General features: G+C 39.7%; 1 pseudogene; it reads right to left on the reverse strand.

Moving 5' to 3' along the window:
• Positions 1–37044: 37044 nt before the first annotated feature.
• Positions 37045–41277, reverse strand: LOC138444115 (gamma-enolase-like; annotated as a pseudogene).
• Between the last annotated feature and the right edge of the window lie 30812 nt (positions 41278–72089).

Here is a 72089-nt window from a genome sequence, read left to right on the forward strand (position 1 = left end):
TGAATATTAAATGGTTAAAAAATAGAATATAGTCAGTACTCTCCAAATCATTGTTCTGCAAAGATGAAAATTTTCTATTTCTGTGCCAATACGATGACCACTATCCACATGTTGCTATTAAACCTTGAAATATGCTTACTACAAATGAGGAACTGAATGTTTTATTATATTTTAACTAAGCTAAATTTAAATAACTACATATGACTAGTGGCCAACATATTTTAGTATAACGTAAATAGCAAAACCTCACTTCCCCAATGTTTCCCCTCAGTCACCAAGTTCCCCTCCTCAAAGGAACTCATTATTATCAGATTCTTGAATATCTTTCCAGTGAAATTCTACACATTTACAAACACATATAGATGTGAATGTGCACAAATAGAAGCATAGAGGATTACAAAAACCACTTGGGATTCTGGTTTTTCCCTTCAGATGTTTTGTTTATAATTCCATCTCAAAAAATAGGATTGCCTCATATAGGAGCACTACATGGTCCTGCAGAGAATTCCTTTCTGCATGTTTGCCATGACAAGTTCTCTTTTCTTTTTTAAAATATTTTTATTTATTTGCATGTGCCTTAGTTGTAGCATGTGGGATTTTTAATTGCAGCATGCAGGGGTTTTCTTTTTTTTTTTTTTTTTTTTTTTTTTGTTTTGGTTACAACATGTAAACTCTTAGTTGCAGAAAGTGGGATCTAGTTTCCTGACCAGGGATTGAACCCAGACCTCCTGCATTGGCTATGTGGAATCCTAACCAATGGACCACTGTTGGTCTTCTTTACAGACCTGGACCTGGTGGACCAGAGTTGACAAAAAGAAAGAGAGAAAAAGAGAGAGAGAGCAATATCTCTCGGGTTATGTGGAAAACCAATAAAGCCCTTACATAGGAGCTGTACCACTCACGAAGGCACAGGGCATCCTCTCAAGTAGGTCTTGAAAGCCCGGGCGAGAAAGTGAGCTCAGTAGGTTTCCATGCTCCGACAAGACGGAAGACAGAAAGAAGGGTGCAGGGGACCCAGGTCTCTAGTGGAGCAAGGGTATTTTATTAGCAGTAACGCTAGCTTATAAATCTTTAGTAAAATGATTACTCAGCTATTACAAAGAATGAAATTCCATCAATTGCAACAAAATGGATAGTCTAATACCTACAAGGTCGCTGATGCTGAAAAGAGTCACTGAAGGGAGTTACTGAAAGGAATCCAAGCAGGTACCCCTTTCCCATGATCTCAGTCCTGAAAACTGTGTGCTGCTCTACTTGTTCCGGAATAGGAACTAAGGAACAGAGAATCCTTGAGAAATGGCACACAAGGGAAGCAAAGTGCAACATACTGGATTCCTTAAAGTTGAGCGTCCCCTGACAGACCACCAAGGAAGTCCCTTGTTCTCTATTCATAGACATTTTACTTGCTTTAATATTTTTTTGTGAAGATAATTTATAATAAGTAGTTCAGAAGTCCCCAAGACTGCCTACATATTCCAAGATTCAACAGAAGGACTCTAGCATTCAGAATATTATTACTCTCACAGCTAAGGTTTATGACAGCAGAAGGATACATAGCAAGTTCAGTAAGGGGGAAAGACATAAGCGGAATCTGAAGAAATTCATGCATAGGCTTCCAATGTTTTCTTCCTCCTTGAGGGGACACACAGAGTGTACATCTTCCCTCAGCAGCAAAATATGCAGTAACATGTGTGCAATGTTTCTGTCCAGGAGAACTATTTACCCAAACTCAATACCAAGATTTTCGCTGAGGACTGGTCACATAGGTACCACCTGCCTAGCCACCACCAAAATTCCAAACTTCTAGAGGAAAGCAGTAGATCAGTATCCCAAGTAGGCATAACAGCCTTATCACTTAGGAAATCTTCGTATCAATACAGGAAACTATTTACCAGCCAAGTTCTGTAAGCAAATATGTCTAAGAGAGCAGCCTCAGATTTACTATGCTAACTTTTTTCTGTACCATGAATATCTTTTCATGTACCTGATTTTTCACATGTATGAGTATATCTGTAAGATAAATACCTAGGTATAAAAACTCTGTATCAAAGAACACGAACATTTCCAATCCTAATAGATATTGCTAAACTCTACCAGTGTACACCAGCACTTGCAATGGTTGAGAGTATTTCCCTAAATCCCCACAGACACAGTAAAACAAATACTTTAACATATACTATGGACTATAGAAGGCAAGAGCTCACTGGGCATATAACGTTAAACAAGGCAGAGGGTTCCTGTTTACATTCTATATGAAGAAAGAAGGGAATAAATAAGTAAATGACTAGTGAACAAATAATGATAAATCATATGAAGAAAGTAGAATCAGGGACTTCCCTGATGGTCCAGTGGCTAAGACCCTGCACTCTCAATGCAGGGTCCTAGGTGTGTTCCCTGGTCAGGGACATAGATCCCACCTGTAGCAACTAAGAGTTCACATGCCACAGCTAAAAAGATCCTGCATGTGGCAACTAAGACCCAGGGTGGTTAAATAAAACAAACACTTTAAAAAAAAAAAAAGTAGAATCCTATGAAAAGAGTAGAATCAGATCACATAACATATGAGAGCAAAGGGGAATACTCTGGATTCCGTAGTTTAAGGAAGTTCTCTCAGGTGAAATGATCTTTGAGATGAGATCTGATTTGCAAGGGTACAATTATCCCAAGACTGGAGGCAGAGCTCCCCTAGATAGACTTAAGGGAACCATCATAGGCTTCAAGGGAAAAACAGAAGGAAGTTCACTGAGGCCAGAATACACTGCTGGACCAAAGGTGAGACTACTTCAAGTCAGAAAAGATAGCCAGGACCTACTATGTCACTGTAAAAAGTTTTGGTTTCATGTTGAGTGTTCCATTTTTGTTTTGTTTTGTTTTGTTTTTCTGACCAGGGATTGAACCCAGGACCCCTGCACTGGGAGCCTGGACTCTTAGCCACTGGACCACCAGGGGAGTCCTTAGTGTTGCTGAAGAAATCAGACTCATGCATGTGGTATTCGACCCCCTCTCAGTCACATAAGAATGGGCCATGAGACTTCCCTGGTGGTACAATGGATAGGAATCTGCCTGCCAATGCAGGGGCACGGGTTCTATCCCTGGTCCTGGAGGATCCCACATGCTGTGGAACCACTGAGACCCTGTGCCACAATTACTGAAGCCCACCTGCCCTAGTGTCCATGTTCTGCAACAAGAGATGTCACCACAATGAGAATCCTGTGCACTGCAATGAAGAGTAGTCCCCATTCTCCACAATGAGAGAAAGCCTGCTCACAGCAATGAAGACCCAGCCCAGTCAAAAATAAAATAAATAAAAATTTAAAAAAAGAATGGGCCATGAACTTGGAACCTTTCCTTACCGAGAGCAGAAGAGCCTCACAACCTTATAATCCTTGATGGGCTTATGACCTTACGTGGGAATATCTTTCCCTGTTTCAGACACAGTTGGGTTCTGCTTTGTTCTGCTAAAGGGTGTGGGTCATAGGACATGTGGTCAGCCCCACTGCTATATCTGTCCCCTGCAAGATGGGGACACAGTCCTTCTACTGCAGCACAAGAAGGGTGAGTGCACGCCAATAGCCCTGCATTGGCTACTGGAAGGAACCTACTGGACCCAGGGGTGTGACATGCACCGCTGAAGCTCTGTCTTGCTCTGTCTCTTCTCTAGTAAAGCATTGTTCCATCCAGGGCTTGACAGAGGCTCTGCTAACAAAACACCACAGGCAAAAGTGCAACAGATAACACTTGCTCAACAACCACAGTGTTATTGTATTAGATTTCTTTGTACAGAGCATTTCCTCGCTTAGAATCAGTCTTGAACTAGAGTTTCTGGGTTAATGGGTAAGAATATTGATGACTTTCTTCTCACAAAATGACACATTGCTTTCCTAAAGGGTTGACTAGTTTACTCTGATGCCAGAAATGATGCTAACATGTTTCTCCCCTGCATTAGATACCACCATCTTCAAAAAATATTGTACTAGTTTGAAAATCAAGAAACAATATGGATTTTCATGAATTTGTATTTCTTTGTTTACTAGTGAAAATAAAACACTCAACATGCTTACTAATTATTTAAAAAATCAATGAATTGACTGAAATAATCTAAGCATTTCTGCCACCTTTTATCATTTCTAAAAGATAAGCTAACACTACTTTTATTTTAATTTTTTTCATTATTTATTTATTTATTTTTATTTTACTTTACAATACTGTATTGGTTTTGCCATACATTGACATGAATCCGCCACAGGTGTACATGAGTTCCCAATCCTGAACCCCCTCCCACCTCTCTTCCCATATCATCTCTCTGTTCATCCCAGTGCACCAGCCCCAAGCATCCTGTATCGAACCTAGACTGGCAATTCACTTCTTACATGATAGTATACATGTTTCATATGTCATTTTCCCAAAACACTACTTTTTAAAAAAAGCAAAAACAAATGTAATAGAGGACTTCAAGTGGGAGACAAAAGTGATTGGTTGACAACTGTGTAGAAAATGGATTTGAAAAAATATAAGAAAAAGAAGAAAAATTTTAAAGTTATAAGGCATTCCAGATGAGAGATGATGGTGATGAATCCACAGGAGTAGTAGTATGGGTGGAAGAGGTGAAGCCAACAAGAATGACGGTTTTAAGCTTGAGCAAGCTTCAAGAGTTGGTGATGGACAGGGAAGCCTGGCACAGTCCATGGGGTCACAAAGAGTCAGACACAACTGAGCGACTGAACTGAATTGAACTGATACCACGGACCGGAACCAACATAATCTTGGTCCCTGTGTTAAGGATCCTGAACCAGGCATAATTTCTTTTCTCCACGTTAAATAGTAATGAGAACAAGCATGAACTAACTTAGCTAATTGTTTGAGGAAATACTAGCTTCTTAAACATGAGATACCCACTCCAGTATTCTGGCCTGGAGAAGTCCATGGACTGTATAGTCCGTGGGGTCGCAAAGAGTCAGACATGACTGAGTGACTTTCATGTAAACATGAAATTATAGAACCAACTAAATAGCTTACACATCAAGACTAACAGCTTCAAAACAATAACCTTGACATAATAGCCTAACTGAAATTATTATGTTATAAACTCTGCTTATAAACTCAATCAGCTTCTTGCCTTAGAAGACTCACCTTAAAAACTGGTGAAAATCCAATAAATCCAATAAAATAAATATCTAATAAAATCCAATAAATATCATCCTTGACTTCAAAGACACTGCTAAGATTGTCATGGTGGTTTTCTTCTTTGCTACAGAGGTCTAGATAACTCAGCTCCACTGGATCAACAGCTTATTTCTGTTTTCCTATAGTGCTGAAAGACCAGAATGTGTTGGGAGAAAGGGAGAACGAAGCAAAAGATAAAGAGTCTTATGGAAGATTTCTATCTTACCTCTATTACTGTAAAGTTATCCAAATCTTGGCATGAGATCCTATCTGAATGAGTCCTAGATTAAAATTCAAAATGGTTAGTCTGTGGCAAACCCATTGACTTAAACCTCTCAGGGCCTCAAGCTCTTTTTCTACTAAATAATGTAAAAATAAAAATTTAAACTTTTGTCCATCTTCAAACATATGAAATTATATATGTGAAACACTGAGTAGCTTGAGGGGAAAACTGAACTTTATGAAGTAAAGGAACAGTATGATTTTCCGATTGGAGTGGAACTTTTAACTCACATTCAACCATTTCTCCCTTTGAACCACAAGATGAGATTTTCTGATTCTGCAGGAAGTGCCTTGAAACCAATTATGTTTTACATGAATTTAAATTCTATCAAAATAGGTGACAGAACTAGTATCTGGGTATTAAGTTTCCTTCAAATAGTAGGAAACAGATAGTGATCCCAGAGCCAGTAGGACCTTAAAAATAGACATAATCCTAAATTACACAGAAAAGTGATTATAAAACAAAAGAGTACAAATATTGGCAGGTATCCATACAACACTTTATTCCAGTTGTGCAAATTCAATTGTAAAATATTATTCTTCTCAAAAGAACCTATTCTTGTTATCAGAAACATATTAAATCTTTACTGATTTTGAAATGCAAAGCAAATTTTGTTCAAAATTAGGAGAGAAAATACACTTCCGTCTTGTTTGAATTTTCTGTTTCAGCGTTTCTCATCAACTATTTGTAATTTCTTTATATATTGCATGGACCAGGTGATACACAAACCAGTATAAACCTTTTCAATAAAAAGACAATAATTAATCAGAAAATGAGAGTCTATCAACAGTATATTGTGGTATATCATCTTGCAAAATCTAAATATAGTGCTGGGTCAACTCCTATAGGTCACTAAATAGGACTGCCTGCAAATCAAGACAATTACTTTTTGTATTTCCCCCCTAACATTTTCACCACCTGTCTTCATGTCTGACCTCTCCAATCATTTCAAGCAGTTCACAAAGGGAAGAAGGAGAAAAAACTGGCAAGCCCATATGCCAAACTAAATCATATCCAGGAGACCAAATGCCTCCTGAACCTAAGAAATGGCTATATATAGACCTGTAATTAGTGATTAAAACCTCAGGGAGTACTTTGTTTTCCTTTTAACCTTAAACTCCTCTCAGCTTCAATGTATTCTCATACTAAATGTGATGCTGCACAGCTCTGCCATTTAATAGGAAACAACCTAGTAATTATTGTGGGAAATGTGCTCTTCACAGTATGTCTAGTTTGCCTCATGTCTTTAGTGGCCAATTATTCTTTAAAGTAAGATCAGAGCCTAATTTTTCATGGTCAACCATCAGGAAACTCAGCAATGTAGAAATTCAGAGAGACATTAAAAATGAAAAGTGACTTTTCATTAGTAGGAATATTTCTGATACATTTAAGCAGGAATAGAGACTTAGGAAATGGATGTTCAAGAAGGAAAAACAGTCAAACTCACTATATCCCTATAGATTTAATAAGTGAGAATCAAGCAATGTTAGTTTAAAAGTGCTGCGTGTGTGTGTGTGTGTGTGTGCATACATGTGCTCATTCATGTCCAACTCTTTGCAATTCTATGCACTGTAGCTTGCCAGGCTCTTCTGTCCAAGGGATTTCCCAGGCAAGAATACTGGAGCAGGTTGCCATTTCCTCCTCTGGGGGATCTTCCTGACTCAGGGATCGAACCCATGTCTCCTATTTTGGCAGGCAGATTCTTTACCAATGAGCCATCTGGGAAGTCCTTAAAAGTGCTTATCTATCATCAGTTGTTCTGAATATTAACGAGTGAAGCCCTATATATTTGTTTAATTAATATTTGCCCAAATATAGACACTTTACTTCTAGCACTGAAAAACAGAGATCAGAAAACAAAACAAAAAGATAGTAATGATTAAAGATCTCATGCACAGAAGCCCAAATAATTTACATAGATACTCTGCCCTCAAAAAGGGGGAGGGTAACACCCCACTGCTTGTGTGTGGATCCACATGGTAACTTCTTCCAAAGAGCACAGTATTCTCCAGGAGTAAGGAGGAAGAAGAGAACAACTCTGAAGTCAAAAACCCTGACAAACCCCACCTCAGCCATGTGACCCCAGTCAGTATTAACAGTGTGGCTCATCCTGATAGTATGCACTCTTGATATTCTGTGATGACAATGGCACCTCTGGTTATTACTCCCATAAAAGCCCATAATCTCAGTTTAATCATGAGAAAAACACCAACCAAATTCCGCTAGAGCAGCATCCTACAAAATACCTGACCAGTATTCCTCAAAACCATTGAAGTCATCAAACACATGGAAGTCTGAGAAACTATCACAACCAAGAGGTCCTAAAGAGACATGAGAACCAAGTGTTATGTGGTATCCCGAATGGGATTCTGGAATAGAAAAATGAGATTAAGTAAAAACTCAAGAAATCTGAACAAATTATGGACTTTAGCTCATAAAACATCAATAATGGTTCATGAATTACAAAGAATATACCATATTGATATGTTAATAATAGGAAAAGTCGTATGTAGACATTTCCTGAATTAATTTCTCTATTTTTCTGTAAATCTAAAACTGATAGAAAATATATATATAATTTTTTAATTTTTATTTCATATTGGAACGTAGTTGATATGACTTTAATGGAAAAAAGTGAAGAGGAACTAAACAGCCTCTTGATGAAGGTAAAAGACGAGAGTGAAAAAGCTGGCTTAAAACTCAACATTAAAAAAAAAAACAAAAAACCTAAGATCATGGAATTATTGGTCCCATCACTTTATGGCAAATAAAAAAGGAAAACAGTGACAAATTCTATATTTTCTTGGACTTCAAAATCACTGTGGATGGTTACTGCAGTCTGAAATTAAAAGACACTTGTTTTTTCAAAGGAAGGCTAAGACCAACCTAGACAGCTTATTAAAAATCAGACACATCATTCTGCTGACAAAAGTCTGACATAGTCAAAGCTATAGTTTTTCCAGTAGTCATGCACAGATGTGAGAGTTGGACCATGAAGAAGGTTGAGCACCAAAGAACTGATGCTTTTGAATAGTGGTGCTGGGGAAGACTCTTAAGAGTCCTTTGGACAACAAGGAGATCAAACCAGTCAATCTTAAAGGAAATCAGCCCTGAATATTCATTGGAAGGACTGTTGCTGAAGCTGAAGCTTCAATACTTTGGCCACCTAATGTGAAGAGCCAACTCATTAGAAAAGACCCTGATGCTGGGAAAGAGTGAAAGCAAAAGGAGAAGGGGGTGGTAGAGGACGAAATGGTTAGATAGCATCACCAACTTAAGGGACACAAATTTGAGCAAACTCTAGGGGACAGTGAAGTGAAGAGCCTAGCATGATATAGTCCATGAGGTTGCAAAGAGTTAGACATGACTTAGCAATTGAACAACAACAATAATTGATTAACAATGTTGTGTTAGTTTCAGATACACCACAAAGTGATTCAGTTATACTTGTATCTATTATTTTTCAAATTCTTTTCCTATTTAGGTTATCACAGAAAATTAAGCAGAATTCACTGTGCTATATAGTAGGTCTTTTTGGTCATCTATTTTAAATATAGTAGTGTGTATATATCAATCCCAAACTTCCAATTTATCCTTCCCCCTGAACCTTCCCTCTTTCATGACCATAAGTTTATTTCTAAGTCTGTAAGTCTGTTTCTTTTTTATAAAAAGCTCATTCATATAATGTTTTTAGATTCCACATATAAGTATTATCATATGATATTTATCTTTCTCTGTCTGATTTACTTAGTACGGTGATCTCCAGGTCTATATATGTTGCTACAAATGACATTATTTCATTCTTTTTAAGGCTGAGTAATATTCCATTGTACCAACCTTTATCCATTCCTCTGTTGAAGGACATTTAAGTTGCTTCCCTGTCTTGGCTATTTTAAATAGTACTGCAATAAACATTGGGGTGCATGTATCTTTTCAAAAGTATGGCTTATGCCAGATATATGCCCAAAAGTGGGATTGCTGGATCATATGTTAGCTCTATTTTTAATTTTTTAAGGAAACTCCATACTGTTCTCCATATCAGCTATACCAGCTTACATTCCCACCAACAGAGTAGGAGGGTTCCCTTTTCTCCTCACCCTCTCCAGCATTTATTATTTGTAGATTTTTAATGATGACCATTCTGATGGGTGTGAGATGACACCTCATTGTAATTTTGATTTGCATTTCTCTAGTAATTAAAAATGTTGAACATTTTTTCATGTGCCTCTTGGCCATCTGAATCTCTTCTCTGGAGAAATGTCTATTAGGTCTTCTGTCAATGTTTTGATTGGCTTGTGTTTTGCTTTTGTTTTTGTTTTTTTTAGTATTGAGCTGTCTGAGTTGTTTGTAGCTTTTGAAGATTAACCCCTTGTTTGTTGAATCAATATTGTCAAAATGACTTTACTACCCAAGACAGTCTACCAATCCAATGAAACCTCCATTAAATTACCAACAGTATTTTCACAAGCTATAACAATTTTTTTTAATTTGTATAGAAACATAAAAGATGCTGAACAACAAAAGCAATCTTGAGAAAGAAAAATGGAGCTGGGGGAATCAGGCTCCCTGACTTCAAACTATATGACAAAGCTACAGTCATTGAAACAATATGGTATTGGCACAAAAACAAAAATGTAGAGCAATCAAACAGGATACATATCCCAGAAATAAACCCATGCACTTATGGTCTATTAATCTGTGACAAAGGAGGCAAAAATATGTAAGGGAAAAAGATACTGTCTTCAATAAGTGGTGCTGGGAAATCTGGTCAGCTACACATAAAAGAATGAAATTAGAACATTCTTTAACACCGTATACAAAAATAAACTCAAAATGGATTAAAGACCTAAATGTAAGACCTGATACTACAAACTCTTAGAGAAAAACATAGAAGAACACTCTTTGATGTAAATCATACCAAGATCTTTTTCAGTCTGTCTCCTAGAGTAATAGAAATAAAGACAAAACTAAACAAATAAGATGTAATTAAACTCAAAAGCTTTTGCACAGCTAAAGAAATCATAAACAAAATGAAAAAACAACCCACGTTGGGAGAAAATATTTGCAAAGTATAAAATATTTAAAAAATAATAATACCTCTAGTACCCAGATCTTGGTTCCTTGGAGAAATTGGCTTGGTTCCTTGGCTGATTCGTGGACTAGGGCAGGAAATAAAACCTGGACCAAGAAAGTAAAAAAGTACTCAAAAAGAAAAAAAGAAAAACCTCCACAATGATGAGCACATGTCAAAAGGATATATGAACTAACCAAAAGAGCTGCTAATGGCCAACACCAAAAAAATTAATCATTTAGCTTTTGCCACTGATCCAAGAAGAAAAGAAACTAATATCGATTATAGGCTGGTGCTAAGTCACTTCAGTCATGTCCGACTCTGTGCGACCCCAGAGATGGCAGCCTACCAGGCTCCCCTGTCCCAGGATTCTCCAGGCAAGAACACTGGAGATTATAGGCTGCAGTATATTAAAGGCTGCACTATATTAAATGCTGAGCATTCATGTTGAATTTAACCTGAAGGTACCACTCTATGATGAAGACGTGATTATCTCAACTTTACAAATGAAGAAGCTACAGGTCAACAAATTTAGTCCCTTGCCCAAGTCTCACAAGTTTCAAAAACAAAACCATATGTTTTGAATTCTGGGGTTGCATAGCCCTTAAGCCCATAATTTTTTCACTATCCAAAGCTGCCTCTAATTCAAATTCAGTCTTCATATGATCATGAAGTTTGTCCTAAATTATTTAAAGTTTTCTTGTGATACCTTTTAGAGAGTTTTAAAAAATTAGATAGAGAAAGGAGCCTATGTTAAAATTTATTATTATTATTCTTTTCGTGACCATGATGTACAAATTACACACACACACACACACACACACACACACACAGACTACAAAGCTGAGGACATAATAAAGATATCCATTTAAGGTACCCAGAGCTTAACTGTTCTTGGAACTTCAATTTGCATCCCAGCAGTGGCAACTTATACTTGCTCCCTTAAAAAGCAGAGTGTTTCTGCTTCATTTCTGTTTACTTAGCCTCGAGGAGAGCCAGTTTCTACCAAGCTGTTGAATAAACAGCTAATGGAATCTCTGTGTGACTTCATGAGAAGAAAGAACCCAACATACTTCATAAGGCTGCTCTCATCAAGCTGCTACCTTGGAAAGGCCAAACAGAATCTAGTTAAACAGTGTTTTACCAGGGAATGCACAGTAAGAGCACAACCCAGCATAGCGCATACACTGCCTATGTACGGGCCACATCCCTCTCCACATACCACCAATCCCGCCTCCGCTCCCTGTCCCCACCAGCCGCATCACGTGACGCTAGGTAAACTTTTCACCCAAAGGCCTCAGTATCCAAATACTAACCCAGTGGCTGTTCACTACTGTGTTTAATCAACACTGTTCTACATTGCTCTTGTTGAAGTTTATTTCCTCTTTGTGGATAAGTAATCTGCATTGGTTGTTTTGGACTATATGGATTTTATTTACATATTTTTTTTCCTTCAGCCTCTCAGTGGTTCATTCCAACTACATTTTCAAATTCTGACTTGAACATTGTTTCAAGAATTGTATGGCTTGGAAAGTTAAACATGACAATGATCAGAACTATGAGGTGTCTCAATGCATTTTTCTGACTTTGAAAATGAACCTTTTTCTTTTTTTTCCAAATTATAGTCTTTATCATTATTCAATTAGTCACTTTTATATGTAGGTCATTTTCATTATGTCTTTGTAAACAAACTTTTAAAATCTTCTTAGAATCTAACCATGTTATTTTCTTATTTTCTTTGCATAAACAATCGTCAAGTCATTGAAGAATAAACGAAGAGATTGAAAAATATCTGGCACCATATAGTACAAATGATCTTATTACACTGAGAAGGCATCCGAGGCCTTCCAAACTGGGCTTCCAGACTCTGGGAAAGTTTTATGGGGGCACAGCTCATATCCAAAAGGCTTGATATACAATAAACCAACTCAAGTTTCTATGTCAAAGGATAAAGAATCTGCCATTTAGAATGATATATTGGGGCAGGAGGTTAGGGAGACAGTATAGTTAATCTAATGTTTTTTAGATTACTAATCTTTATTACAAAACAATTTTAAATAACTTATTTTTCTTTCTTATAAAAAAAATGAATGGCTAACTTCCAAGTAAAAAGTATATTTTGCCTGCCTGAAAGAAATTAACAACAATATGAGTAACAAAATTTTAAGCAGAGTTTGCAAAATATTATTTCTAATATTTTCCCACAGTTAACAGTCTGGTGACATTTTCCCTTGCTAGATAACCAAGGAGCTAACCCTATATAACATTCTGGCAGTTTGCCCCTCTGGACAAGGGTGGGAAAAGCAAGTATTCAAACTCTGGGAAAAAGCCATCTCCTAGGAGACCCCCATGTTTACCCTTCTTGGAGGAAATTGTGTGAGAGCAGGACTTTCCATGTCTAAGCAGGTGACAGGCAGAAAGAGCTTTCAGAGAAGGGATATCCAAAACTCCTCCCAGCAAATGCCTATGGCAGACATTAGCTTATTTGACTTTTTGTAATTAATGTCTGTGTAACTGTCCAAAGCCTCAAGCTGCCATGAAGAATGAAATCTCTGGGAATTTAGCCCCTGTATTTAATGGCTGGCAGGGAGAAATGGCCAAAAAGAGAGAGAGGGTTGAAGAAAGGGCAGAACCAGTTTGCATAAACAATGGAACAAAGCATCTCTCATCTAAAAAAAAAATTTTAAAATCAAATTTTAGCACTCAGTGTTTCTAATTAAATTTGGATTATTTCAAAGACATTCCCTTTCCCATCACAAACTGTTTTAGAAAGGATTAAGCATGATACTAAAGAAGAGATTTGAGGTTCCAAACCATTGAACAAATAGGACATTTTTAATATAATATGTCACATATGAGCCTGGCTTCCAGTATAGAAAACGTTGGGAAATGTACATACTGTGTCTAACCATAGTTAATATTAGAGTTTGTACAAATGAGGGTGGAAGAAATAGCCAAACTGCACCATAGGTATGATTATATCCTTGAATCCCTTTTAAAAGTTCTGCTATAAACTCAGGGAAACAATCTAGAAGGATTAAAAAAAAGGATTAAAATTCAATTGTTTTTCATCTGTGTCTGATAGGGTAACAAAGAGGGTGCATTCAGTGATCAAAGCTGTAATGGGGGCTCAGGGGAGGATGGAGCCCACGTAGTTAAGACAAAGAGTAGGTGTTTTACTGATGAAGCATCTTTGAAATGAGCTATGAAAGAGTACTTTGGCCACCTCATGCGAAGAGTTGACTCATTGGGAAAGACTTTGATGCTGGGAGGGATTGGGGGCAGGAGGAGAAGGGGATGGCAGAGGATGAGATGGCTGGATAGCATCACTGACTCGATGAACGTGAATCTGAGTGAACTCCGGGAGTTGGTGATGGACAGGGAGGCCTGGCGTGCCGCGATTCATGGGGTCGCAAAGAGTCGGACACGACTGAGCGACTAAACTGAACTGATAAAAGAGAAGGAGCATTGAGTTTTGACAGGTGGGGATAGTGAGGAGTAATGTCTGGGTAAAGGCTCAATGACTAAAAATTCATAGGAACAATAACAATAATAACGAATTTGGGTACATGAATTGGCAACTTGTTTAGAGCTAGTGGTTATCAAAATGCAGTAAGTGAAGCAGCTGTCAGCATTGTATAGAAAGTTGTTTAAAGTGTAAATTCTTCCAAAGAAGATATTCAAACACCCAACAAGTATACATGAAGAGGAGCTCAATATCACTAATTATCAGGGAAATGAAAATCATATTTGTTAGACTAGTTATTATAAAAAAGGCAAAGGATAACAAGTGTTGGCAAGGATGTAGAGAAAAGAGAATAATTCTTGAGCATTATTTGTGGGAATATGAATTAGTGCAGTGACTATGGAAAATAGTATCAATTCAGTTCAGTCACTCGGTCGTGTCTGACTCTTTGCAACCCCATGGACTGCAGCATGCCAGGCCTCCCTGTCCATCACCAACTCCCAGAGTTTACTCAAACTCATGTCCATTGAGTTGGTGATGCCATCCAGCCATCTCATCCACTGTCATCCCCTTCTCCTCCTGCCCTCAATCTTTCCCAGAATCAGGGTCTTTTCCAAGGAGTCAATTCTTCACATCAGGTGGCCAAAGTATTGGAAAATAGTCTGGAGGTTTCTCAAAAAATTAAAAATAGAACTGCTATATGACCTAGCAATTTCACTCCTGAATATATATACAAAGGAAATGAAATCATTATACCAAAAAGACATCTGTACCCTCATGATTTTTGCAGCATTATTTACAGTAGCCAACACAAGAAACAATCTAAGAGTCTATTGGATAAAGAAAATATGGTATATACATTTACAGTAGAATATTATTCAGTTATAAGAAAAGGAAATCCTGCCATTTGTGATAACATGAAGGGAGCTTGAGGGCATTATGCTAAGTGAAATAAGTCAGACAGAGAAAGACAAATTCTGCATGATTTCGCTTATTTGTGGAACCCAGAAAACAAATAACAAACAAACAAACTCGTAGAAATGGAAAACAGACTGGTGGTTTCCAAACGGCAGGTAGGGAGAAGGCATAATTTATTCTCCTCTGATAATGGTTTATATTCCTACTTTCTTATTTTAGCTCACTTATTTCATAAACATTTTCCTTTTATCTTTTTTGAGGTAGCTAGAATCACATATGTACATAAATACTGTAAATATTTCCAAGTTGGAAACAACAAATGAAAAGCTGATTATTTTATAGCAGATTGCATCATAATCAAGGGATATTAGTACTCAGAGACTAAGAGACTTTAGTTTTTTTAAAGTAATTTAATGTATATACTATGACAATAGGCTGGAATAAACATTGGTATGAGCCAAAAGTATGGATACTCTGACATTCAGTGCTTAACTGCAGTAATTTACCTATATTTTCTGGGATGGAAATCAATACAAATTTTCAGTGGTGACAAAGCACTCTTAGACAGCAAGCTGATAACAGAAGAATATGCCAGCTACATAGAGAATGTGTTACACTTAGAGGGAAGGGTGATATGGAGTAAGGGTTGGGAGTTTTAGCTATGAGCTTCATGGGTTTCCCATGAACTCACCTGGGACATTTGAGGAACCAAATAAATAATAAGAGTGATGGAAAATAATCCATGAAGTAAAATAGGAATCCATAAGTTCAAAAAAAAGCAAATAAATGGAAATTTGATAAGAAAGAATATTTGAGTCTCAAATTACCTTTGCAGAAATTGCTTATGAATTGCAAGAAGAAAAGAATAATTTAATGATGAACAAACCCAAAGTCACCACCTTAATCAAGTGATCAAAGAGAAGATCATAAAACATAGGACAATTCAATATTACCCACCTAGTGATAAGATGTAGTATGAACAAACACAGTATGGGGCTTCAGGGTAGCTCAGTGGTAAAGAATCTGCCTGCAGTGCAGAAGACACGGGAGACACAGGTTCGATCCCTGGGTCAAAAAGATTCCATGGAGAAGAAAATGGTAACCTACTTCAGTATTCTTGCCTGGAAAGCCACAAGAACAGGGGAGCCTGGAGGGCTACAGACCACAGAATTGCAAAGAATCAGACACAACTGAGCGTGCGCGCGCGCGGGCGTGCGCGCACACACACACACACACACACACACACACACCATCTGAGAGAATCCCCTCAAAGATGCTTGAATCTTGTCATTAGAAAGACAATCCAAACTGAGGGGTCTTCTACAAACAGTTGACCATTAAAGTCATGAAATGCAAAGGAAAACTGAGAAAATGTTGCAGACTGAAAGAGACTACAGAGACAGGACAACTTAATGCAACACGTGAGTCTGACGTAGGTCCTTCTGCCATAATTACGTTATTGGCACAACTGAAGAAACTCAATGGGATCTCAGCTTGAAGTGTTAACAATATGTCGATGTTAACTTCCGGAATTTGATGGTTGTTATAGCTACCTGTGAGAACGTTCTTGACTGTGGGATTTATATACTAAGATATTCAAAACTTGGCAACTTAACCCTTGAATGGTGCTGTAAAAACAAAATTCTTTACGTGGATATTTTTGGTAAGTTCAAGGATGCTTTGAAATAAAAATTACAATATTAAAAAACAGAAAGTTTTTGATTTGGAAAGAAGTGCACTGGCTGCTGGTGCTTGAAATGCAATGTGAGATCACAAACCCAATGTACAGTCAGACTTTTCGGTTAAGCTACAAGCAGAGGAAGAGAGTCCCAATACGTCAGGAAGCAGAATGTCAAATAGATCTTCTGAATCACACCAACAAGGCAAAGTGCCTGGAGGTTGAGGAGCTGCTTCCAGGGCAGGTCAAATAGGAATCAGAGTTCTACCCCATCGCATGCAGTTCAGCGATGTATCCCAGAGTTAAAGAGAAACCCAGATGTAGCAGCAAAACAGAAGCCCAGCATGCCCAACAAGACAGAGATCAGGGCACAGGTACATTCAGAAGGGAAACACAAGTGGTGAGACTCAAATTCCCAGACCTTCCTTCATCTCTCTCCATCTATTCATTCTTTTTAATAGCAAAAACACTGCAGGAGGGTGGAGAGGGTACTTCACTGTCCATCAGTGGGTGACTGATTAAATAAATTGTCATGCAACCATACAATGAAATAGTTCCCAACTAGAGTTTGCTATTTATTTATTTATATCTTATATTGGAAGAAATTGATTAACAATGTTGTTAGTTTGGGTTGTACAGCAAAGTGATTCAGTCATACATATGTGTGTATCTGTTCTTTTTCAAATACTTTTCCCACTTAAAGCACTACAGAATATTGAGCAGCGTTCCCTGTGCTATACTGTAGGTCTTCATTGGTTATCCATTTTAAATGTGGTAATGTGTACATGTCAATCCCAGACTCGCAATCTACCCCTTTCCCCTACCTTCTTCCCTTGGTAAGTGTAAGTATGTTCTGTAAATCTGTGAGTCCATTTCTCTTTTTTATATCAAGCGATATCACTTATATGCAGAATCTAAAAAGTTTTTTTAAATGGTAACAAATTGACTCAGAGTTGACCTTTAAATAACACAGATTTGAACTATGTGGGTGCATTTATACATGAGTGTTTTCAATAGTAAATATGATAATTCTACACACTCCACAGATGTAGAACCTTACACACATGTGGAGGACTAACCATTAGTTATACTCAAATTTTTGACTGTGTGGAGGCTCAGAGCCCTAACCCCTGCATTGTTCAAGGGTCAGTTATATTTAAAAGATGTGGCTTACCTATATATTCTGAGTGCAAATCCAAAAAAGCAAGCAATTTGTTTACTCAATTGTTAATTGCTCTATCCATAGTGGCTGAAAAAAAGTGTGGCATTCAGTAGATGTTCAATAAATATTCATTGAATATAGAAAAGAATGCTTCCCAGGTGATGCTAGTGGTGAAGAACATGCCTGTCAATACAGGAAACATGAGATGCCGGTTTGATCCCGAGGATGGGAAGATCCCCTGAAGGAAGGCAGGCAACCCACTCCAGTATTCTTGCCTGGAGAATTCTATGGACAGAGGAGCCTGGAGGGCTATGATCCATAATAACATAGAGCCAAACACATCTGAAGTGACTTCCTTCATCATTCAGTTGCTCAGTCAGGTCCAACTCTTTGAAACCCCATGCACTGTAGCATGCCAGGTTTCCTTGTCCTTCACCATCTCCTGGAGCTTGCTCAAACTCATGTCTGTCAAATCAATGATGCCATCCAACCATTGCATCCTTTGTCGTCCCCTTCTCCTCCTGCCTTCAATCTTTCCCAGCATCAAGGTCTTTTCTAATGAGTCAGTTCTTCTCATCAGGTGTCCAAAGTATTGGAGCTTCAGCTTCAGCATCAGTCCTTTCAATGAATATTCAGGATTGGTTTCCTTTAGAATTGACTGGTTTGATCTCCTTGAAGTCCAAGGGACTCTCAAGAGTCTTCTCCAACACCACAGTTCAAAAGCATCAGTTCTTCAGCACTCAAGTTTCTTTATGACCCAACTCTCATATCCATACATAACTACTGGAAAAATCATAGCTTCGACTATATGGACCTTTGTCAGCAAAATGATGTCTCTGCTTTTTAAGACATGGTCTAGGTTTGTCACAGCTTTTCTTCCAAGAAGCAAGCATCTTTTAATTTCATGGCTGCAGTTACCTCCACAGTGATTTTGGAGCCCGAAAAAATTGTCACTATTTCCCCATATATTTGCCATGAAGGGATGGGACCAAATGCCATGACATTAGTATTCTGAATGTTGAGTTTTAAGCCAGCTTTTCATTCTCCTCTTTCACCTTAATCAAGAGGCTCTTTAGTTCCTCTTTGCTTTCTGCCATAAGGGTGGAGTCATCTGCGTATCTGAGGTTGTTGCTATTTCTCCTGGAAATCTTGATTCCAGCTTGTGGTTCATTCAGCCCGGCATTTCAGAAGCGACTTAGCACACAAAAAGGAATAATTGTTATTTTTTTTAAGTTTCAAAATAGTATGAATAGTCCAATTTCATTTAAGTTTCTCAAGTCCTCAAGTGTTTAGCCTTTTCCTTTAAACACTCAAAATTAACAACTCTAGCCCTAATCATTTTCAACTTCTTAGGAGTAGAGAGGGACATATTTCTAAAGGAGAGGGCTAATATTCTCTTAGTGGTTGCCTGTCACCTCGTTTCAATTTCCTGCTCAGCTGTTCACAGCTCTCACCTCAGCATCTCTCTGGACTCTTCCTCCACCACTTGACCACCAGCATGGACTGTCCTTCTTTATTCCCTCTTTCACCGCTGAAAAAAGACTGTTTTGAGCACTACATTTTAACTGAAGACATGTGAACAATGGAGGGTAATTTCAGAGCAATTTGAAAACAAATATCCATCAATTCTGATCTCTCAATTCATTCCATCTGCCTTTTCCCTCCTAAGTGTCCATATGTTTGCTCTCTGTATCTGTGTCTCTATTTCTGCCTTGCAAACAGATATACTAATAGGCATAAAATAGATAAGTAATGAGAACCTGCTGTATAGCACAGGAAACCCTACTCAGTTCTCCGTGGTGACCTACATGGGAAAGAAATCCAAAAATGAAGGAATATATGTATATGTATAGCTGATTCACTTCACTGCACAGCACAAACTAACACATTGTAAAGCAACCATACTCCAACAATAAATAAACGTAAAAACTATTTAAAAAGAAAAAGAAAATAAATGTCAGGCATCATTTGCCATCCCTAAATGTATAGGCAGTCTTTGACAAGGAACCTTCTCTCCCATGCTTGTGGCCCTCCTAATCCCAACATCCCATGAATCTACCTCATCAGCTCTTTACTACCTGGGCCTATCCTCACATGTTTATCTTCCCACATCCAAGACTTTCTTCATGATGTAGCCCATGCTTACTCTCATGTAGCTCTAGAAACTGAAAATATTTGTTAGTTCACTATGCCAGCAATTATGGTCTCTTCTCAGTCTCAAATTCTCCATCTCACTGAGCCCAGAGTCTTTCCTTTTCCTTTTCAGAGCCACTAAACCAACCCATTTGAATATTCATTCAGAAGGACTGATCCTGAAGCTGAAACTCCAATACTTTGGCCACCTGATGCAAAGAACTGGCTCATTAGAAAAGACCTTGATGCTGGGAAAGACTGAAGGTGGGAAGAAAAGGGGACGACAGGATGAGATGGTTGGATAGCATCACCAACTCAATGGACATGAGTTTGAGCAAGCTCCAGGAGTTGATGATGGACAGGGAAGCCTGGCGTGCTGCAGTCCATGGGGTAGCAAAGAGTCGAACATGACTGAGTGACTGAATGGAGCTGAACTGAAACCATCCTATTACTGTTTTCTCCCACCAACATATCTACCCAAAACACTATCTACCCCACTAGATCAACCTGCTCAAAGTGAAGGCTATTTTGGAAGCAGTAAATGTTCTAGCCTCAATACGCATAAATATAATTAGGAAGAATAGGCACCAAAATATGAGCAGCAGTTGTATCCGGCAGATGGGGCATCAGAGGTTGAAATAAAAAATACCTACAGGACTAGGTAGGCAATAAAACCAATTGAATCAAACTGATGTAGTATTTTCCTAAAGAAGCAACAAAGTTTGCAAGAGCATTTCTTTGTCAGATATGTGCCTGATTTTAAAGTTGTGAATATTGATATAATGTACTCAGGTTACCTCAATGCACATAGGTTTCCCTAAAATTAATGCATATACATTGCTTCAAATTTTCATAATTAAGAGTAGTCTGCCCCAGCCTGGATGGGTGAGGAGATTGGGATGGATGGATACATGTGTATGTATGACTGAGTCCCTTTGCTGAAACTATCACATTTTTAATCAGCTATATCTCAATACAAAATAAAAAGAAGGAAAAAAAAAAGAATAGTCTGCATGCCCAAATACTTAATTAGAACCCAGAAGAAACAGATCTGGAGGTTTTTATCAGGAACATCAAGATTCAAGTATATATGTAAACTCTTCTGATCTTTAAGTAATAGCTCATTTAAACAAAAATACTAAAATGACAAAGTTCAGTTCAGTCGCTCAGTCATGTCCAACTCTTTGAGGCCCCATGGACTGCAGCACGCCAGGCTTCCCTGTCCTTCATCAACTCCCGAAGCTTGCTCAAACTCATGTCCATCGAGTCAGTGATACTCAGGACTGATCTCCTTTAGGATGGACTGGCTGGATCTCCTTGCAGTCCAAGGGACTCTCAAGTATCTTCTCCAACACGACAGTTCAAAAGCATCAATTCTTCGGCTCTCAGCTTTCTTTATGGTCCAACTCTCACATCCGGTTGTGAGATTTTGTCATATCCAAAGTGAAAAAACATCCAATTAAAAATGGGTAAATGATCTAAATAGACATCTCCTCAGAGAAGAAATGCAAATAGTCATGAACACTTGAAAAAAGATACCATTTACCATCAGGGAAAAGCAAATTTGAAACCAAAAGAAGATACCACTTCACACCCACTAGGATGTTTAGAATCAAAAAGTCAGATAACGAGAGTTGGTGAGGATGTGAAAAAAATTGCAGCCTTCATACACTTCTGGTGGAAATAGAAAACAGTACTTTAGAAACAATCTGGCAGTTTCTGAAATGCTTTGACATAGAATTACCACATGATTCAACAATTCCACTCCTAGGTACATACCCAAGACAAAACATTCACACAGAAACTTGTACAAAATATTCACAAAAGTAGAAACTCCCAGATATCCATCATCTGATGAATGAAAAGCTAAACTGTATTATATCTATACAATGGAATATAGTTTGGCAATGAAAATGCATGAGGTACTGATATATCCTACAGTAGAGAGAAATTTGAAAATGTGCTAAGTGAAAGAAGTCACTCTCAAAAGACCACACATTGTATGTTCCCACTTAAACAAAATGTCCAGAATGGACAAATTAATAGAGATTGAAAACAGATTAGTGGCTGTCAGAGGTTGGGAGGATAGGGGGTACATGCTTCTCCCTGAAGTAATGGACATGTTCTAAAATTGATAGTGGTGATGGATGCATGACTGTGTGAATATACTAAAAAAGTCACTAAATTGTGTATCATAAATTGGTGAATTATATGGTATATGAACTATATCTCAGTAAAACTGGTTTTAAAAAACACCAATGAGCCAAACAATTATATCTGCAGGCCTGACATTGCCTGCAGACCCTCCAGTTCAGGGCCTCTGCTTTATACTTCCTTATTTACTGAATATTTTATAGTAAGCACCCACTGCCATGACAAAATGCCATAGAGCTGGTGACTGAAAGGACAGACATGCCTCTCATCATTCTGGAGGCTAGGGTGTCCAGATCAGGGTACTGCAGGGTAAATATGACTCCACAGCCTCTTCTCTTGGTTTATAGGCAGGCACCAGTCTCTGTATGCTCATATGACATCTCTGTGCACATGAGAGGGGAGACAGCAAACAAGCTCTCTAGTGTTTTTTCTTATAAGGACACTGACCCCATCTTAAAGCCCTACTCTTAAAACTTATCTAATCTTAATTATTTATCAAAGGCCCCATCTCCAAATGCCATCTTATTGGGTGTTAGGGCTTCAACATTTGGATCTTGTGAGAGCACAAACATTCTGTCGAAAATAAGCATGAATTACTCTAAAGAAACTATGCTTTCAAAAAATATTTTAATAAAAATTATGAAACCGGGCTTTCCTAGTATTCCAGTGGTTAAGAATGTGCCTGCTAATTCAGGGGACGCTGGTTTGATCCCTGGTCTAGGAACTAAGATCTCACCTGCTTTGGAGGAACAAAGCCTGTGCGGTGCAACTACTGAGCCCATGTGCCACAATTAAGACCTTCAGTTCAGTTCAGTCACTCACTCATGTCCAGCTCTTTGCGACCCCATGAATTGCAGCACGCTAGGCCTCCCTGTCCATCACCAACTCTCAGAGTTCACCCAAACTCATGTCCATCGACTCAGTGATGCCATTCAGCCATCTCACTCTCTGTCGTCCCCTTCTCCTCCTGCCCCCAATCCCTCCCAGCATCAGGGTCTTTTCCAATGAGTCAACTCTTTGTATGAGGTGGCCAAAGTATTGGAGCTTCAGCTTTAGCATCACTCCTTCAAAGAACGCCCAGGTCTGATCTCCTTTAGGATGGACTGTTTGCATCTCCTTGCAGTCCAAGGGGTTCTCAGGAGTCTTTAGCACCATAGTTCAAAAGCATCAATTCTTCGGAGCTCAGCTTTCTTCACAGTCCAACTCTCACATCCATACATGACCACAGGAAAAACCATAGCCTTGACAAGATGGACATTTGTTGGAAAAGTAATGTCTCTGCTTTTGAATATGCTATCTAGGTTGGTCATAACTTTCCTTCCAAGGAGTAAGCATCTTTTAATTTCATGGCTGCAATTACCATCTGCAGTGATTTTGGAGCCCAGAAAAATAAAGTCTGACACTGTTTCCACTGTTTCTCCATCTATTCCCCATGAAGTGATGGGACCAGATGCCATGATCTTCGTTTTCTGAATGTTGACCTTTAAGCCATCTTTGTCACTCTCCTCTTTCACTTGCATCAAGAGGCTTTTTAGTTCCTCTTCACTTTCTGCCATAAGGGTGGTGTCATCTGCATATCTGAGGTTATTGATATTTCTCCCGGCAGTCTTGATTCCAGCTTCTGCTTCCTCCAGCCCAGCGTTTCTTATGTTGTACTCTGCATAGAAGTTAAATGAGCAGGGTGACAATATACAGCCTTGACATACTCCTTTTCCTATTTGGAACCGTCTGTTGTTCCATGTCCATTTCTAACTGTGGCTTCCTGACCTGCATATAGGTTTCTCAAGAGGCAGGTCAGGTGGTCTGGTATTCCCATCTCTTTCAGAATACTCCACAATTTATTGTGATCCACACAGTCAAAGGCTTTGGCATAGTCAATAAAGCAGAAATAGATGGTTTTCTGGAACTCTCTTGCTTTTTCCATGATCCAACGGATGTTGGCAATCTGATCTCTGGTTGCTCTGCCTTTTCTAAAACCAGCTTGAACATCTGGAAGGTCACGGTTCACATATTGCTGAAGGCTGGCTTGGAGAATTTTGAGCATTACTTTACTAGCATGTGAGATGACTGCAATTGTGCGGTAGTTTGAGCATTCTTTGGCATTGCCTTTCTTTGGAATTGGAATGAAAACTGACCTTTTCCAGTCCTGTGGCCACTGCTGAGTTTTCCAAATTTGCTGGCAGAGTGAGTGCAACACTTTCACAGCATCATCTTTCAGAATTTGAAATAGCTCTACTGGAATTCCATCACCTCCACTAGCTTTGTTCGTAGTGATGCTTTCTAAGGCCCACTTGACTTCACATTCCAGGATGTCTGGCTCTAGGGGAGTGATCACACCACCGTGATTATCTGAGTCATGAAGATCTTTTTTGCACAGTTCTTCTGTGTATTCTTGCCACCTCTTCTTAATATCTTCTGCTTCTGTTAGGTCCATACCATTTCTGTCCTTTATCGAGCCCATCTTTGCATGAAATGTTCCCTTGGTACCTCTAATTTTCTTGAAGAGATCTCTAGTCTTTCCCATTCTGTTCTTTTCCTCTATTTCTTTGCATTGATCACTGAGGAAGGTTTTCATATCTCTCTTTGTTATTCTTTGGAACTCTGCATTCAGATGTTTTATCTTTCCTTTTCTCCTTTGCTTTTCTCTTCTCTTCTTTTCACAGCTATTTGTAAGGCCTCTCCAGATAGCCATTTTGCTTTTTTGTATTTCTTTTCCATGGGGATGGTCTTGATCCCTGCCTCCTGTACAGTGTCACAAACCTCCATCAATAGTTCATCAGGCACTTTATCTATCAGATCTAGTCCCTTAAATCTATTTTTCACTTCCACTGAATAGTCATAAGGGATTTGATTTAGGTCATACCTGAATGGTCTAGTGGTTTTCCCTACTTTCTTCCATTTAAGTCTGAATTTGTCAATAAGAAGTTCATGATCTAAGCCACAGTCAGCTCTTGGTCTTATTTTTGCTGACTGTATAGAGCTTCTCCATCTTTGACTGCAAAGAATATAGTCAATCTTATTTCGGTGTTGACCATCTGGTGATGTCCACGTGTAGAGTCTTCTCTTGTGTAGTTGGAAAAGGGTGTCTGCTATGATCAGTGTGTTCTCTTGGCAAAACTCTATTAGCCTTTGCCCTACTTCATTCTGTATTCAAGGCCAAATTTGCCTGTTACCCCAGGTGTTTCTTGACTTCCTATGTTTGCATTCCAGTTCCCTATAATGAAAAGGACACCTTTTTGGGGTGTTAGTTCTAAAAGGTCTTGTAGGTCTTCATAGAACTGTTCAACTTCAGCTTCTTCAGTGTTGCTGATTGGGGCATAGACTTGGACTACTGTGATATTGAATGGTTTGCCTTGGAAACGAACAGAGATCATTCTGTCATTTTTGTGATTGCATCCAAGTACTGTATTTTGGACTCTTTCGTTGACCATGATGGCTACTCCGTTTCTTCTAAGGGACTCTTGTTAGGCAACCGAAAATAAATAAACAAATATTTTAGAAAATAATGAAATCCCTCCTTCCTATCCTCTGGTTTTATCCTAAAAACTGGGAATAAGCTCCATGAGAATGGGGACTGGTGAATCTCAGCTATCTTACATAGAGTTGGCTATCAAAAATTTTGTGAAAATAAGGAAGGGGGGAAGGAGGAGAGAGCTAATAGGGCCCTAGGACTGAACCTATTGTGGGTGGGTGTAGGGGTAAGGGGTGGGGATTAAGAATAGGAAGTAATTGAACCTACAGAGTTGCAGAAGTGAAGAGTCAGGCACTCTGAGACTTTCATCCTTAAATTTCACCTTCTCCATTCAGGTACCAGAGTTTGTCCAACCTGTTTTAAAGACAGGCAGTGAATTGATGTGCAAGTAATTCATCACCATAAGTAATCCTTGTGCCCCGCCTTAAGTGATTCCAAATGACACAGACACAGTAAGGTTGTCTACACATGGACATGAATCAGGTCATTGAATTAGAGTTCAAACAGCAGAACTGGACCAAGCCTCTGTGAAATGAGACAACAGTGATCTGCTTATCGTGGGGTGCTCTCAGTGGAATCTGACACACCTCATGCGGCAGCGTGGAGTGAAGTCAAGGGCACGAGATGTTATGAAAGCAGCCGTGGGATTCTGTCCAGGATGCAGAAGTACCTATAATACCTGTGCCTTGTCTGTTAGTAAACACAAGAATTTCACAGTTTTCACAGCTTTGCTATGAAAGGAGCATTCCTGTGAGCTGTGCCACTGATCACACCCCCGATGTGCTCCTCAAACATTTCAATCTCTCCCCAACACATCTGACAACCTCACTCTCTTTCTTTCCCTCATGCTCCACCCTGTTTCCTAAATGAATCTTCATAGGTCTGGCCTGACATATCTTACTTCCTAACAGTAAATATATCCAAAGTAATAACCAACATTATTGCTGTCAAATCACACAAGCAAGGAAATCAGCATCTGGGGAGAGATTTCCAAGAAGCAGCACAGAAAGTTTCAAAGTGGCCCTTTAAAAGACACTATGCTAGGTTTCCCTGGCGGTTCAGTGGTGAAGAATCTGCCTGCCAGTGCAGGGTACACGGGTTCGATCCCTGGTCTGGGAAGATGAGATCCCACATGTCTTGAAGCAGCTGGGCCTGTGCACCATAACTACTGAGCCTGTGCTCTTAAAGTCCAGGAGCCACAAACTACTGAAGCGTGAGCACCCTAGAGTCTGTGCTCTGCAACAAGAGAACCCACCGCAATGAGAAGCCTATGCACAACGACCACGCAGCAACAAAGACCCAGTACAGTCAAAAATGTATAATAAATAAATAATATTTTAAAGACACAAAGCGTTGTATTTGTATAGATCTTTACACATGACAAGCACTTTCCCATGTTTACGTCATCTGATCTTTTTGAATCTTACAGGTACTGTCTTCTGAAAGCTGAAGCTCAGAGAAGGGACAAGGCACAAAATAAGACTGAAGGGAGTGTTCACACTGTGCAGACACTGCTGTTGCTGCTTAGGTATGTGAACCCACTTAACGTTCAGGACAACTCTGGCAGAAGGTACAGTTGTTACTCAGTGAGGAGATGGAGCACCAGGAGGCCCTGTAACCCTAAATCAAGATCTCACAAGTTTGCAAAGGAAGCAGTAGGAGAGTGGGGATGTGAACCCAGCCTGGCCACCTCCTGAGCACACAGGCTCATCCTCTGGGCTCATCTGCCTCCCTCCGCGTGAGTGGCAGAAACCATTCTGTGGTGCCAGAACTTCTGTACCATCTGTTCGTCCAGATCATTACTATTGTTTGTGATGGCACTGAGGCAGTGGCAGTGTTGGAATTTCAATAAAGGTAAATGATTCATAACCTTGTTTTTCTGAACTTTCATATCCTAAAACTAAGCATGCATGCACACACACACTCGACTTGTATGTATTGATGACATTCTTTTGACGATTCAAAAAAAGAATCTTACTCAGCACTCTTTGGAGAAAAAGGATAGTGTGGGTCTTCCCAACTCCCCTCAAAACAAGTTTCATGAAGGAGATGCAGGAGTTGGAGCCTGAATAGAATGGTGGGGCAGGTGGAGAGTGGGGGCTTGGGGGAAAGTAAACAGATCTAGACATGCTTATTTTGCTTCTATTATCATGTGCATAATTCTGGTAGCTGTGAAAATGTCTTTTTCATGGATATTTCCCTCAAAGAGCTTGCACCGTCAAGGAGACAAGCCCTACAGATATAAAATAATTAAGAGAACTCCACTAACACAATTGCGAGAGAGTGTGGTATTGACAAGTGATTCTCATTTTGGACTTGAGGATCTACGGCCAGGTACAGTTACTATACACAAACTCTGTAGTGGCATGTGACAGCCTGCAAGCATCCTTTTTTACATGCTTCTGTGTGTGTGTGTGTGTGTGTGTGTGTGTGTGTGTGTGTGTGTGGCAAGGAAGTGTACGATTGTGATTATACTTTTAATCTCTATTGACTGAGAATATATATATATATATATATGTAGATAAAACCAAGAGCACCCTGGAATAAGTATACTGCATCCAAGGGTGCAGGACCTTCATGTTTTAAGAAAAAAAAAATGAGACAGGATGAGAAGTTGTAGGACTGACATAGACAATGAAGAACTAGTGAAATGTGAACTGAAAGAAGAGCATGAGATGTTCATAGCAAAGGGAATACAGAGCAGATGAAAGCATCACTTCTGAATTGGTGGGGTCCACAGGGAGTAAATGGCAACCCACTCCAGTATTCTTGCATGGAAAATCCCATGGACGGAGGAGCCTGGTTGGCTACCATCTGTGGAGCTGCAAAGAGTCGGACACGACTGAGTGACTTCACTTTCACTTTCACAGGGAGTAATGATATTTTCTAATATTTATTTTATTTCTTTATTTTGGCTGCTATGGGTCTTAGCTACAGCTGATGGGATCTTTTTTGCACCAAGTGGGTTTCTTAGTTGCAGCAGGTCAACTCTTAATTGAATGCATGAGGGCTCTAGCTCTCAAACCTGGGTCCCCTGCCTTGAGAACATGGGGTCTTACCCACTAGATCATCAGGGAAGTCCTCAGTAATGCCATGTTTAGACTCTACTTTTTTCATGGTTTGCTCTCTTAATAATCTTATATAGTTAAGCAAGGACTTACCTGGAGGGATTTCCCTGGCAGTCCAGTGGTTCAGACTTTACCTTCCAATGCAGGAGGCATGAGTTCAATCCCTGGTCAGGGTAGATCCCAAGTCCCACATGACTTGCAACCAAAAAACCAGAGCATAAACAGAAACAATATTGTAACAAAGTCAATAAACACTTTTAAAAAAATGGCCCACATAAAAAAAATCTTTACAAAATTGTTTGGAAAAAAAAAACTACTTGCAATAGCATGGCTTCTTATAATTTTGTGGCCAAATATATCATGAAAATTATTCAAATTGCTATATTTTTCCACTGCAATGTTTCTAGACCATGTAGGTAATCCATCAGTTCAGTTCAGTTCAGTTGCTCAGTCATGTCCAACTCTTTGTGACCCCACGAATTGCAGCATGCCAGGCCTCCCTGTCCATCACCAACTCACAGAGTCCACCCAAACCCATGTCCATTGTGTCAGTGATGCCATCCAACCATCTCATCCTCTGTCATCCCCTTCTCCTCCTGCCCTCAGTCTTTCCCAGCATCAGGGTCTTTTCCAATGAGTCAGCTCTTCGCATCAGGTGGCCAAAGTATTGGAGTTTCAGCTTCAACATCAGTCCCTCCAATGAACACCCAGGACTGATCTCCTTTAGGATGGACTGGTTGGATCTCCTTGCAGTCCAAGGGACTCTCAAGAGACTTCTCCAACACCACAGCTCAAACGCATCGATTCTTCTGTGCTCAGCTTTCTAGTAGTGACGTATGAACTAGGCCAGATGACCACTGACACATACTTTACATCCTTACTGGTAGAGAAACTCTAAAGTGAAAACTATAATGTCACATACAGATTTCAATAACTACTCAAAGACAAAAATAGGTATATATCTAAGATTCTTTTCAGCAAGATGTGGTTAAATTATCTTGCCATGTCTGGAGTGTTTAGCCCTCTGGAGGGGAATAAAGGCAGCATTACATCAAACACCTCGGTAATCTGCCTATTTATTATATCATTGTTTTGAGAAGTACCAGTGATTCTTTCTGATTTTCCAAAGAACATGAAACAGTAGTGGAAGGAATGATTCTGAGAGTGCAGGGCAAACATTTTAGGTTTATAGCTTGACAACTGAGATTACACAGACAACATTCAGTTTCCTATGTCCTCAAGCTTATAATATTTTACATCCTAAAAGACCTTGTGTTGTTTCCCAGCTTCAAGACAAGGGTCCTAAAGAGAAAAGGAGATATTAGACACTTTAAGGTATCCCAAGTGAGCCAGAGGAATGAAGGCAGAGCTAGAGGTGGAGGAACTGCATTGTTTCACAAGAGAAAGTGGGAGGGGGAGAGAAAACGGATTTGACAGCTACTGTTGTAATGAGGCAGCATAATAACTGCTGCGGCTAAGTCACGTCAGTCGTGTCTGACTCCGTGCGACCCCATAGATGGCAGCCTACCAGGCTCCTCTGTCCCTGGGATTCTCCAGGCAAGAACACTGGAGTGGGTTGCCATTTCCTTCTCCAATGCATGAAAGTGGAGAGTGAAAGGGAAGCCGCTCAGTCATGGCCGACTCCTAGCAAACCCATGGACTGCAGCCTACCCGGCTTCTCTGTCCATGGGATTTTCCAGGCAAGAGTACTAGAGTCAAAAATCAGAGGACTGAAACACCAGCATTGCTTCTTTATACACAGGTCTTTCGCTTTGCAGACATGACTGCTCCAGGCTGTGGGTTGGTTCTAGAATGCATGCTGGGACCAAACCCACTCTAGCCATCTTTCATCTTCCTTCAACAAGTATGGACAAGTGACTGAAACAAGTTCTTTCTGATACTCAGCCACCTGGGTCACTATCATAACCAAAAATCAAATGTGAGAAAAACCTGGAACTACTTAAGACTCTCTTGAGATGTCAGAAAAAGAAAAAACTACCAGTCATGATCTGGGAAATATGATTCTCTCCAAACAACCTTCCTGATCTCACACCCTTGCTCCTACCTCCTAAGTATGTTTTCTGATGAATTTCTGAACTGTCTCTACTTCTTCAAATCTACTAATACATGTCTGAACTCATAAGTCAAAAAAAAAGGATATTGAAGAAAGAAGCAAAGATAAAAGGCCACATTTGATAATAAGCAGCAGACACCACTGTGTAAATCACTTTATTATTTCTGAGCCTCAGTCTCTACAAAATGGGACTTTTGACCATAGACAATGTTGGCAGCCTAAAAGCTGTAAAGAAACTGGATGGAAGGGAATGTAATTCCAAAGTCTTGAGTGCCTTCCTGAGAGAAATGCTAGCATTAAACAAATTTAGCAACATCCTCTCCTTAAATAAAAATCACCACTATGAGAGTTTCTAAAGGCCAAGTCTGAACCAAAAATAAATATGTTAGTAGATATTTGTTGGAACAATCGCCCTGAGAAACAGGTTTCACTTTGCAGGTGAATTTTTTCTCTCTGAGGGTAGGTTCAGGGTAGGGAGAGATATCAGCAACAGGAATGAGGAAGGTCAGTGATGACTTAGAGGAGGCAGATTTTTTTCTTGGAATGGTACACAGACTGCTAGAAACTTCAGTCCCATTACTTCCTTTCTCTCTAGCTCCATTTCTTCTCCACACTTGGCAAGTGTGGGCCCCGTGCAAATGAGTGGCATAGGGGGTCAGGAGGTGTGAGCCAGCAGGGCCCACTCAGGGGTACTGGGGGCACTGGGGTCTGCCTGGGTCATGGCAAGTGGCTGAGTGTTGCCTTCAGCCTTCTACAGATCAATTTCACTTGTCAAACAAAGGAGCTGCCATGAGCTTCCTCCTACAACCTCCTCACCCTGCATGATGAATAGCAGAGCAGGGTGGTGGAGCAACCCATCCCTGCCATTTCCGCTTGTGCTATTGAGTTTGGGAGATGTTGTTTTTCCACTGCCTTCAGGCTCAGAGCAAATGCCTGGACATGCAGGGACAGCACATTGTCGTGCTGATCACCAGAGACTTGCCAACTCTTGGCCAAAGAGGAGGCTACTAAGACTGGAAAATCAACTTGGTGGGAGGCACCTGGTAGGCAGCAAACTGTCTTATACCAAGCAGTGAAAACAAGTAAGGAAGGACTAGCCTCAGGCTAGTGGGGGAATCAGGGCCCCAGCTCCCATCTTACTGCCAGCTGAAGCCCCAAACTGTTTCCCTGATAACGCAGGCCAAATATGCCCCAGTTCTTTGGGAACACCTTGCAGCATGTGGAACGTGGCCAGACCCACAAGCCCAGAGAGAAAATGAGCTTCAGGATCACAAAGCTGCCAGCTGGACGGTATCTATGCCCTGAGTGTTTTCTTGGTTTGCTTTTCTCACGTTCTCCCTCAGTACTCACTACAGTAACTGAGTCTTTTCGTATCAGCCTATCTCAGTGGTGGAACTTTCCAGAGAAGCCAGAGCTCCCCCAACCCAGAGCCGTACGAGCTGGCATGGTCACGCCAGGAGACAGTGTCTCAGAGGTGGTAGACTTGGAGCTGCTTGGTTCAGGTGGTTTTCCCCATCAGAAAACTGGTAGATTTTCACGTTAACGGAGGAATGTCCCTCCCACAAAGAATGGCATGCTATTCCCTGTATAGGGAGGAAGCTCCCTTAGGGGCCAAGAATGTGGTTCCTGGAATTAGACCTAGGACTCAATTTGGTGGGCTTCCCCAGTGGCTCAGTGGTAAAGAATTTGCCTGCAATGCAGGAAATGCAGAAGACACAGGTTTGATCCCTGGGTCAGGAATATCCCCTGGAGAAGGGCAAGGCAACTCACTCCAGTATTCTCGCCTGGACAGAGAAGCCTGGCCGGCTACAACTGTAGCGACTGAGCATGCAGGCAAGCAGTAAATTTGGTCCCACCACTTACAGCTGTGTGGTCTTGCTTAATTACTGAAACTACTTTTCTCATCTATAAAATGGAGATAATAATTGTAATTTAAAGGTTGTTGTAAGGATTAAATAAAGTAATGCTTGTAAAATTCTTGGCACAAGGCCTGGAAGAACAATTATTATTATCATTACTCCTTATTCTTCCTGGAAATTTGGAGAACAGAGGTGATACTCAAAACTTTAGGGTGGAAGAAATTGTTAATTCCTTCATCTCTCTCTCCTATTTCAGTCTCCCCATCATACGTGGACTGCTGACTCCAAATAATTTAATAAGGTAACACTTTCCAAGATGGGAGGAATAGTCATTGGAAGTTCATAAAGCTCTTTCGTGAAGCAAGTTGACTCCTCAACAATTGAGGCAACAAATGTTCCTCAGCTGCATCATAAAAACCAAATGCCCCTCATGTTTTCTGATGCAAGATTAAGGTCTTAATATTGATTAAATCATTTTTAAAAAATGAGAACCAGATATCTGCTTCACCATCATTACAGTTTAATTTTGCAGGACAAGCTTCCTGTATTAAGCATACAGTTTGAGAATCCACAATTCACAACCATTATGGAGAACAGCAAGGAGATTCCTTTAAAAAACTAAAAATAGAGCTGCCACATGATCCAGCAATCCCACTCTTGGACATATATCCAGAGAAAACCATAATTCAGAAGGATGCATGCATCCCAATGTTCACTGAAGCACAATTTACAACAGCCAGGTCATAGAAGCAACCTAAATCCATTGGCAGAGGAATAGATTAAAAAAAAGATGTGGTATATAGACACAATAGAATATTATGCAGTCATTAAAAAGAACCAAATAATCTCATTTGCAACAACATGGATAAACCCAGGGATTATTACACTGAGTAAATAAGTCAGACAGAGAAAGACAAATATCATATGATATTACTTATATGTGGAATCTAAAAAAAAAATAGTACAAATGAACTTACAGAACAGAAAAAGAATCACAGATATAACAAACAGACATGATTACCAGGGAGGGAATGGGGGAGGAATAAATAGGGAAATTGGGGTAGTTTTATTTACTGCAGGCCAGACCAGTTATTTTGGACTTTCCATTGGGTCCTAGGTACTTTACACCTACTATATATAAAATATATAACTAATAAGGACCTGGACTTTCCAGGTGGTACAGTGGTAAAGAATCCACCTACGAATACAGAAGATGAAAGAGACATGAGTTTGATCCCTGGTTTGCAATGATCCCCCGGTAAAGGAAATGGCAACCCACTCCAGTATTCCTGCCTGAAAAATTCCATGGACAGAGGAACCTAGCAGGTTACAGTCCAATGGGACGCAAAGAGTCGGAAATGACTAAGAGACTAAGCACAGACACACGGTAAGGACCTACCATATAGCACATAGAACTCTTCTGTACAGTCTGTAATGACCTATATGGGAAAAGAATCTTAAAAAGTGTGTGTGTGTGTACACACACACACACACACACACACACATATATATATATATATTTGCATATAACTGATTCACTTTGCTGTACAGCAGAAATTAACACAGCATTGTAAATCAACTATACTCAAAAAAAATTTTTTTAAAGAAAGAAAAACAGGAAAGGATAAAACCAAGGTTATAATTCTTTCCACATTATCCTTCTGCCTCCCTCAGTAAAATTCTACTATAAAGACAAAAAAAAAAAAAAAGAGCCCTTGATTCATGACTCCTGATGAGGGACCATCGAAAGGAAAAGTTAAATTGGAGAAACAATATCCCCTATCCGTTGAACTGAAAATTCTCCTTTCCCATACTCAATACAACAAGATTCACTAAATAAAGGAAAATAAGAGAGAGATGCTCCAAATTGCCAGATATTTTCCTTTGATAAGGGGTATTTTTAGATAAGTGGAAAAGGACAGGGATGTTTGCGGCATAGAAGTGGAGACCCTGAGGGAAGGAAGGTCAGGTTAGAAGAAAAAGGAAATGCCACCAGGACACCCCCTCACACACACACACTCACACACCCACACACATGTTTTAAAGTATCTAGGACCCAGAGCAAAGTCCAAAATAACTGGTCTAGTCTGCAGCAAAAAAACTACCTGTATCTGCCAACTGTGGAACACCAATTTTGGAGAGACTAAAGATACCAGTAAGGAGATCAAACCAGTCAATTCTAAGGGAAATCAACCCTGAATACTCACTGGAATGACTGATGCTGAAGCTGAAGCTCCAATACTTTGGCCACCTGATTCGAACAGCCAACTCATTGGAAAAGACCCTGATGCTAGGAAAGATTGAAGGCAAAAGGAGAAGAGGGCAGCAAAGGATGAGATGGTTGGATGGCATCACCAGTTCAATGGACATGAACTTGGATGAACTCCAGGAGATGGTGAGGGACTGGGAGGCCTGGTGTGCTACAGTCCCCGGGGTCACAAAGAGTCAGACACAACTTAGCGAGTGAACAACAACAAAAGAGACCAGATGGGAAGGGGAAGGAAAGTGTCCTGTTTTGTCCTATTTCCTCCCAAGCTGAGAGGCAGCAACAAAAAAATCAAGCGAAATGCATTTTGAAATTCCACATAGAGATCAATTGTATGGCTAATGAGGCCAGGAACATCAGGAAAGTCAGGACAGACTCAATGAGTCAGAGAAACACTAACATGACAGGTGAAGAGGGTAGAAAGTAGGAAAGCTGAGATGAAATAATAACCACTAAAGAAATCAAATTAGAAAGCAAAAGTTTCCCCCACCTAAAGACAGGCTTAGACAATTATAGGAAATTACCTCGGCAGTCTTACTAAAACTTCAAGTAACTAATAGTATAAATCTTACAGAAATTGCCTCAGTGATGAGAAAAAGTGAGGGAGCTACCTGACTCATTTTGGAATGCCAGTATAACCTAGTGGGCACAACTGGATAGTAAGAGTACAACAAAAGAAAATTGATATCTGTTTCTCTTGTGAGCACAGATTCAAAAATATGAAGTAAATAATAGTACATCAAATTCAGTAGCTTCTGTTTAAAAATGAATGAGAAGGGTTATCTTAATGTTAAGGTTTCAGGTTTTTCTCGAAAGAAAGCAGCTATAATTTAAAAGAGAAATCAGAGGAGAACTTAACGGTGTTTGTTTGATTTTGCCAAACTGGCCCCAAACTCCATTTCATAATATCAAGACTCAAAGAATGCTTATAGTGCATTTAAACAGGATTTTAAAGTATTGCCTAATGCTTCGATCACCATGATCTTATCGCAGCCAACAGGAAGGAGAAAAAGGGGAAGTGGGGCATGACCTCCTCATTGAAAGACACTCCTCAAAGTCTCACAGAACACATTTATTTACATATATTTTGCTGGAGTTTAATGAAATGTCCACCCTCAGCAGCAAATGCAGCAGGGAAATGTGGCCTTTGTTCCAGGCAACCCCGTTCCCACTTAAGGGAGGAGATCGCCTCCTAAAATAGTTCTGGTTTTGAGTCACTCAGTCGTGTCCAATTCTTTGTGGCCCCAATGGACTGTAACCCACCAGCCTCCTCTGTGCATGGGATTTTCCAGACAAGAATACTGGAGAGGGTTGTCATGCCCTCCTCCAGGGGATTTTCTCAACATAGGGATCAAACCTGTGTTTCCTAAATTACAGGCAGATTCTTTACCGTACACCACCAGGACTTCCCTCCTAATATAGATGATAGATAGATAGATGGAGAGGAAGAACAGGAAAGCTAGGATCGGGAAAAGTGGGACAAGGGTAGAGCCCCCAGGCACATATCTCCACCTCTGGACTGACCTAGGTTGCAGTGAAGGCTTTCAACACACACAGGAACCATCATCGTGGCCCCTTTCTGTTACTCTTCCCATTTCAGCAAGATCCCCACGTCAAGCCATCTAGTAATCTATAGTCACAAGAAACACAGACACACTGTCCCCTGGAGTTATGGGAAAGTGATTTATTAACTAACAGGATGAATAAAAAATAAATAAAAACATACATTTATTTGGAAAAGGAAATGGCAACCCAATCCCATATTCTTGCCTGGAGAATCCCATGGACAGAGGAGCCTGGCAGTCCACAGGGTTGCAAGAGTTGGACACAATTTAGCGACTAAACTACCACCACCAAACACATACATAATCTTAGGTCAGGCCGGTGCACACAGACAGGACCTGCCTTCATTCAGCACTGCGCAGGTCCTGCATTCCATGCAACCTGAGCCCAGAGAGTGGAAAGGGGAGGCAGTAGGGGCTGAAGCAGCCAATGAGCAGTGCAACAGGGCAGCCTGGGTGTCTGGAATGAAATTGCAAGCAGGATCGAAAAGAGGAAGTTCCAGGAGGATGAGCCAGGGGTTCCAAGTCTCTGGTCAGGTAGAAGGATCACAGTATGCTGGGACTGCAGACAGTATGTCCTGGAAATCGAGCTTCATGCCCCAGCTCTTCTGTGATTCTCATTCATGAACAGATTGTACTTAGCCAGGTGCACCAGGTGCCAGGATTGATCTGGCCTGTGAATAGTTCCCCCACCATGTTGGCAATGAACATGTCTTCAATCTCTTCCAAATGGTGACTCATCATGACCCTCAGCCATTCTCCTGGGTTTGCACACTTGGATGGCTTTGGTGATCAAACTGATCTGCCTCAACTTCAGCCTCAAGGGAGACAACAAGATAGGCCCTAACAAAGTCCTGGTCCCCAGTGATGTATCAGTAAGACTTAAAGTCTTAAAGTGATATCTGCTACCATGATAAAACTCTGAGGTGGCAACATTCATGCTGATAACAATCTTTTCTGTGTAGCCAGCCTTGTCAATGGCTGCATTTACCAGCTCCAAGGCTTTGATTGGAAGCTTCTGATCTCTAGAATTCAGGGGGCAAAGCCATGCTTATCTCGCACATTTGTGGCATCTTTGCCATGCTATTCCTAGATGAGTGTGTGACAGACCTCCACTTTGAGTCGCATGACATCCTGAAAGCTCTCAGTGCCCATCAGTTCAGTTCAGTTCAGTCACTCAGTCGTGTCTGACTCTTTGAGACCCATGAATTGCAGCATGCCAGGCCTCCCTGTCCATTACCAACTCCCAGAGTTCAATCAAAGTCACGTCCATCAAGTCGGTGATGCCATCCAGCCATCTCATCCTCTGTTGTCCCCTTCTCCTCCTGCCCCCAATCCCTCCCAGCATCAGAGTCTTTTCCAATGAGTCAACTCTTCACATGAGGTGGCCAAAGTACTGGAGCTTCAGCTTCATCATCATTCCCTCCAAAGAAATCCCAGGGCTGATCTCCTTCAGAATGGACTGGTTGGATCTCCTTGCCGTCCAAGGGACTCTCAAGAGTCTTCTCCAACACCACAGTTCAAAAGCATCAATTCATCGGTGCTCAGCTTTCTTCACAGTCCAACTCTCACATCCATACATGACCACAGGAAAAACCATAGCCTTAACTAGACATCTGGACCTTTCTTGGCAGAGTAATGTCTCTGCTTTTGAATATGCTCTCTAGGTTGGTCATAACTTTCCTTCCAAGGAATAAGTGTCTTTTAATTTCATGGCTGCAATCACCATCTGCAGTGATTTTGGAGCCAAAAAAAAAAAAAATTCTGACACTGTTTCCACTGTTTCCCCATCTATTTGCCATGAAGTGATGGGACCAGATGCCATGATCTTAGTTTTTTGAATGTTGAGCTTTAAGCCAACTTTTTCACTCTCCACTTTCACTTTCATCAAGAGGCTTTTTAGCTCCTCTTCACTTTCTGCCATACAGCTGGTGTCATCTGCATATCTGAGGTTATTGATATTTCTCCCGGCAGTCTTGATTCCAGCTTCTGCTTCCTCCAGCCCAGCGTTTCTCATGATATACTCTGCATAGAAGTTAAATAAGCAGGGTGACAATATACAGCCTTGACATACTCCTTTTCTTATTTGGAACCAGCCTGTTGTTCCATGTCCAGTTCCTACTGTTGCTTCCTGACCTGCATATAGGTTTCTCAAGAGGCAGGTCAGGTGGTCTGGTATTCCCATCTCTTTCAGAATTTTCCACAGTTTATTGTGATCCACACAGTCAAAGGCTTTGGCATAGTCAAAAAAGCAGAAATAGATGTTTTTCTGGAACTCTCTTGCCTTTTCCATGATCCAGCAGATGTTGACAGTTTGATCTCTGGTTGCTCTGCCTTTTCTAAAACCAGCTTGAACATTTGGAAGTTCACGATTCACGTATTGCTGAAGGCTGGCTTGGAGAATTTTGAGCATTACTTTCCTAGTGTGTGAGATGAGTGCAATTGTGCGGTAGTTTGAGCATTCTTTGGCATTGCCTTTCTTTGGGATTGGAATGAAAACCCCTGGTGAGGATCTAAACTCCTGTGTGGTCAGCTTGTTCCCAGCATGAGAGCCACCACTGATCATGTTGAAGGCACAGGCAGGATGAGATCGGAGTTCTTGACCAGCTGAGCAATGTGGTGGTGAAGGGGCAATTCCTGTTCAGCTGCCCCTGCTTTGCACATGGCCAAGGACACATCCAAGGTGGCTTTGCCCACAAACTTGGACTTGTCCTCAGTCTCATCCAAGTTCAACATCAGGTTGTCCAGCTTCTCAAGTCCCATCCCAGAGGGACACAAGCTGATGAGGGTGAAGACGGTGGCAATGTTGATGTGGTCCATTGCCTTCAGAACACCATTGTTTTGCAGTTTGTCCCTATCCCTTAGATCCAGGGCCTCAGAGATAACAGTGGAGGCTCCATTGGGTACTGCCGCCTGGAAAAGACCTGAGAGGGGAACATGGAATGAGGAAGAAGACAGAGGACACTACAGTGACCAGAGGGTCCTTCAGCCTTCTAGCTCTTCACTCCTGTAGCCACATCCAGCCTTCTCCACATACTGCTCCTTAATACCCACCCCTCCCACTCAGACACGGAGGCAGATGCACAAGCAATGGCCTCCTCATCTGCCCAATTGGAACCCCACATGCACAAATAGGAACCCGAAGAAATGTCGCTATGCAGGCAGCACACACAATATACACACACAGCGCACACACAGGGGGAAGAAGCAGGATGCATCTGCAAAAACCTGCTGTTGTTTAGGGAAAGTTGAAGATGCATTTCAAACCATCAGTCCCATTCTTGGAACTAGAGAAACTCCCCTACTTATGAGCAAGAAACATAAGGAAGTACCACAGTAGCATTATTTGTCAGTGTGAAAATTAGAAACAACCTCATACATGTCAAGGAGAATGGATTCTTTACATGAGGTATATTTAATATTCATTCAATACCATATTACATAATGCTAAAATGAATGATCTCTAGATCATGTATAAGGCAATATGTATCAAAACAGATGCATCTTAAAAATGTAATGTAAAATCTAGTACTATCTACACAAGCTTTCAAAATGTAACACTTTAAGGATTACCTAGGAGTCTATTGGGGGGTGGGGGAAGAGTATATACATGTGTATAAATGGAATAAAGTGTGAAAATGTACTTGAGAATGATAAATACAAGATTCACGATGGAGGTCACTTCTTAAAAATGAAGAAGGGAAATGGGATCTGGGAGTGTTTCAATAAGTACTTCAACTATATTAATGGGTACCCAGGGGTCTTTTTTGCTACTGTACTTATCTGCTATCATTTAAATATGTCAGAATTATAAATATTAACAATTTACTGCAGCTGAATTTACTAGTAACTTGTAATCTTAAAGCTGTCTCTCTCACAAAAAGGGCAATATTTGTTTCAAAAACATAATTTTTTGGATAGAGTATTATACATGTAAAGAGGTTTTCTGACTTATGAAACAGCTTCCTTTTAACAAACTCCAAAGAATATCCTTAAATTTCATTATGTAGTAATTCTGTTTAACTCCACATACTTGCAAATTCTTGGGAAATACTTCTGTTGATATGAATTTAAAGACTTGTTAGTCGATTGTAATATAGTAAATTATTAAAGGAAGAGATAAATACTTACCCAAATTGTTCAGACAACTGGAAGAAAAAAAATATGGTTAGTTCTTTTAACAAAAGTTTACCAAAATGTAATCACTTCAATTGTGTACACATTAACTGCTCTAACTGGCATGTTTATGTAATAAAAGTTTGCTAATATAGTATTATTCACAGGGGATGTGTTCCAAAAACACCAGTAGATGCCTGAAACCACAGATAGTACCAAACTGTAAAAACACTGCTTTTTCTATATATACATCCCTTTGATAATGTTTACTGTTTAGGCACAGAAAGAAATTAACAATACTAACTAATAATAAAACAAAATAATTATATACTGTGATAAAGTTATGTGAATGTGCTCAGTCACTCAGTCAGGTCTGACTCTTTGCAACCCCATGGACTGTAGCCCACCAGGCTCTCTGTCCATGGAATTCTCCAGGCAAGAATAATGGAATGGGTAGCCATCCCTTCTCCAGGGGATCTTCCCAACATAGGGATCCAGCCTATGTCTCCTGCGTCTCTTGCATTGGCAGGCAGGTACTTTACCACTGAGCCACTTGGAAGCCAAAAAGTTATGTGAATCCCACTTGTCCTTCCAGTTACCTTGTCCCAATTTAATGTCTTTTCTATCTCCACTAAGCACTTATCACAGATGCCTGTGCCATAACTTCTGCAGTTTAAAGCACAACAGCAAAACTAGTACCAATTTCTTTTTCCTCCTTTCCACAATTTCATGGAGAATTGCTCTTACCATAGATTTCAGCAATCTCAGCATACGATTTTTTTTCTTTCCTTATTAAGTCAGAAACTTTTGCCTTTTCACTTCGAGAAATCATTTTACAGCTCCCCTTTGGCATATCTGATACCAGCATCACTACTCTTGTGCTTTGGGGCCATTATTATCGATAAGGAAGGGTTATTTGAACACCAGCACTGAGAAACTGCAACAGCTGACCTGATAACCCAGACAGCCTCTAAGTGACTAACTGATGGGAACACTGAACAAAGGGCTGGAATCAGGTGGGATGGAGTGGGATGGCGCAAGATTTCATCACTCTCGAAAAAAAATGGGTACCATTTAAAACTTACAAATTGTTTACTTTGGGAATTTGTCATTTAGTATTTTCAAACTGTGATTGACAAGGATTAACTGGAACCACAGAAAGTAAAACTGAGGATATGAGGAGTATCTCTGTAACTCTAGTTAAATTCTACAGAAATTGCTACTTTCAACTTTATAATATTTGAGATAAGACAGTGATATAGTAAAGAAGCCTCAATAAAATTTATCTCCTCCCCTCTTCATTTCTTGTGTGGACCTTAAGTTTTAACCTGTGTATGTACTAAGTTATATGAAAACTATCAAAGAAGGCATCTTAGCCAGTGGAAAAACCCCAGACTGAGGAGTGAGTAAGGCTTGGATTTCATTACAAGCCCTGCCACTCTCTAAATGTTTGACCTAACTTGAGAAGCTTCTCTGTACTGAGTTTCAGCTTCCTTGTTTATTAAATTAAGATAACAATATCTACCTTATAAAGTGAAGGATCAATGCATACACTCATGTGTAAAATGTAAATAGTCATACAACACATACCAGAAAGTTGGATTTTTAATCTAGAATATAATATACATTAATTATATTTTATGGGCTTCCCTCATAGCTCAGTCAGTAAAGAGTCTGCCTGCAATGCAGGAGACCCAGGTTCGATTCCTGGGTCAGGAAGATCCCCTAAAGAAGGAAATGGCAACCCACTCCAGTATTCTTGCCTGGAGAATCCCATAGACAGAGGAGCCTGGCAGGCAGTCTATACAACTGACAGTCTATGGGTTTGCAAGAGTCGGACACTACTAAGCACACACAGCAACAATTATATTTTATAGAAATATGTACATTTTATTTTTATTTTTTAATTGAAGTATAATTGATTTACAATGTTTCAGATATACAGCAAAGTGATTCAGCTATACTTGTGACTCAGCTGGTAAAGAATCTGCCTGCAATGTGGGAGACCTGGGTTCAATCCCTGGGTTGGGAAGATCCCCTGGAAAAGGGAAATGCTCCCTACTCCAGTATTCTGGCCTGGAGAATTCCACGGATTGCTTAGTCAATGGAGGTCACAAAGAGTCAGACATGACTGAGTGAATTTCACTTTCGTGTATACATAATATATATTCTTTTTCAGATTCTTTTCCATTATAGGTTATTACAAGATATTAAATATAGTTCCCTGTGCTATACAGTAGGTCTTTATTGTTTATTTATTTTATACATAGCAGTGTGGGTATCTGTTATCAAGTTCCTAATTTACCCTCCCCACTTTCCCTTTTTGGTAACTGTAACTTTGTTTTCTATGTCTCTGAGTCTATTTCTGTTTTTAAATAAACTCATTTGTATCATTTTGTTTCAGGTTCCACAAGAAATATGTAAATTTTAAAAGTACATTATTATTAGTCTACTGTAAGGCAAGTAATTATAGCTTACCCCTCCCACAAAGATAATTGATTTAATAGATAAATTTCTTAGAGTCTTATTGTTCTGCTATGATGCCCTAGGAGCAAATGGTACAGAGGTGGAAAGTGATTCAGGAGAAAAGGTCCAACTTTTAATTATTGAATTTCAACATGGCTAGCAAGAATAGCTTGTTACTCCGACCAACATTACCTGACATCAATGAAACCCTTTCTTTTTTAAAGAATTATGGAATGTGACTGACTGCTTTTCAACTCTGAAAGATCATTCTGTAGATTTATTAGTGGCTAGTTCAGTTGACACAAGTACAAACAAACAAGCTGTAAAAGTGTTTAGGAAAAATATGACAAAATATCCAATGTATTTATTCTACAAATACTATGGGCAAGGCTCAGTGTCAGTGCTAGGACTACTGGACAGCTATAACAATGAGGCAAATATGAATATTTCCTTAAAAAACTTTAGATAATAGGAGATTGAAGACAATTTAGGTATTGCCATTTTTAAAGGCATACTTACAAATTTAGAAATATTTAAAAAGCAGGAGAAAGCAACTGGAAGAAAAATGCATTTTAAAAGGTAAGGATAAATAAAAGGCATCAATTTGTTAAAGGGGCAAAGATAAAACGTTCCAGGAGTTCAGAATAAGGAGTATTACTTCCAGCAGGGTTGAGAGCAGAGAAAGGAGGTATCATGGAAAATGTCACCAGGAAGATGGAATTGGAGACAGGAGAGGCAGAATTTGGACTTCAAACACAGGGTATGCCATGACCTGCAAAAAGAAGGAAGTAACACTGGGAGGTGAACAGAGCATCAGGGACATGGAGAGGTCATGTGTAAGAAGGATATTGATTCAGGCTTGCTGGCACAGAGGATAAATCAAGAGAATCTGTCAGAAATGGGGTCAGAGAGGTAAACTGAGGATGGATTTGGAGGTTGTCCAGTGCTACATAGAAGGGTCTTATTTTATATCACACACACAACTGACAGAAAGAGGATAATGCAAAGCGAAAATGGACAGGTGTGTTCTTTTACTGTGTCAGCACTAAATGCAAATATCAGAATCATCTTTGATTTCAATGTCACAAAGAAGTAAAACTTTTCCACGCATTTTGAAAAATCATTACAACAAAGGACAGGTGACTTTGCCTGCTTGAAAAGTGATCAGGGTAAAGAATTTTGCATTTCAACTTTTAATTTAGTTTGTTAAATTTCTTAAACACATATTTTTACACTCTTAATCCAGGGCGAAAACGTTTTCCAGTATCTTTCTCCATGAAAATGATAAGATTTTCATACTTGATGTCTATCTGTAAAGAACACAATGTATTCAAAACTGCACTTAACTTGGAGTGGGAAGATTTAAGTACTGGGCTATATTAATACTGAAAAGCTTTCAGTTGCAAGTGATAGAAAACTTAAATAAAACTAGCATAAAAAAGTAAATAAGGGCCAGAAAGGGGCCAAATGCCTCCACCCCGACCCTCTGCAGGTCTGTGGGTTTAGGAGGTGCAGGAAACAGCAAGGATAAACCCAGGAGCAATGGCGTCCAAAAACAAACAAGCAGTAAAAAAAAAAAAAAAAAAAAAAAAAAAAACTGTCTGTGGGAAATGCCAACCAGGAGAATGAAATAAAGGGTGAAAAAGAGCAAGATGCTAAGAAAGAGCCCTTATCCCTCCCTTTGTAAGCTGGTGACTATTGCATACCTGGAGGAAATCATAGGCGGTTCCCTGTTAGGCAGCGCATCCTATAGTACAGATGGTGCTTGACTCAGAGGCTTGGAGAGCCACAGGCAAGAATGAGAAAGAATTTGGAAATGATGGGGAGAAGGTGAGATGGCTGAAGGAAAAGCAGTTGAGTCATAGTTGGTGGGCAGTTAGCACCGATCCCACCACACCACACCCCCCAAACCCCACCCCACCCCCACCTCACCATGATCATCTTAATGAGTTTTCCCACATGCCTTAAATCCTGATGTTTTCCCTGAAGTTAATAGGGAGACATACCTGCTTCCTAAATATACATATCTGTGATGTGCTTTTGTTGTAAGATTTTGGAGTTACTTGTTTCTTGCAGGTCTCCTATTATCAACTTCTAATTGACTGTTGTGTTGTTGACCCAACCTGTAAATTTCTGCCAGCAGGAGAGCTTTTCCTATTGCATGGAGAGATCTTCATTATATATTGTGAAGTCAATAAAGCAGTTTAATAAAGTAAATAAATAAGACCAACAAGGAGCTATTGTATAACACAGGGAACTATGTTCAGTATTTTGCAATAACCTATAAGGGAAAATGAGATATATATATATATATAAATACATATATATATGTATATATATATATAATCTGAATCATGGCACTGTACACCTGAAACTAATATAATATTATAAATCAACTGTATTTCAATAAAAAGATTTAATTAAAATTTTAAAGATGAGTTGGGCACATACTGAAAAACTAGAAACAAATGAATAAAATAACCAACTCTTAAGCGAAAAAGCCATTGGTAAGTGACACAGGTATATATTTGCATGTTGAGTTTTCCCACACTTGAGAAGATAACTGAAGTCATGAGCTGGGAGGAGGGGTAGGAGAGAAAAGCAGAGGGCACAGGAGAAGACACTGACAGTCTTAAGCCCCCCGCAGCAGCTGAGCTGTCCTCACTTCTTCCATTGTGGGGCATCAAGTAAAGAGTGGAAACAGAATAAAAGAATCACTTGCAAAAATAAACAGACATATAAAAATGAATGCATCATATAACTAGAAATCCAAAGCAGACAGTTTCCAAAACTGGTTAATTCCGCAACTCAACAGCATCATCCAAACCCCCAGTGATTTCCCTTTCTACTCTGTATCCTCAGCATGCCACTGGCCTTTAGGGTTAATGCCCTTCATGGTGACAAGGTGGCTGCCTCAGTTCTAGGCAGCAAATCTCAATCAGCAAAACCCACCTGGAAAAAAGGAGGGCATCAGTCCTGTGTGGCTGCTTTCATGAGCCAGAAAAACCTTACACAAACCCTCTCAACAGACTTTCTCTCTCATTTTACTGGCTAATTGCCAGGAAGAATTCAGTGCCTCTTCTTAAGGCTGAGACCAATCAGGATTAGCTCTGGGTTAATGAATCAGAGGTGAAAACCTAAAAAATCAGAATCAGCCACCAAGGAAGAGTGAATGGCCTTGGGCTGGCAACCAACTACGCATGTCGTATAGTCTACCACTCCATCCTGGATTACTATGTATATATAATGTTTAACTTGACATCCTCATCTGTAAAATAAGGAATTTTATTAGTTCCCTATGTTACTTTTCAACTTCCTGTTAATTATCTTGCATGAAATGTTATCTTCCTCTTCCAAATTTTCTTCTCTTTATTTGTATTACTTGCTTTTTGTTGAAATTTAGGAAGTTGGTGGTTTAACGCTGCAAAGGCATTTCAGATAACATGAAGATGAACAGAAAACAAAGAGGTAAAAAACATCTGCCATTTATACAGAAAAATGGCTAATTTTAAATATATTATATATATACACATATACATAACTGACACTTTCACTTTTTATATATATAGATGAATATATATATATGTTATATATATGTATATAGTTATATATGTTGTTGTTTAGTCACTAAGTTGTATCCAACTCTTTGCAACCCCATAAACTGTAGACCCACCAGGCTCCTCTGTCCATGGGATTTCCCAGGCTAGATTACTGGCATGGGTTATCATTTCCTTCTCCAGCAGATCGCCCCAACTCAGGGATCGAACCCGGGTCTCCTGCATCTACTACACTGGCAGGTGGATGCTTTACCACTGAGTCACCTGGGAAGCTCATATATATGTATATGTGTATATATATGAAAGAAAATCCCTTCAAATTGGAAAGGAAAAAGTCAAATTAAAAACTGGGTAACGTTCATAGAGACACAGATCCTGAAAGAAGAAATACAAATGATTCTGAAGTATATGAAAATGACACAGTTCAGTTATAGTGAAAGCAATTCACATTAATACTGCACTGCAACACAATTTTTTACCTGTTGGACTGGGCAAGAGCCAAAAACTTGGTAATGTCTTCTATGGGCAAAACTTCAAGAAAGCAGGAGCTGCATGTGATTCCTATAGAACTGGAGATGGAGAGACCTCTCTGGAGGGTAGGGAACTAACAGTACTCCACAAGACAAATACACATGCCCTCTAAGCCAGTGAAGAGCCACCCGATGCTAAGAGCCAATGCATTGGAAAAGACCCTGTGGCTGGGAAAGATTGAGGGTAGGAGAAGGGAGCAACAGAAAGGAATGGTTGTATGGCATCATCAACTCATTGGACATGGGTTTGAGCAAACTCCAGGAAATAGTAAAGGACAGGGAAGTCTGGTGTGCTGCAGTCCATCGGGTTGCAAACAGTCAGACACACAACTGACTGACTGAACAACAGCTGAGCCAACAAAGTAGTTTTAAAATATTGTCCCACATTGTATCTCTGGTAACAAGATGATTCACAGCAAAGTTATTTCTAAAACAAAATACTTGACTGAAAAGTAACCATACTCCAATAAAAATTAATAAAAGATCAACAAAATAAAATGCTTTAGCAAAAACAGATATACAACTACAACTTATAAGATTTAAAAACTTACTCTAGACAGCAAGGAAATATAAAAAATTTCCAAACTAAGATGCTCTTTAGAAATTGGTAGACTTTTATCTTATCAGTAACATTAGAAATATCCACTCTAGAATAAAAAATACTTTTCTCAAACTAATAAAAATTACTAACCCCAAGTCATAAATAGACTATTGGACCCTGCTCTAATTCACACATCACATCAACATGGATTGTGAAATTCAAGAAAAGCATTGACTTATAGAGATTTGGTTTAAAAATGAATGTAAAGCCCCTACCCCTGGTGATGTTAAAATAGTTAGAAAAGCTTAATATCGCCACAGTCAAATGTCTCTGTTCTTGTGGTATCAGCAATGTTCAAAAACTTCCACTGAGTCTTACTTCTATCCCAATGTACCTTCCCATCTTTGAAAAGTGATACCAAATAAGCAAACAAGCATACATGTACTGTGAAAAAAATACTAGAAACATCTAAATATCTGTCAGTAGAGGACTGATTTAAAGAATTAAATATACTGCATGGGTGGTTTAGTCCCTAAGTCATGTCTGACTCTTGTGACCCCATGGGCTGTAGCTTGCCACGCTCCTCTGTTCATGGGATTTGCCAGGCAAGTTTATTGGAGTGGGTTGACATTTCCTTCTACAAGGGATCATTCTGACCCAGGGATTGAACCCAGGTCTCTTGCACTGCAGGCAGATTCTTTACCAACTGAGCTCCCTGCTGCTGCTGCTAAGTCACTTCAGTCATGTCTGACTCTGTGTGACCCCAAAGACAGCAGCCCACCAGGCTCCCCCGTCCCTGGGATTCTCCAGGCAAGAACACTGGAGTGGGTTGCCATTTCCTTCTCCAATGCATGAAAGTGAAAAGGGAAAGTGAAGTCGCTCAGTCGTGTCCGACTCTTCGCGACCCCATGGACTGCAGCCTACCAGGCTCCTCCGTCCATAGGATTTGCCAGGCAAGAGTACTGGAGTGGGGTGACCCAGGGAATACCTAATATACTGCATACATACAGAGAAATGATATGTCTGAGGAAAAGCAAAAAAAGGAAGACTGAGGTGCTAATATACTAATGTGTGTGTGTGTACATATGTGTATATATACATATATATATACATATATATAGTGAAAATATCTTTAAAGATGTACAGTCCAAAAAAATGCACATAGTATGATAATATTTGCTCAAGAAAAGTAGAATGATATATAAGATTTTTGCTCATATTTATTTTAATTTTTATTTATTATTTTTGCTCACAAATAGTTTAAAAATGAATCATGTTGATTCCCAGTGTGAAGGAAAACAACAGCTGACATACAGAGCTGAGAGAAAACTTTTTTCACTGTAAGTTATTTTATATTTTTGAATATTTAACTATATAGATACATTGCCCATTCAAAGTTAAATAAAATGTTTTTAAATTATTTTGATAGAGGCCTCATAAAACTAAGTTTGCTTCAACATCTGTCTCACAAAATATAACAATAATCATCATAAGTTGAAAAAACCTACAATATAAATTTCTGTTCATGGAAAAGTAGACTTTTTAATTTATATATATGAACTTCCTTGGCAGTGCAGCAGTTAAGGCTTCATGTTCCCAAGGCAGGCAACTCAGGTTCAATCCCTGGGTCAGGGAACTAGATCCTACATGCTGCAACTAAGACCTGGCCAAATAAATAAATAAAGGCAACAACCTAAAGAATATATAAGTAGATTTTTTAAAAGTATTTGCTCAATGATTATTATTGCCTGTTCCTAAAAATTTTGCTTCTGGGGCAGTTGAGGGTTTATATCTGTGAGCATCTGGAAACTGATTGTGTACAGAAATCCAAGCTTTGGTATCCTGCAATCAGCTGCTGTGGCAATCATGTAGTTCACTCACAAGGAGCCACTTCAGGGCAGGAGATGAGCCAATACATTTCCTTATTTCCTGATTCATCTGTTACAAACCGACAAAATATGACTAGACCTGTGATGAAGATCAGCCCTCAGCTTCACCTGTATCATTATGGAGACTGGACTTTCTTTAAAGATGACAATCAGGACCACAATTTAAGCAGGTGCATATATCTATTTTGAACACTGGGCAATAAGAAACTTCCATGATTTTAGCTACAGCAAGCTATTTGAGGAAACTATGATAGCAGGAAGACTGTCCAGAATAGTCAGCCACTGCAAGAAATGAAACTCCTCCTTGTACATTTCTGATTGCATCCCAGGGAAATAATTTTTTGACTTCATAGCTTCCTATACATCCATCATATCCTATTTACAATAAGTTCACTTCTAAACTATACACATTGACTTCTTTAGTAATAAACTATGTATAAAATCTTCTGAAAGAAATAGCAAAACCTTTTAAAAACCAAAAGATAAACACCTATAAAAGTTTTACTATTTCCTTCCTACACTCCAGGATCACATATTCCTTGTGGTGCACACAATCTAACACAGAATATAAAAATATTAAAGCTCAGTAATTTTCTCATAATTTTCATACTATACGAATTTTTGCAAGTGAATATAATCAATATCTGTACCCCATCTATTTGCCATGAAGTGATGGGACCAGATGCCACGATCTTAGTTTTCTGAATGTTCACCTTTAAGCCAACTTTTTCACTCTCCTCTTTCACTTTCATCAAGAGGCTTTTTAGTTCCTCTTCACATTCTGCCATAAAGGTGGTTTCATCTGCATATCTCAGGTTATTGGTATTTCTCCCAGAAATCTTGATTCCAGCTTGTGCTTCTTCCAGCCCAGCGTTTCTCATGATGTACTCTGCATAGAAGGTAAATAAGCAGGGTGACAATATACAGCCTTGACGCACTCCTTTTCCTATTTGGGACCAGTCTGTTGTTCCATGTCCAGTTCTAACTGTTGCTTCCTGCCCTGAATTTAGGTTTCTCAAGAGACAGGTCAGGTGGTCTGATATTCCCATCTCTCTCAGAATTTTCCACAGTTTATTGTGATCCACACAGTCAAAGGCTTTGGCATAGTCAATAAAGCAGAAATAGATGTTTTTCTGGAACTCTCCTGCTTTTTCAATGATCCAATGGATGTTGGCAATTTGATCTCTGGCTCCTCTGCCTTTTCTAAATCCAGCTTGAACGTCTGAAAGTTCATGGTTCATGTATTGTTGAGGCCTGGCTTGGAGAATTTTGAGCATTACTTTACTAGCATGTGAGATGAGTGCAATTGTGCAGTAATTTGAGCACTCTTTGGCATTGCCTTTTTTGGGGATTGGAATGAAAACTGACTTTTTCCAGTCCTGTGGCCACTGCTGAGTTGTCCATATTTGCTGGCATATTGAGTGCAGCACTTTCACAGCATCATCTTTTAAGATTTGAAATAGCTCAACTGGAATTCCATCACCTCCACTAGCTTTGTTTGTCATGATGCAGCACATAGTGACCAAAAAATTTTTTAATTCATAAAAAAAAAGATTTCATGATTCTGAACTACACAGAAGGCTGTATTCTATGTGTTTTGAATGAAGCAATGATTAAGAACTCATTATTTTTGTCCTTAAGGAGCATGGAACTCAGAAGAGATGTTGCAATCTATGGTTTTATGTAAAATCTACATTTCCAGGAACTGACAACTACCATACACTCAAATGATGTGTAGAGGGCAAATTAAAAGGTAATTCAACAGGAATCTTCAAGAAAGACATGACTGGAGAGGCTACATTACACCTTATCTTTGAATAACAAGGAGCTTTTCAACAAATAGAGGTGAGTTTGGGCAGGACATGGTAGGCTGTGACTGAGCTGGAAGTGTGAACTGGGAGTCATATTGTGTAGGACCTTGAATTGCTGGCTAAGGATGCTGGTGTTTACTTAACACTCATTAAAAAGCTCTGGAGAAGATGTGACAGAATTTAAAGAATTCTAAAACGAGAGTAAGGAAGCCCAGTTCTAACTCTACTTACAGTTATTTGAGATCAAGAAAATTAATCATTCTAAACCTTATTTTCTTTCCTAGATGAAAGCTTCTTTCATCTCTAATATTTTATGATTCCTCAAGGACTTATGAGCTTGCTTTGCTGTGATCTAGAATCTGGTTACAAGTTCAATTCAGTCCCTCACTCATGTCCAACTCTTTGTGACCCCATGGACTGCAGCATGCCAGGCCTCATTGTCCATCACCAACTCCCAGAGTTTTCTCAAACTCATATACATTGAGTCGGTGATGCCATCCAACCGTTGCATCCTCTGTCGATCCCTTCTTTTGTCCCCTTCTTTCGTCTCCTTTCGAAAACCCCATGAACAGTATGAAAAGGTTAAAAATATATCATAATAATCCAGAGGAGAGTAATGGTTGCCTACACTAGGAGGTGGCAATGGAAGAAGGCCATGATGTCCACAACACTGGAACAATCATCACCCTGCTCTGGGCTTTACTTCAGAAATTTTCCAAATGACACTGGGAAGGAAGAAAGAATATGAATGTCATTGCCAAGATCATACCCTAGGGCATAATGAGTAATTGGAAACAAGTGGATAGGAGAGAGAAATGCAAGAGGATTCAAAACTTGTTAGCCTACACTCAGTTCAGTTCAGTTCAGTTCAGTCACTCAGTCGTTTCCGACTCTTTGCGACCCCATGAATCGCAGCACACCAGGCCTCCCTGTCCATCACCAACTCTTGGAGTTCACTTAAACTCATATCCATCTAGTCGGTGATGCCATCCAGCCATCTCATCCTCTGTCGTCCCCTTCTCCTCCTGCCCCCAATCCCTCCCAGCATCAGAGTCTTTTTCAAAGAGTCAACTCTTCACATGAGGTGGCCAAAGTACTGGAGTTTCAGCTTTAGCATCATTCCTTCCAAAGAAATCCCAGGGCTGATCTCCTTCAGAATGGACTGGTTGGATCTCCTTGCAGTCCAAGGGACTCTCAAGAGTCTTCTCCAACACCACGGTTTAAAAGCATGAATTCTTCAGTGCTCAGCTTTCTTCACAGTCCAACTCTCACATCCATACATGAGCACTGGAAAAACCATAGCCTTGACTAGACAGAACTTTGTTGGCAAAGTAATGTCTCTGCTTTTGAATATGCTATCTAGGTTGGTCATAACTTTTCTTCCAAGGAGTAAGCGTCTTTTAATTTCATAGCTGCAGTCACCATCTGCAGTGATTTTGGAGCCCCCCAAAATAAAGTCTGACACTGTTTCCACTGTTTCTCCATCTATTTCCCATGAAGTGATGAGACCAGATGCCATGATCTTCATTTTCTGAATGTTGAGTTTTAAGCCAAGTTTTTCACTCTCCTCTTTCACTTTCATCAAGAGGCTCTTTAGCTCCTCTTCACTTTTTGCCATAAGGGTGGTGTCATCTGCATATCTGAGGTTATTGATATTTCTCCTGGCAATCTTGATTCCAGCTTGTGCTTCTTCCAGCCCAGCATTTCAAGAGAATTTCAGGACCATTAACAGAGAAATTTGCATTTTAAAAGGAAAGTATTTTAGGAGAAGGAGGTGAGGACACTTCACAGCCTTTTGAGGTTAAATATGTAGGAGATTGTCCAGGTCAAGATGTCCAGTAAAAGGACTTCCCTGGTGATCCAGTGGTTAAGATGCTGTGCTTCCAATGCACGTGGCCCAGGTTCAATCCTTTGTTGGGAAACTAGATCCTGTCTACCACAGTTAATACCTGGTCAAATAAATTAAAAAAGAAAAATAATTAAACCAGGGAAATTTTATTAAAAGAAAATTACTAAGAAGTTGTTAACTTGACACTGAAATGATAGATTTGAGAGTCACACCCCCAAAAAGGAAAATTCAAGATGAGAATTATAAGTAAATGTTTTCAAAGAGTTCATGAAGACATAGGAAAATGCCCAGGAAACTATTCTCAAGTGGAAAAAAAGTAATATATATATTTTGGTTGCAATGTATTTAAATATATGTTCCTAGATAAAAGGTAAAAACAAAATGATCAATACATTATCATTCAGTCAACATTATGAATATATCAATGAATTTTATCCATTTTTCTTCCAGTGTTCTATAATGAACATATGTTATTCTTATAAACAGAAAAGAAAAACAGTAAAAAAGAAAATGCAAAAATATAAGTGATAATTAAATTTTCTGTTAAACCTTGATAAGATTTTTAACACAAATGTCTCTAAAAAAGAGGTCTGTTTCAAAAATCCTTCTACTGACTAAAAATCACACTTCACAAAAGTCCAATGGACACAATGCAAGAATCAATTTTCTCAAGGCTACATGGTTCCAGTTATAAACAATAAGCTATTTATTCTCACATTCCTAGTAGAATTGGGCACATTCTCTCTGTCTTCTTCTATAACAGGCTTCTGTATTCTTAAAAGAGAAACAGAGATATATCTGGGCATGGAGAAAAACTTTGAGGGAGAAAACGTAACTCTAAGTGTCAAGATAGCAAAACCAATACAGTATTGTAAAGTAAAATAAGGTAAAAGAAAAAAAAAAGTGAAGAAAAAAAAAAAAGTAATATAAGAAAAGACACACCAAAACAAAAAGAAAGAAAAGAAAATCTGAGCTTCAATACAGGACTGCCCCTATTAAAATCACTCCATCACCAAGTATTAAAACCAAGATTTAAATTTTAATTTTACAGTTTAATAAATGTTGGCAGCATCTTATTCTCTGGAGAAAAATTATATCAAACATAGGAGGAGTCTTAAACTGAAAAAAAAAAAGAAATTTTTATTAAATCTAGAATTAAGTAACCTAATTTGTTGGATCAGATGTAACAAAAGTATAAAAAACAAAGTAAGTGTATTGGCTTTGTCTACTCAGAAACTCACATTTGTACTAACATTAACTAACATTAACATGACTTCCCTGGTGGCTCAGATGGTAAAGCGCCTGCCTACAATGCGGGAGACCTGGGTTCTATCCCTGGGTTGGGAAGATCTCCTGGAGAAGGAAATGGCAATGCATTCCAGTATTCTTGCCTGTAAAATCCCATGGATGGAGGAACCTGGTAGGCTACAGACCATGGGGTCGCAGAGAGTCGGACACGACTGAGTGACATTTACTTACTTTACTAACTACAGTTAGCTTGGAGCAGTATATAGTAGATAATCAACAAGGTACAAGTTTCCAGGATTCCTCTGAAATTGGTTAGTATTTTTCCTTCTCAACTATCTTGAAGGGAGCTGTTTTATACCAAGTGGCCTGAGACATTCATTTCTCCTAATGAAAACTCTCCCAGGGCCACTTGGACATAAATAAAAACATAATTTATCCATGTGATGTCATGACTAAAGAGACCAGACAGTGACAGACGCAAAGGAGAGGTCATTCCTTATGTCTCACTTAGGCAGGAATTAACTCAGGTACCAGGTGCTCATCTGTAATTTCTTCGCCCAATGAGAGTGACCCCTGGGTCAGCCTAGACTGCTGATCCCACATCAGAGGCACTAGAGAGTAATGTCCAACTGAGTACTGAACCTAGCCTAGCACAGGCCTCCAAAAAGAACTATAGTTGCACCATAATTGACTTTCTAATATCCTCTACTTGCGATCTCTCCAGGGTTCTGGGAAACAACATAGCCTATGTAAAGGATCACAGGCTTTGAAACTACAAAGGCTTGGATTTAAATTCCAATGCCACCATGTGACACTTTTTATATGACCTTGGACAAGTCATTTAACCACTTGAAACTGAATTTTTGCATCTGTGGAAATATGGAGAGGGAATTCCCTGGTTGCTCAGTGTTAAAGGATCTGCCTGCCAAAGTAGGAGACACAGGTTCAATGCCTGATCCTGGAAGATCCCACGGGCCACAGAGCAACTAAGCCCATGCACCACAGCTACTGAGCACGTACTCTAAGGTCGGGAGTGGCAACTACTGAAACCTGAGCCCCCTAGAACCGTAAGAGAAGGGAAGCCGCTGCAATGAGAAGCCTGCACACCTCAGCTAGAGAGCAGCCCCCGCTCTCCACAACCAGAGAAACGCCCGAGCAGCAGCAACGATGCAGCACAGGCAAAAATTAAACATATATATATATATTTTTTTTTTTAATAAGGGGAGAAAATTTTACCGCAGGAGATAATCATGAGAATTAACTGAGATAACTACATATTGATACAAATATTATAACTGTATCACCTCAGTGCTAGTATACAAAGAACTCTTGTATTTAGGTTCTCTAAAGAAGAAGAACCAACATGAGACAGATGATTGATAGATTCTTATATACATACCTGCATACATAGTTAGATACATAGATATAAGGATAAATACATGGATATCAATACATAGACAGATAAATACATAGATAGATAAACATATAATTAACAGATATATTCACGGAGAGAGAGAGAGTATGAAGATTATGGAGACTCAGAAGAGCTGATGATATAGTTCCAGTCAAAAAGCCAACAGACTTCAGACTCAGGAAGAGCCAATGTTTCAGGCAGGAAAAGACTGATGTTCCAGCTCAAGAAGTCAGGTAGGAAGAGATCTATCTTAATTGTCAGGGTGTTAGCCCTTTTGGTTGATCCAGGTCTTCAGCTGATTGGATGAGGCCCACCCACACTGGAAGGACAATGTCCTTCACTCAGTCCAAAGATTCACATGTCAATCTCATTCAGAAATACCTTCTCTCACACACTCAGAACAATGTTTGACCAAATATCTGGGCACTCATGGGCCAGTCAAGTCAACACATAAAGTTAACCATCACTACAAGATCTTAGTGGTTCACAAGGAGCATTCATTCTTCTTAGACAATGGCTACCACAAGCATGATCTGACAGCAGTGGCAGACATGCATAAGACCGTGCCCATTTCATGTACAAGTCATATAAGCATCCATTCACATCACATCTGCTAATATCTGAGTAGTTCAAGCAAGCCATATGGCAAGCCGAGCATTCATAAGAGCTTGGAAATATACCCACCTCTGGTAGGAGAAACTGCAAAGTCACAGAACAAAGGGCTTGAATGCAGAGAATAGCAAAAATTGTGGGCAAATGATACAATTTACTATGGTAACCCAGTGCCAGGCACATGTTAGATATCCAGTAAATTTTATTTGTATATCTTTCCCATTTCCTCCGTCCCAGTTCCACTTGTTGTTTTCCAAGAATTTTCTCATTCCTCTTTGCAATGTTCCATACTAAATACAAATATAATATTTTAAATAATGAAGATAATTCTATTAATAAGAAAATGCTCATTCACTCTATGGAAAGTTCCATGTACCAGCCAAGATGCTTTCTTAACTGACCCACAGTATCTGTTAGTTCATGGCCCTGAGAGATTTTACAGTCAATTAGGAATGTAGCATGTGTATAAGTGGTTTACATCCTATTCTTCAATGCGCCCTACTTCGTACTTGCCTGTTTCAAATTTCACCTGCTGTTATTTTGCTCAATTAACTATGTTTGTTCCACAATTATCTAATCTTTTTAATATGTTCTGGGAGTCTTTTTTGGGGGGAGGGGGGGAGTCTTTAAAGCTCTGTTCTCATCTTTGCTCTGACTAAATAATTTATCATCTGGCATGTCAACAGTCTGGCCATTCTGCCCAGCTTGTCAGAAACTTCTTTGAAAATATGAACATTTCAAGTCCCAGTGTAGAAGGCATGGATGTTGTACAACTAATTTTGTTGCAAGCTGTGACCTGCCTTTTTCTCTTCCTTGTTTTACTAATCTCTCAGCTCATTTTTAAATCCATAATAGAATTTCACATCTCACCACAATGCTGCCAGTTTCTTTGTGTACTTCTTTCTGGAACAAATATGAAGATCTTATCAAGATGTCAACAGTCACAGTGAATAACTTAAAGCAACATGAAAATCACTCATAAGGAACTGAAAGTTTCAGGTGGAATTTTAATCTTTAGAAACCAGTGTTTAACGTGAAGATGGGTATTTAACCCTTAGGATATGTTCTTTTAAAGAACATTATATTTGTTGCCTCTTCTAGGACCTCTCAGGGCTTCCCAGGTGGCTCAGTGGTAAAGAATCTGCCTGCAGGAGACACGGGTTCTATTCCTGGGCTGGGACGATCCCCCGCAGGAGAGTGAGGCAACCCACCCATTCCACTGTTCTTCCATGGAGAGAAGAGCCTAGTGAGTTATAGTCCATGGAATTGCAAAGAGCTGGACATGACTAAGCAACGAGCAGGCACACTGAATCTATCAGGATGTATAGATGTGCTCAGGCACTCCATTTTATTTTAATTCTCACCACAACCTTACTGCTATATCTTGTTTACAGATAAAAGAATTGAGTTAACTACAAGGACTTGATCAGAGTGGTCAGCAAAGATGTGAAACTCCCAGTGATGGATTCTGAAGTCCATTTTTCCTCCAAACCTCACTTAATGCACTTAATAACTCTTTCTCATTTGTTCATCTATTACTTTTAGTGATAAAAATTCTCACCATCCCACAGATATATTGGGTATTAAATTTCAAGAATGAATTCAAGCAAGAAGACAGAACATAAGTTGTTTCAAACTATCAATGAAGTCAGTGAAGTCACTCAGTCATGTCTGACTCTTTGCGACCCCATGGACTGTTTCAGACTATACTCTTCCCATTAAAAAGAATATATGCATATATATGTGTATATATATATACAATATATATGAACAGACACACACACACACACACACACACACATATGGCTTCCCTGATGGCTCATTGGGTAAAGAATCTGCCTGCAATGCAGGAGACACAGAAGATGTGGGGTTGATCCCTGGGTTGGGAAGATCCCCTGGGGGAGGAAAATGGCAACCCATTCCAGTATTCTTGCCTGAAGAATCCACAGACAGAGGAGCCTGGAGGGCTACAGTCCAAAGGGTCACAAGGAGTTGGGCATAACTGAGTGTCTAAGCATGCATGCACATATATATATCTGTGAAAGTGAAAGTCACTCAGTCCTATCTGACTCTTTGCGACCCCATGGACTGTACACTCCATGGAATTCTCCAGGCGTCGCTCAGTCCTATCTGACTCTTTGCGACCCCATGGACTGTACACTCCATGGAATTCTCCAGGCCAGAATACTGGAGTATTCTTATCCCTTCTCCAGGGGATATATATATATATCATCATATATCTATCTATCTATATATATATATGATGATCTACTATGGGAGACTTCCCCTCTCAATTTGAAAATCAATCATTTATAATATTAAAATCAGTTCCAAAAAACTATCACCTTGATAGCAACCTCCAAATTCACTAGGCTATTTGTTGTTCTCACTGTGTACTATCTCCAGACATTTTTGGTCATACATTCTTTTTTTTTTTTCATACATTCTTATTAGTAAAAATTTTTGCATATCTATCTTCAAAGCAAGTTTGTTGATTTACACATCATTTACCTGGGCTACTTTGATCCATGGGTTATATGTTTCACAAAGCCGATGTTTTTCTTATTTTTAGAGAACACATATAACTAAAAGTTTTAGTATCTTTTCCTGCACCATTAAGTGAGAGGAAGGATAGTTAGAGACCAGTGGTAAATCGTAACCTTCTTGAGGTCTTCAATAGAGTCTTATTTGCCTCTGACTCTGCGAGACTGTGCGGCCCAGAGGAGATACCCTATGTCCAAGGTCAGTAGCAGCAACCTTGAGGATATACCCCACGTTCAAGGTAAGAGAAACCTCAGTAAGACGGTAGGTGCTGAGAGAGGGCATCAGAGGGCAGACAGACTAAAACAACAATCACAAAAAACTAACCAATCTAATCACATGGATACAACCTTGTCTCAGTTCAGTTCAGTCGCTCAGTTGTGTCCGACTCTTTGCGACCCCATGAATCGCAGCACACCAGGCCTCCCTGTCCATCACCAGCTCCCAGAGTTCAATCAGACTCATGTCCATCGAGTCCATGATGCCATCCAGCCATCTCATCCTCTGTTGTCCCCTTCTCCTCTTGCCCCCAATCCCTCCCAGCATCAGAGTCTTTTCCAATGAGTCAACTCTTCACATGAGGTGGCCAAAGTACTGGAGTTTCAGCTTTAGCATCATTCCCTCCAAAGAAATCCCAGGGCTGATCTCCTTCAGAATGGACTGGTTGGATCTCCTTGCAGTCCAAGGGACTCTCAAGAGTCTTCTCCAACACCACAGTTCAAAAGCATCAATTCTTTGGCGCCCAGCCTTCTTCATAGTCCAACTCTCATATCCATACATGACCACTGGAAAAACCATAGCCTTGACTAGACTGACCTTAGTCGGCAAAGTAATGTCTCTGCTTTTGAATATACTATCTAGGTTGGTCATAACTTTTCTTCCAAGGAGTAAGCGTCTTTTAATTTCATGGCTGCAGTCACCATCTGCAGTGATTTTGGAGCCCCAAAATATAAAGTCTGCCACTATTTCCATTGTTTCCCCATCTATCTGCCATGAAGTGATGGGACCAGATGCCATGATCTTCGTTTTCTGAATGTTGAGCTTTAAGCCAACTTTTTTGCTCTCCTCTTTCACTTTCATCAAGAGGCTTTTTAGCTCCTCTTCACTTTCTGCCATAAGGGTGGTGTCATCTGCATATCTGAGGTTATTGATATTTCTCCTGGCAATCTTGATTCCAGATTGTGTTTTTTAACTCAATGAAACTAAGCCATGCTGTGTAGGGCCACCCAAGATGGACGGGTCTTGGTGGAGAGTTCTGACAAATGGTGGTCCACTGGAGAAGACAATGGCAAACCACTTCAGTATTCTTGCCTCAAGAACCCCATGAACAGTATGAAAAGGCAAAAATATAGGACACTGAAAGAGGAACTCCCCAAGTTGGTAGGTTCCCAATATACTGCTGGAGAAGAGTGGAGAAATAACGCAAGAAAGAATGAAGGGATGGAGCCAAACCAAAAACAACACCCGGTTGTGGATGGGACTGGTGATAGAAGCAAGGTCTGATGCTGTAAAGAGCAGTATTGCATAGGAATCTGGAATGTCAGGTCCATGAATCAAAGCCAATTGGAAGTGGTGAAACAGGAGATGACAATAGTGAACATTGACATTTTAGGAACCAGTGAACTTAAATGGACTAGAATGGGTGAATTTAACTCAGATGACCATTATATTTACTATTGTGGGCAAGAATCCTTTACTAGATATGGAGTAGCCATCATAGTCAACAAAAGAGACTGAAATGCAGTACTTGGCTGCAGCATCAAAAACGACAGAATGATCTCTGTTTGCTTCCAAGGCAAACCATTTGATATCATGGTAATTCAAGTCTATGCCCTGACCAGTAATGCTGAAGAAGCTGAAGTTGAATGGTTCTATGAAGACCTACAACACTTTTCAGAACTAACACCCAAAAAAGATGTCCTTTCCATTATAGGGGACTGGAATGCAAAAGTAGGAAGTCAAGAAACACCTGGAGTAACAGGCAAATTTGGCCTTGGAATACAGAATGAAGCAGGACAAAGGCTAACAGAATTTTGCGAAGAGTACGCACTGGGCATTGCAAACACCCTCTTTCAACAACACAAGAGAAGACTCTACACATGGACATCACCAGATGGTCAACACCAAAATCAGATTGATTATATTCTTTGCAGCCAAAGATGGAGAAGCTCTATACAATCAGCAAAAACAAGACCAGCAGCTGACTGTGGCTCAGATCATGAACTCCTTATTGCCAAATTCAGGTTAAATTGAAGAAAGTAGGGAAAACCACTAGACCATTCAGGTATGACCTAAATCAAATCCCTTATGATTATACAGTGGAAGTGAGAAATAGATTTAAGACTAGATCTGGTAGACAGAATGCCTGATGAACTATGGATGAAAGTTTATGACACTGTACAGGAGACAGGGATCAAGACCATCCCCAAGAAAATGAAATGCAAAAAAAGCAAAATGGCTGTCTGAGGAGGCCTTACAAATAGCTGTGAAAAGAAGAGAAGCAAAAAGCAAAGGAGAAAACGAAAGATATACCCATCTTAATGCAGAGTTCCAAAGAACAGCAAGGAGAGATTAGAAAGCCTTCTTCAGCAATCAATGCAAAGAAATAGAGGAAAAGATTAGAATGGGAAAGACGAGGGATCTCTTCAAAATATCAGAGACACCAAGGGAACATTTCATGCAAAGATGGGCTCAATAAAGGACAGAAATGGTAGGGACCTAACAGAAGCAGAAGATATTAAGAAGAGATGGCAAGAATACACAGAAGATGTGTACAAAAAAGATCTTCATGACCCAGATAATCACGATGGTGTGATCATTCACCTACAGCCAGACATCCTGGAATATGAAGTCAAGTGGGCTTTAGGAAGCATCACTATCAACAAAGCTAGTGGAGGTGATGGAATTCCAGTGGAGCTATTTCAAATCCTGAAAGATGATGCTGTGAAAGTGCTGCACTCAATATTCCAGCAAATCTGGAAAACTCAGCAGTGGCCACAGGACTGGAAAAGGTCAGTTTTCATTCCAATCCCAATGAAAGGCAATGCCAAAGGACAATTGCACTCATCTCACACACTAGGAAAGTAATGCTCAAAATTCTCCAAGCCAGACTTCAGCAATATGTGAACTGTGAATTTCCAGATGTTCAAGCTGGTTTTAGGAAAAGCAGAGGAACTAGAGATCAAATTGCCAACATCTGCTGGATCATCAAAAAAGCAAGAGAGTTCCAGAAAAACATCTATTTTCTGCTTTATTGACTATGCCAAAGCCTTTGACTGTGTGGATCACAATAAACTGTGGAAAATTCTTCAAGAGACGGGAATACCAGACCACCTGACCTGCCTCTTGAGAAATCTGTATGCTGGTCAGAAAGCAACAGTAGGAATTGGACATGGAACAACAGGCTGGTTCCAAATAGGAAAAAGATTACATTAGGCTGTATACTGTCACTCTGCTTATTTAACTTATATGCAGAGTATATCATGAGAATGCTGGGCTGGATGAAACACAAGCTGAAATCAAGATTTCTGAGAGAATATCAACAACCTCAGATATGCAGATGACACCACCCTTATGGCAGAAAGTGAAGAAGAACTAAAGAGCCTCTTGATGAAAGTGAAAGAGGAGAGTGAAAAAGATGGCTTAAAGCTCAACATTCAGAAAACGAAGATCATGGCATCTGATCCCATCACTTCATGGCAAATAGATGGGAAAACAGTGGAAACAGTGGCTGACTTTATTTTGGGCGGCTCCAAAATCAACGCAGATGATGACTGCAGCCATAAAATTAAAAGATGCTTACTCCTTAGAAGAAAAGTTATGACCAACCTAGTCAGCATATTAAAAGGCAGAGGCAATACTTTGCCAACAAAGGTCCATCTTGTCAGGGCTATGGTTTTTCCAGTAGTCATGTATGGATGTGAGAGTTGGACTCTAAAGAAATCTGAGCTCCAAAGAACTGATGCTTTTGAACTGTGGTGTTGGAGAAGACTGGTGAAAGTCCGTTGGACTGCAAGGAGATCAAACCAGTCCATCCTAAAAGAGATCAGTTCCAAGTGTTCATTGGAAGGACTGATGTTGAAGCTGAAACTCCAGCACTTTGGCCACCTGATGCAAAAAGCTGACTCATTTAAAAATACTCTGATGCTGGGAAAGACTGAAGGTGGGAGGAGAAGCGGACCACAGAGGATGAGACGGTTGGATGGCATCACCGACTCAATGGAGATGAGTTGAGTAGACTCTGGGAGTTGGTGATGGACAGGGAGGCCTGGCGTGCTGCAGTCCATGGGGGTCACGAAGAGTCGGACACGACTGAGCGACTGAACTGAACTGAACTGTTAGACTGAGCACAGACCTGGACCATGCTAGGCATGGAATTGAAGCTCGTAAGGTTAACAATGGATGAGAGAGCTGATTTTTTAGGAAAAGATCAGAGCCAAGCCTTTGTTACACTTCTCAAGCTCCAGAAAAATATCTGTTGTCAAGGACATATGAGACCTTACATTCTTTCCCCAAATATGAATTTTCTCATGAAATGAATCTGTCTTGACACAATAACACTCAAATCTCCACTCTAAGATAAAATGGTTTCTAGGAAGGGGTACCGACCTGAGACTTTGACATTTAATTTCAGCCTTTTTACTGGCTTAATTCATGCCTTTACACAGGTGTCTCCATCCTTTTGAATCCCTTTTGTATCAACTATTAGAGGAGCTTGGAATATATAATTATGAATAGCACTCCAGCTACACCCAACTAAGTAAGAGGCTGCTTGTAATTATTTTCTTGAAGAGAAGTTATATAGCATTTTTCAAAGATTTATGTAAATACTTACAAAAATAAATAGTTAATTGAACCAGTCTAATACTGAGAAAAGTTGTTCTTTCTTCTTTATATTCCTAAGTAAAAAAGCAGATAAAGCCCAGAGATGAGAAAGGATGTGGCTAGGTCCAAACATACCTGTTGTAAAATATGTGTTGTAAGAGATACCATCCTTCAGCAACACCCTTGTAAACACAATGTGTATAGGAAACTTTGTTTCCCTACGAGGCTTACCTTTTTGGTAGAATCTCTAAGGAAAGACAAAGACAATCAAATTAAGGCTAATGAGTGATGCAATAAGAAACAAGTCATAAATTTCTTTGTGCTGATCTGTTTCTGTTCAAGGAATGGATACAAGTTGATTAAATTACAAAATGCTATTATAAGAAGACAGAAGGGTGGGGGTTGGGAGAGAGACTTTTTCTTCAAATAGTTGAAAATTTCCATATTCAAAGAAATAGCATTTTATTTATATAATTAAATATATCGTGTAATTCCTTCTGCCAAACATACACTGTATCTAAAAATTGTCTCTTGGCATTTTGTCAGACTCTGATGTTCCAAAGACTACACTAATGTGAAAGGATGAAATAAGTTCTACTGAATGAATGGAAAATTCTACCATCAGATGGCAATTTTCTGTCAGAGAGCTGCCCTTTATCTCCTAAATTATATCTAGTTGCCTTCCTAGAAATTAGCATTCTTATCAGAGACTAAAGCAGTCCCAAAACAAAAGAGAAAGTTTAAATACTCTTGAGTTTAATGAAGCAATCTTCTGACTTCCCAATATTTATTACTTTGACAGAAAGCAAAGTCACATATGGAGTATAGATGAAGTAAAAGAGTGTACATTTTTAAAATCCTCATTTTTTTCTCCTCCATGCAATGGTTTGCATAAGGAAACTCCACAGTCAAATGTTCTCTCTAAAAAAGGCTGCTCTTTGACAGTCTCCTGGCAAATAAAGTGGATTGGGGAAGGTTTTCCTGGTTTAAATGTTGCAGCCTTCACAGGAGCGGTTCTATGACTTTTCTTCCCATTCTATAATGTTTCCCACCAAGGATGTAAAACTTAGAGCAAGAAATTTCCAAAGCCAGCTTTTGAACCTCTACTAATAGCCACGGACTCTCAGGACATCATTTGAGCATGGATAAGACAAAATTATCCTGTCTTTATATGTTCCCTAGTAGCTCAGTCAGTGAAGAATCTGCCTGCAATGCAGGAAATCAAGGTTTGAACCCTGGGTTGGGAAGATCCTCTAGAGAAGGAAATGGCAGAGGAGCTGGGCAGGCTATAATTCATGGGTGGCAAACAGTCGGACATGATTTGGTGACTAAACCACCACCATAACATCTCCTTTGTATAGCTGAGTACACCGAAGCTCAAAAAAGTTAAATAACTTGCCCAAATGCAGACAGCCAGCAAGTGACCACTGTCTGTTTACCCCAAAGCTCACTATGTCATAATAGTATGTGGACAACCTGCTGATCTGGGTTTCCAGCCTTGTTTTCACCTCAACAGTGACAGAATAAACTATAATTTCTCGAGACACTCCTCTTATCTCATGCAAGATAAATACTTTATTGTTGTTGTTTTGTTTTTTTATTTTGGCTGTGCTGGGTCTTCATTGCAGCACACAGGTTTTCTCTAGTTGCAGCACGTGGCTGTCTCGTGTTGTGGTGCAAAGGCACCATAGCATTCAGGTTCAGCAGCTGTGGCATGCAGGCTCTCTAGTTGTGGCACACGGGATTAGTTGTCCCGCAGTATGTGGGATCTTAGTTCCTTGACCAGAGATCAAGCCTGCATCTCCTACATTGGAAGGTGTATTCTCAACCACTGGACCTCCAGGGAGGTCCCAAGATTAATCCTGATTTGACTTTACATCGTGAGCATTTTTTTAATATTTTAAATTAAACACAACTCTTTTTCCTCTAAAAACAAATCAAGCAAAGCCATGCTTCCTTAATGAATCCCGCATCCACAAAATGTTGAAACCAGGAAGTAAGCTACCCAGATGTATAAAGAAACCCACTCTAGTAATAACTTTCTCCTTAAGAATTTATGGTGTTTTCATATCTATCATCTCATTCCTTACAACATCTTTCTATAAAACTTAATTACTACATTTCATGATTAGTCATAGTTTCCAAAGACTGCTATTTCTAAACTAGCTCATCCAAAGAACCTGCAGGAGGAGAGAAAGATTTATTTCATCATCTTAGATTTAGCACATTTTTTTCCCCAAATAAAAACAACTGAAGGGTGAAGAGTATACATTCTAGTTGAATATAATTCTAACCCACACTTACAGCCCAGTGGCTTTTTACAAAGGAGTGCTTCTTTCCATTCTGACACTACTGCCTGCTCTCTCCTCTCCCTCATTTTCCTTAAAGAAAACTTGGGTAGATTCTAGAATCACGATCAAGTGAATTTCTCCATAATGTTTAAGCATGCAATGCATATACACGTGCACATGTGCCTATTTATTTATTAGAAAAACTACAATATTATGTCATAATTACAATATTGTGCTCAGGTGCTCAGTTGTTCAGTCGTGTCCAACTCCTTGTGATCCTATGGACTATAGATCACCAGGTTCCTCTGTCCTTGGGATTTTTCAGGCAAGAATACTGGAATGGGTTGCCATTTCCTCCTCCAGGGGATCTTCCCAACCCAGTGATGGAACCTGCATCTCCTGAATTGCAATATTATGTCTTCTTTATTAACATCTGGTGATTCTGCAAGCCCAGGCAAAAAGAATTTGTGTCATTTTCACTGGGATTCCACAAGATTTTAATTTCTCACAATTTTCCTTTCTTAAAAACTAGTGAGTAGGGACTTCCTTAGCAGTCCAGTGGCTAGGACTTTGCACTTTCACAAGTGAGAGCCCAGGTTTGATCCCTGGTTGGGGAACTAAGATCCCACAAGCTGCACAGTGCAGCCAAAAAAATATTAAAAATCCCCCCCAAAATTAGTAAGCAAAGCAACACTTGCAATTATACAGAAAGAAATACTGCTACCATACCTTTAAACATAACTAGGCCAGTAATTAGACTCCGAGTTTGATAATGAAATTAGCCTCAGGCGGTTTCACAGGTACTCATCTCATTCAACATGTCTTTAACCAGTGCCGGCATTAATTTTCATGGCATTTGCTAGCTATTCACTGCAGCAAGGGAAAGCAATGGAAAGAGGTATCTTCAGAATCTCAAAAGTAAAAGGACACTAAAACTTATCACAAAATGCACAATTGTGGCCCCCTGTTGTGGATCAGACTTAACCTGGAATAAGAGGTCTTATTATGGTGTCCAAATGTCCCCTTTAACTATCTGAAAGCTTTCACTTTTGTACAGAGGATGAGTAAAAAATAGATTTTCACCACTCATTATTTAACCTTATTATCATGCAGAAGATCACACTGATGCAAATTACCCACACTGGTACCAACTCATCAAGCAATGTTTGCTCTTCCTATGAAACACATATTCCACCCCTTTGCCAAAAAGCTGTCCCTGTGATTAAAAAGGATTCTTAGAAAAAGGAACACAATCCACATTGAAAATGAGAACTATCACTGAGTCTCCAATCTCTTCTTTTTCTCAGATGAGAAAGATATGAATTGAGAAATAGCTTTATTTTCTTCCAGACACCTATCAAATAGGGCATCAGGGAGAAGATGCATAGAGGCCTCACATGGACAATTTCTTTAATTTGTATTGAACATTGTGATTATCACCAGTGAGTTCACAGGTGATACACAATTCCTCTCTGCATGTAACAAGTGGTGCTGAGCAACACTCTGTCATCCTAAGACATGTATTAGTTTGCTTGAGCTGCCATAACAAAGCATTACAGACTGGGTGACTTAAACAGCAGAAATGTGTTGGCTCACAGTTACGGAGGCTAGAAATCCAAACTTAAGATGTCACCAGGGTTGATTCCATCTGAGGGCTCCAAGGGAGAATATGTCCCAGGCCTCCTTCCTTGGTTTTAGATGGCTGTATTCTCGGAGAAGGGAATGGCACCCCACTCCAGTACTCTTGCCTGGAAAATCCCATGGATGGAGGAGACTGGTAGGTTGCAGTCCATGGGGTCGACTGAGCGACTTCACTTTCCCTTTTCACTTTCATGCATTGGAGAAGGAAACGGCAACCCACTCCAGCGTTCTTGCCTGGAGAATCCCAGGGACGGGGGAGCCTGGTGGGCTGCCGTCTATGGGGTCGCACAGAGTCGGAAGTGACTGAAGCGCCTTAGCAGCAGCATTCTCCCTACATCTCTTCCTATTTTCTTACCTTTCTGTGCACTTCCATGTCCAAATTTCCCCTTCTTAAGAGGACATCAGTCATGTTGCATTAGGGCCCACTCTAATGACCTCATTTCAACTTGATCATCTCCATAAAGATTCTATCTCCACATACAGTCACATTCTGAAATGACAAGGAGTTGGGATTTCAACATATGAATTTAGAGTGGACACGGCTTAGCCCAAAATGAGACACTGCTAGCTAAATATCAGGCACAGTTTAGGTGAACTGTGCCATGTCTTATGCACCAAGTTATTGATTTTGACCATCACCAAATTTTAATAAGAATCTGGTACAGATTGTTGTTCAGTCGCTAAGTTGTGTCCAACTCTGGGACCCCATGGACTGTAGCCCGTCAGTCTCCTCTGTTCATGGAATTCTCCAGGCAAGAATACTGGAGTGGGCTGCCATTCCCTTCTCCAGGTACAGATAGAGGAGGTCCACATAGCATAAGATCCCAAATTCTTCCCTCAAACACTAACCAATTTAATTGAGAAACTGGATACACACACAAAATAAATAACAATACAATGTACTTGTGATGAAGAGTAAGATAGAATTTTATAAACTGAATGATACTTTCATTTCCTTTTTATTTTAATTATACATTTATCAGTACAACCAAAGGACATGTTTGAGCAGCAGCCATCACAGCCATGACTTAATCAGAATGATTAGACACCAAGTACAAATGGAAAAACCACCTGGAAATTGCCTTTAAGTCTAATAGGCCAGTATCAGAGATCAACATACAATAATGTATCAACAGAATCTTTATGTCTTGTTTACCTGCTCTGAATGCTCGTTTCTACACTTGTGCTAGTAAGTGATACAGCTGCCAGCTTTTATACAGGTTATTTTATTTGGTTTTCCAACACCAAAACGTGTATTATAAATTTACAAATGTTGATGATGACGCTCAGGAACCTTTAGTTGACATGGTCAAGGTTTTACCACAACTTGGCACTGAAAACAGGTCAAGATTTTGGGTTCTTTCTGCTTCTGCCCACTGCCCTGCTTCTCATAAAGCGGTAAGGACTGCAACTGTAGAAAATTCATAAAGAGATGGGAATACCAGACCACTTTACTTGTCTCCCTGGAAACCTGCATGCAAGACAAAAAGCAACAGTTTGAATTGGACATGGAACAATGAATGAACTGGTTCAAAATTGAGAAAGGAATATGTCAAGGCTCTATAACATTATCATGAGAAATGCTAGGCGGGATGTAGCACAAGCTAGAATCAAGATTGCCAGGAAAAATATCAGTAACATCAGAGATGCAGATGACACCACCCTAATAGTAAAAAGAGACATCAGTTTGCTGACAAAGGTCCATATAGTCAAAGCTATGGTTTTTCTAGTAGTCATGTATGCATGTGAGAGTCGGTCCATAAAGAAGGCTGAACACTGAAGAGCTGTTGCGTTTGAACTGTGGTGCTGGAGAAGACTCTTAAGAGTCCTTTGGACAACAAGGAGATCAAACCAGTCAACCTAAAGGAAATCAACCCTGAATATTCATTGGAAGGACTGATGTTGAAGCTGAAGCTCCAATACTTTGGCCACCTGATGCAAAGAGCTGACTCTTTGGAAAAGAACTGATGATGGGAAAGATTGGGGGCAGAAGGAGAAGGGGGTGACAGAGGATGAGATGGTTGGATGGCATCATAGACTGAATGAACATAAGTTTGAGCAAACTCTGGGGGCTGGTGAAGGACAGGGCAGGCTGGTGTGCTGCTTCTACAGGGTTGCAAAGAGTCGGACATGACTGAGCAACTGAACAACAGCAGCAAGGACTGCAAACCTTGCCTGGATAACATTGCTTTGTAAAGTTTCTCAGCCCGTCTGCACCTGAACCAGGGAGCTGTCTCATAAACGTGTTTTGTGGGCCACAAGGCCAATCAGTGAAAGGTTGTGAGTGAATCAATAACAACTCAAAATGAATCTTCTACCCTATCATCTTACACAAAAAATGTACTTGTAAATTATATTATAGACAGCCCACTGAAAATACAAACAAGAATAAAAATACTTTGTCCTTTGGAACCATTTCTGTTTTCATAGCCTTGATGCCGTTTACAAACCTGTTGCTATAGTTTCATAAACTTGAACAACAGGTTCCTACATGTATGGGTCTTGTTGCTACTAACTATAAGAAATAGACACAGAATTGAACAGTCATGGAGGAGAGAGAGAAATACAACAAAACAGTTATTGGAGTAGTTGAGCTTACATACTAGTGATTCTCAAACCAGAGTCGGCCTGTCCCTAGGGAGACCTCACAATCACCTGCCACTATATATTATGTTCTAGGAGGATGACAGTGATCCCTCACATCCTCGTGCTCTTTCACTAATGTAGTTTTTCACTAATGTAATTTTTCTTATCAAGAGGTGGGCTTCCCAGGTGGTACTAATGGTAAAGCATCCACCTACAATACAGGAGATAGAAGAGATGCGTGTTCAGTCCCTGGGTTGGGAAGATCCCCTGGAGAAGGGCATAGCAATTCACTTCAGTATTTGTCTGAAGAATTCCATGGACAGAGGAGCCTGGCAGGCTACATTCCACAGGGTCAAAAAGAGACAGACACAACCAGAGTGACTTAGCACAAATGCATGCTTATCAAGAGGTGTGTCTATTTCCACCCCACTTAAAGCTGGGCTGTCCCTGTGACTTATTTTGACTTTGGCACTTTCTGAGTTTTGGACCTACATCCTAAGAGAACTTACAACATCTGTTATTACCTTCTTGGAAGCCAGATACCATGGAAAAAAGCTGAGGTGGAATAATGAGGTACCATGTGGACGGAGAATGCTCCCAGCCCCCTAGGCATCTTTAACAAGGCCCCAGATAGGATGGTTTGACTGAAGTCATGTTGGACCTTCCCACCTCCCAGCTGCCGGCTGAATGCACAGCTGAGTGCAGCAACCTGAGTGAGTCCAGGGAACACTAACAGAAGACACATTATGCCAAACCACACGATCATGAGAAATTAAATGGTTGTTGTTTAAAACCACTCAGTTTGGGAATGATTTGCAACAAGAATAAATATCTGAAACACATGAGAGCTTTTCTGAAAAGCCCATGCACCCTTAACTTCCTCCCTTGAACTCTATTGTACTACCTACCTTCCTAGGAACTTGAGATTTATCAAGTAAGAATCAATAACATGACCTTTTCTTGCTCTCAGTTTGTTCAAGCGAAGATAATTAGCCATAGTTCAAGCCACCTTGTGGTAAGTGTCGAAGTATAAGTGTGCAAGAATTTTGTTCTTTATCAGAAGTGACCTTCACCCTTGTCAAAAAAGTTGAGAATTTCTGCTTCCAAGAACCACGGAAAATGATTCTCATTCAACAATATTTAAAAAAATCAAACCGATTTTAAAAATGGGCAAAAGACTTGACATTTCCCCAAAGAACATAATCAAATGGCCAAAAAGCATGTGACAAGATGATTAACATTGCTAGTTATAAGGGAAATGTACATTAAAACCATAATAAAATGCCACTTCACATCCATTAAGATAACTACTATCAAAAAGAAAAAAAAGAAAATAACACGTGTTGACAAGGATGTGGAAAAATTGGATCTCATGATGCATGTACTGTGGAAATACAGAATTTCCATATGACCCAGCAATTCTCCTTCTAGGTATTTATCTGGAAAAAAAATGAAAGCACTAATTTGAAAAGACTGGTGCACCATGAGGTTCATAGTAGCACTAGTTTCAATAGCCAAGATTATGGAAGTAAGCCCAAGGGTCCATCCCAGACAATGAATAAAAAATATGTGATATATTAGTATAGATACATACATAATAGAATATTCTTCAGCCATAACAATAATTAAATTATATCATTTGAAACAACATGGATAGACTTAAAGAATAATATGCTTAGTCACTAAGACAAAACTGTATGGTATCACTTATATGTGGAATCTAAAAAATAAACAGCAAATATATGTGGTAAAACTGAAACAGGCTCATAGATATACAAAGTAAACTATGGTTACCAGAGTGGAAAGGATAGTGGAAGAGGAAAGTTAGGATATGAGATTAAGAG

This window comes from Ovis canadensis, chromosome 1, assembly GCF_042477335.2.
Source record: "Ovis canadensis isolate MfBH-ARS-UI-01 breed Bighorn chromosome 1, ARS-UI_OviCan_v2, whole genome shotgun sequence".
In the NCBI taxonomy this organism is placed as follows: Eukaryota; Metazoa; Chordata; class Mammalia; order Artiodactyla; family Bovidae; genus Ovis; species Ovis canadensis.